At 38.5% G+C, this 72089-nt stretch overlaps 3 protein-coding genes across 5 annotated transcripts; 2 read left to right on the top strand and 1 right to left on the bottom strand.

Annotated features, from left to right (window-relative positions):
- The first annotated feature begins 7243 nt into the window (after positions 1–7243).
- On the top strand, positions 7244–11702 carry LOC148361761 (uncharacterized). The gene is made up of 7 exons (XM_088342520.1): positions 7244–7372; positions 7451–7618; positions 7773–7871; positions 7951–8745; positions 10569–10711; positions 10911–11020; positions 11315–11702. The coding sequence occupies exons 2-7, from the start codon at positions 7513–7515 to the stop codon at positions 11448–11450; spliced, it is 1389 nt and encodes a 462-aa protein (XP_088198646.1). The 5' UTR covers positions 7244–7372; positions 7451–7512; the 3' UTR covers positions 11451–11702.
- Positions 11703–13820: 2118 nt separating this feature from the next.
- LOC148361760 (uncharacterized) lies at positions 13821–28139 on the top strand. The gene is made up of 6 exons (XM_088343191.1): positions 13821–14188; positions 17745–17843; positions 19724–20518; positions 23895–24037; positions 25260–25369; positions 27598–28139. Exons 1-6 carry the CDS (start codon positions 14089–14091, stop codon positions 27731–27733), a joined length of 1383 nt encoding a protein of 460 aa, XP_088199317.1. The 5' UTR covers positions 13821–14088; the 3' UTR covers positions 27734–28139.
- Positions 28140–32190: 4051 nt separating this feature from the next.
- cabp2a (calcium binding protein 2a) lies at positions 32191–67927 on the bottom strand. 3 transcript variants are annotated; one of them, XM_088342519.1, is made up of 8 exons: positions 67780–67927; positions 65719–65901; positions 54698–54919; positions 43702–43732; positions 43496–43630; positions 36052–36161; positions 35826–35973; positions 32191–34153 (listed from the first exon to the last, which is right to left on the bottom strand). In XM_088342519.1, the coding sequence occupies exons 1-8, from the start codon at positions 67837–67839 to the stop codon at positions 34128–34130; spliced, it is 915 nt and encodes a 304-aa protein (XP_088198645.1). In that variant the 5' UTR covers positions 67840–67927; the 3' UTR covers positions 32191–34127. The 3 variants fall into 3 exon arrangements, with proteins under 3 accessions (XP_088198645.1, XP_088198644.1, XP_088198643.1); XM_088342518.1 differs by lacking the exon at positions 54698–54919; XM_088342517.1 differs by lacking the exons at positions 65719–65901; positions 67780–67927 and adding an exon at positions 55800–56273.
- Between the last annotated feature and the right edge of the window lie 4162 nt (positions 67928–72089).

The raw sequence follows: 72089 nt of genomic DNA, 5'->3' as shown, positions 1-72089 counted from the left end.
CTCTTCATTTTCAATTTTTTTAAATTTAATGTTTATTTAAGTCTTTATGGCCTTTTTTCCTTTATTTTTTTTCCTTTCTTAAGTTGTTTTGTGCATAATGTTACAAAATAATAGGTAATGTATGGATTATGCGCAACAAAAATAATCTAAAAAGACGTATGGGAGCTGAAAGAGCTGGCACTTTTTTAGCGAGCCGAGCCAAAATTGCCACTTTCCTAAAAATATCAGGAATTATCATCACTATAAATTTACAATTAAATGAAGCTAGGCTTTCTACTGTACAGTGAAAGTGCTGTCTAAATCAGAGACATTTTGAGAGAGTAGTGGGAAAATGTTGTAGGTCATATTTTACAAACACAATGCCCATTAAAAGACCATGCTTAGACTAGTCGTGCCGCATACTGTCAGGACCAGAACGGAAACAGGACCCACTTGCGTTACGTTTCTCACAAGTTTTATTGGAGGAAGGAGAAAGGGCTGCGCCCATGATCCGGTGTTTGCTGGAATCGGCAAGCAAGTCGCTCTCGTATTCAGTTTGTGCTCCAAACGCGGAAGTGGATCTTCCGCAGCGAGCGATGGCGGTGTCAGGGACGGAAAAAACGGGTCGGTAGCCGGGACAGGGGGAGCAAGGCGTGGTCAGGGTCGGAAGTGAGTCGTAAGCCAGAATGGGAGAGTAGACGTAGTCGGGGATAAAAAGAGGTCGTAAGCCAGGACGGGAGAACAGACGTGGTCAGGAGCAAAACAGCTTGTAGCTGGAGACAGACGGGAGGAAAAAACGGGACAGGTGGGAGTCAGGGACCAAAAAAGCTTGCCTAATATTCACTGAGGTTCGCAGACAGACTGACAAAAGGGGACCGACAGGACTGTGTTCAAATATTGACAGGGAGCCAATCAGAACCCGTGGCATCTGGCGCCAAATGAGCGGGCACAGCTGAGTCACATCAGTAATCATGACAGCATACAACATATTACTATTTGGAAATCCATTGGGTTAACTTGCAATTCCAATCAAAAAGTAACAAAATACGCAAAGTAACAAAAGCAGAAAAGAAATCTGCAAGCTTAAGTCCACTTACTCCACTTGGGCCACCCGATGTTCTGGAAGTCCCTGTCCTTCGAAATAAGATCCGCAACCTCAGTAAAAGTGTTAAACTTTGGACTGAAGTCAGACTTATATTCAATGCTGGAGTGGCTAATCTGGAAGAACGGGAGATTTCCCAAAAGACCGGCTCATGACAGGGTAAGGTTTGAGCTGGCTAGATGAGAAAAATAATTTCATCATGTATCTGTCACTTATCTAAACTCACTCGTGCATTCATTCCCTAATGAGATTTTCGCCCACATTCAACATATGCGGTGAGCTTCACCATCTTGGGGAATTCCTCCTCCCACATTTTGAGTTGGTCAGGCCCACCACCACTCTTCCTTTTTCTAGCAGTAAAGTTAACACAGAACAACAGCACACATGATATAAGGCAGGTACGTTGGAGGGCAGAAAGGTGCTAGGTAGACGAGAAAGCCAGGAAATTAAAAAGAAATGCATCCAAACAAGGATTGTTAGCATTTATTTTTCTCATTTTGCACTTTTTGCCTGTCATCTGTGTCGCCCCGAGTGTTTGCTATGCTTCCTATTTGCATAATTTAGCAATAAAATGCCTAAAGCTCGTGGTGATGGGAATTGCGTCTCTTTTTCGAGAAGTGCTTAAATAAAGCTCCCAAAATAGTTGTTAGCTATGGTCCAGCTCTCCTACAGGCATGTGTTTGCAAAAAAAATTAAGGCGAGAATAAAAACCATCTAATTTTGTCTTTGCATGCTAAAGCCCAGTACTATAAGGTGAAAATCAGTTTCTTATGCTGCCAAATATCATTCCTCTGAAGGGCGATTGCAGTTTGAAGAAATTATCCCAAAGACAACACTGAGCAAATTGTGGGGCTTCGTTGGAAGCAAAAAAGTTTATTAAGGGAATATGTGTCTTGTCTATTCTATATGTCAAAACGATGAAGCATTTGTTCATTCTGCTCAAGCATGACAACATAAACAACTTTTCCCTGATAATTGTGTCTGATGATTGAATAACTCAATTTTTACAAATGATTAATCTTCAGTTAGTTTACTTTTTACAGTTAAAATTCCTACTAGACTTTTGATAAACAAATACATGACTGTTCGGTCACTGAAATACGCCATGCCACATATCGTTGGAAAGCTTCAACTCCTGGGATTCAACCATCACAGAAACATCACAATCAGTCTGGAACCTGAAAACTATTAAGCCTAAAAGCATTTCTGCTTTGTTGGACAATCTTAATAGTAATCCATTCATTTCCCTCCAAAACTCCCCCTTAGAAATTAATAGACCCATACCCAATACAGTCATTAGCCTTTGACCTTTCGATTGACACCACTCTCGGCCAAAAGCTTTTTTTCACGGTCCACAGTCCGCATTAGCCTATATGGGCCTGATTGATAAAAGGGAGAGCCTAACCGTCCTGTAGCTTCGAATGTCTTCAGTCAATAGTAACTTATTTGAATGACGATCGACACAATGGTTAGCCAAAAAGTTCCCAACATGATATATGCCATTTTTCGAGGGAGTATTCAAATCAGAAACGAAATTAAACGTGCAGCAATTCGCGATTAATTTTTACGCACCATTGTTACGCGTATGTGTGCTCAATCATTGATTTGACTTCTAAAAAGAGAAATAAAACATTTACAACTCTTTCACAACGTCTTGAAAAAATGTCCAGGGATTTTAAGTGAATTTTACAGCGAGATTAAGGGGTTAAACATTGTGGCTGTCTATATGTTAGAGAAGCTTGCCTCTGTTAAGTAACCAGGTCAGTTTTAAGTCGAATCCTTATCTTTAAGAACTACAAATGTTAATGCCTTTCCCCCCACACAAGCGTTGGGAAAGCCAAAAGGTGGGAAGAGAGAGATTGGTCACATCTTAGCAACACCCAGATGTTCTCAGGGGCTTTTACGAAAGTGCGTTCCCCAAATTTCTTTGAGCTCCCAAAGACTATATATTGTTTATCTATTTATTTTTCTGACAATGCACGCTGTTATATGCTTCCTCGAGCCATACCTTTACATAGAAACACTTCCACTCAGCTGCAAGTTAATTGGAGGGCGTAATACAAGAAAAAACTGGCCATTGGTCTCCGCAGGTTGCTTTCTTGACAAACTTGGCGAATTAGTTTACAGCCCCCAGTGGACTCCATAATTGCGAAAAGTGTCTTTGTCTTGGAACTGTCTCTGATGCTGAACTATTATATTTTATTTTCATTTTTTTAAAGAATCAATATATGTGCCTCCCACTTTGGATGAAGTCGGGACCCAGCATTTCGAACCCAGCCAACTCAAGGAAAGCTGCAACTTGTGGTCCCAGGTCTTAGAGGTCGGAAAAATGGCATAATGTTTGGATTAAATAACACCAATTTACCTTACTGTAGTGAAAAATAAATCCATAATTTCAGGCAAACGTGTTGTATTTCCCTGTCCTGCTTAATTCCACATTTATCTACCGTTCTCGCTGTGACCTATTATTCCTATTTAGTGCATATTGTCGTGTTTTTCATAAATTCCCTTTTGTTAGATTAGCATTGATCCCAATGTCATTGAGTACTTTTTGGGGTCTTGACTAATATATCATTAATCCTCTATAAAGGTTCAAAGAATTCAATCTTCATTTGTTCTGATAAAACTGTCAAAGAACTGATGTAGTGCTCCAGAAGGCAGAACTTTCTTAATAGAAATATTATACCCGTCTCTTAAGATGAATTTGTCAAATCAAATTAATTCAAATAATTTGTTGACGCCTAAATTTCTTACAAGGCTAATTGGGTGAACAGGAGCGGGAACTGGAACGGTGCATCAAGGTTTGAACCAATCTGGCAAGTTTTGGACACAATCCAACACTATTTGTCTAAAATTGTCCAATGATATAATGCTCATCTTTTTTGCTGTCCTAGGCTATTTCATTTAAACAGTTCATAGCTCGTTTCATTTACAAACATTTAACATATTGGACTCATTCATCAAGGTTCTTTTCAGCCTGGAAACACATTTAGAGAAAAGAGATAGACTAACAACCTTCACTCCTCATTATGAATTTTTTTTTTTTTTTGTTCTACTTGTTGGACCTAGGTCTTCTTCAAGTTGATTGAGCTGAGTGATGAGCCACCTCTTAGCACCCTCTACTGACCAGCTACAATACAAACAAGGAGGGTTTTGAGGGAATTTCTTCACGCGGAAGATCAGATAAGACAAAGCAGCATAACAGAAGAACACATGATGTATTTGGATTGATTTGCATTGGAGAACATTTGGAAGGCTTAAGTGTGAGCACACAGACACACAAGATCACTCACTTGTAGCATTTCTTCGCAGCTGATACGCCATAAGCATACCCCACTGGGACAGCCGTTTTTTTGCATCACACAAGCACGTGGCGTGGTGGGGGGAAGGAGTGATCGGACCAGAACGGAGGCAGGAGGCAGGAAGGGAGAACTCAATTGCGTAACGATCCAAAAACTTTTATTCACAAAAAATAAAAGTTGTCCAAAACTCTGGGACGTGACAAAACAAACAGTTGATTCTTCCAACTCAAATAAACAGGACAAGGCATAACAGAACGGACAAAGTTTTAAACTAAAACAGGACAAGGCATAACAGACCGGTAATGTGGATATATATATAATGAGCCCGCACCCGCAAACCCACAATCCAGCCTTAAATAGCAGACACTCGATTAGTTGAACTGCTTCAGCTGGGTCCAGGGGGCGGGGCAGACCGGTCGCCAAGGCGACCATGACGTGCACAGATACACAGTATGTATCAATTCTTGGCATTGAAGGTGTTAACTGGTTTATATTAACAGGTGAGATGATGCAGTTTTAAACCTGAACCAACTTAAATCACGACACAAACTAAACTTAATAATACCCCTCAAGTGAGAGAGGTAATTAAAAAGGAATATGAAAATATAAATCGATATATTCGATCGAAAATCCAAAGTTTTCTTTTCACTTTGTCTATGTTCCAGTCCAAGCGATTCAAAATTTTCCTCTCCATTCCTCACATTTGTTCCCACATCACCTTACATGCATCACAACTAATACTCGTCATCATAGCTAAACATAGAATCCAACTAAGCCCGCCCTCATGTCACAGCCGTGTTCAGTCGTGCCCAATCTGGATTATGATTATTTCATCCTCATGGACTTTTATGGAGTTTGCGCTTCTGAGTCACCCGCTATAGTTTTGTCCTTCTGCCCAATCCCCCCACATTCTGCCGTCACTGCTCCAATCTATTTTCACACTGTAGACAATCGTAAGCACGCTTAAGGGCATTGGCTTTCTTCCATTGTGTCCTGATGGATAAACTGTGTCTTTCTGTCAATGATGTCTCAATGCTCCTAATCTTGTGGACAAACAGTTGATGAATATGCGGTTTCTTCATTCAAATCGAATGTCGAAATTCTGTGAGAAAAAAATGCTTCCAAAGAATATTCACACCTGCACTGTTTGGTCTATTTTAAACAGAGTTGTGAATTCTGGCATGGCTCCAACAATCAATCCCAGCCCAAGTAATACAAAGCCTTTAGAAAATATAATTGTAATATTACCCAAAGGTAAAGGTGTTCCCAAATTCTTAAACATTAAAAATATGAGGAAATAGTCAATAGTTTTCTGCATAAAATCCATTAGTGACATATTTCAACCTAGGCCTACAGCTCCGTTGAAAATGAGTGTTGTGTCGTGCCTGAATGAACCGGCTCGATGAAAACCTTTTTTTCTTTTATTTGTGAAGATTTAGTTGGAGGAGAAAAGAGGCCAAAACCTAGCCCCCGGTTCTATGGGCCTAAAAGGGGCGCGAGAGAGGGCGGGTGGGCGGGTGGGTTCCCTACTTACCTTGTGCATTATAGTATCATTGCTACATCATATTCAACTTCAGCGATGGGAAATAATTGATTTTAGATAAAACGATTTGAAAATGTCATTACGCGAGGAGAGGAGGAACACCCCTGACCCCACATCACAAATTATGATCCCCTGAGAAGGGGTGCAAGAAAAAAAAAATGTTGACGGTTGACCAAATGACTCAGTCATTTTTTAAGCTGCGGATTCAGCATCTTTGTGGTTTGTAAGATGGCTTCTTCCTGGTATTGTTTCATGTTGTGAAATAGTACCTGCATAGCCTCTGTCCATCCAACTTAACATACATTTATTTCTCATGTTCCCAAACACAAAAACAAATGGAACTAAATAACAAGTCAAGTTTAGTCATGTTTATTTGTAAACCCTTTATCACTAGAAGTCTTAAAGGAGAACATAACACGAACACAGGCCCCACATTCTACAAACAAGCCACCACAGTTAGGAACACCGTCACCAACACAAACTACCTAATTAAACAAACAATCACACCTACTACGGAAAACTGTATATATGTCATAGAGTGTAAACACTGTGACATTAAATATATAGGAGAAACAGGAAATTCTATCAGATGTAGATTAGCACAACACATTTACAACATTAGGAACATTAGACAAAGTAACACACACCTTGTAGCCCACTTCATGCAACATGGACTACAGGCATTAGAAATATGGGGCCTACAAACAAATAGCAATTGGACACAAGGAGAAAGACCTAAGGCAGAAAAACACTGTATAAGAAAACTTAACACTCTCTTTCCAGATGGACTAAACAAACGCAGGTAAGACAAGAAACGCTCCAGTTTCCTGAATGGCCAGTGCAGAAACTTAATTTCTCAAGGACCTCCAATTTTTGGGGGACCTTGAGAAAAAAAGATTGCTTCCTAACCTAACCCTAACCCTAACCCTATCCCTAACCCCAACCCTAATCCAGGACTCGATGACCGACCCATGCAGTTACGTGCCTGTAGACAATGTTATTACACTGAAAGTAGTTCCCTTTGAACATAAAAGGCACGACTATGCTGTTATCAATGACAATAAAGACAATTGACAATACACAATCCTCATATGCGATTGGTAAATAACAATAAAGTCAAATTAAATGTGCCATTGACCTGTTTACTTATTTTTTTGGAAAGTTTACCGCTTAGGAGCAAACGTTATCGAGTGTGGGAAAATTGAACAAATACAGTTGACTTCTTGTACAGATCATGGTAAAAACAGCACATTCAGCATTTATGTGGTTAGGAAAATTGTTTCTTCCGGGAATATTTTTCATATTGTGAAATTGTGACCAAGTTGCTGCGCAGTTGCATAAATTTTCTCCACACTACCCTCCTTTTTCACACAGGATAGCAACTACATTTTGATTACTTCAAACTTTCTTTTATTCAATTTCATACAAACTGCTGGGAGTGGAAAGGTAAGTAATCATGTTTGTACTGCTTTAACCTTACATAAAATTGGCCTGAATTAAATGCTTATTCTAATAATCATACAGAAAAAAATTCGGATGCTGGATACCTCAATAAATGTCCTCTCATTCGAAAACAAAGACAAAAAATGTCTATTCAATACCAAACATCTACAGAGACAACAATGGATATTGACGATGGAAATAACCCCTACAAGCGCCTAATGATAAATGGTGGCAGGCTTAAATATTCAGGTAACAACATTTTTGGTTTTGTCATATCAAAGAAAATGTAACTAAATGCTTTACACAGCAATATCAACGCATAGTCTTGTCAATGCCTTACAATTGAAAAGCAACCCTTTTTTTTTATTAAATTACAAATGTAATTTTTTTGTGTTATGTCTAGTTTATGCTTTGAGAAACAGCCCCTTCCGGACGGCCACAATTTTCCTTGGGCTGACGTGTGCTATCCTAGTGGTTGGTGTCATCGGTCAATCTATCTACTGTGAGTTGATCTCCAAAGAAGACCAAACTTTGTCGAACTGCCTCACCTTGAGAAAATTGCTTTTTTCTCTCTGTGGCAGACTCCAAAGTTGGAAAAGACAATGACAAGAAGTTAGAAGCTGTTGAGGGGGAAAAGGACAACCTTAAATCTCAACTCAAGACTGTACAGAATGAGAAGAAAAACCTTGAAGTCAACCATGACCACTTACAACAAAGTTACGATTACGTATCCAAATCAACAACTCAATTACAAACCAACAACAACTTGCTAAAAGCTGAAACAAATCAACTAAAACAGAGTCAGAAGATATTGCAAGACAGTAACGCTGCTCTAAACAAAGAACTGGAGCAGGTGAAGGCCACTAAGGAGCAGTTGCAGACTAGTAACAATGCCATGTCGACTGCAAAAGATTTAATACAAACAAAGTATGATTCTCTGAGCAGGAGCAAAAATGTCTTACAGGGCAACTATGACTCTTTAATTAAAGAGAGGGACACTTATCAGAACAAATTCAACAATGTAACAAGGTCCAGAGAGAATCTGCAAATGAGCTACAGCAACTTAATCAAGGATATCGAGCACCTAGAGGGGAAATACAACTCCTCGTCCAGTGAGAGAGACAACATTGCAAACAGTCACCAAAATCTTACGTTGGAAAAGAAAACTCTGCAAGTTGTTTACAACGCACTCGTGAAGGCCACTGACCAATTGATGGTTTCCTACAATTCCACAATCAAAGAGAAAAAAGATCTTGACATGCGTTTGAAAATTGTGACAGCGGAGAGAGACATGATGAGAACGAAAATTAGCAACATGACTGTGGAACTGGACGAGCTGCGGGCTACGGTCAAGAAACTCAACGAAACCCTAAAAGGTAAGGCGTAGATACTTTTCAATTACAGGGAGTACAGGCACATTTTGACATTCAATATCTCAGAAATATTATGGGTATACAAACACATCTGTAAATTCAGGAAGCTTATGATATCAATTTTGGAATGTAATGTACACAGATGTTCAATGTGCACCATTGATTACATGACACACATCAAACCAATAGTAAAATTCTTATCAAACGAGTCTAAACTACTTCTATTATGCCTTCAACTCATCCACATCTTTTGGAATAGGGGGCACATGAACCAGTCCTTTCACAAATCCCCACAAAAAAACAATATAACTTATATATTGTATATAACTTGTATATTGCTATAGCAATGTAGGTACTGTAATGCACTTTCTACTGTCAGACTTGATCAATTATACATACTGTAGGAATATAGAAATGTTTGGTACATACATCTGGGCAAATATTTCTGAGAAACCAAATAAGTGATCAAAGTAGTTTTGAGATGTTTCGGATGAAACCAAAATAACTTCATAACTTCTTGTACAAATCCATGGCAATTTAGGTACTAGGGGTGACCGATACTTGGAATTTTGGTATCGATCCGATCCAAGTAAATACAGGGAAGTATCGATTGGTACCGGTACTTTTTGCTTGGTAATGTTGTTTTCAGGGTAACATGCAGTGTTACTCTTACACCCAACGTGACACTTTGCGTTCAGACAAAAAGTTCAATTTTGTTCTCATCTGACAAGAGCACCTTCTTCCAAATGTTATTTGTGTATCTTCTTGCAAATGCCAAATGGGCCTTTTTAAGGTATTTTTTCAGAAAGGGCTTTTTTTCTTGCCACTCTTCCATAAATGGCAGATTTATGCAGAGTAGGACTAATAGTTGTCTTATACACAGATCGTCCCGCTACAGCTGTGTTAGCCTGCAGGTCATCCAACATGAAAATGGGCCTCTTTGTTGCTTCTCTGATTAGTTTTATCCTTGTTTGGGCCAAAAGTTTAGTCCAAGTCTTGGTAGGTTTGCAGTGTTTTTCTCTCTCTCTATGTTGATAGTATTGCTGACACAGTGCTCTGGCAGATGTGTAAATGTTGCAATATCTTCTTGTATACCATTCCTGCATTTAACTCTTCAAAAACTTAACCCTGGACTTGCTTGTGTTTTTTGGATGTGATAATACTGTTTGTTCTCCAATTACACTTTCACAGACCATTAAGCCCATCAAAGAGCAGGCGCATTTAAACCGAGACCTAACGACACAGTGCTGTTCATTTTTGGTCGTTTAGGTCGACAGTGGATCATTCAGAAGTCATCAGTAAACTTCTGGACTGACTTGGCGGAGCTAAGAGAACAGGGGCCAATATTTTTGCAACACCTACTTTTCAGTTGTTTTGTTGTAAATGAAATAGTTTGAAATAGTTTGGTTGGAGTTTATGATTGTGTCCCACATGTTGTTGATTCTTTAAAAATATTGAAGTTTTTTAGCTTTAAGTCTGAAGGCTGAAATGTGGCAATAAAAGAGTGAGGGGCGGTGCACTACTTTTGTTAGGCACTATAATACTGTAGAAAATTAATAACAACATGATCCCGATAACTCCCAGTTCATAATATTATGCAAATCTGAAATTGATAGGAGAGCTCCTAAACTATGGGAACATTATGACACACTAAAAAATCAAACTAACAATATTGTTATTGTGCACAGTATATCATTCTATCAAATACTTTATTTGCAACTACATGTTTCTGGATGAAAAATCAAAATAATAATAATTTTATGAGGGCATTTATTTATTTATTTTTGTCATATTTTGTTTTATCAATGCATACCATTCCATAATAGAAAAAGTCTGTCCAAGTGACTGGAAGAAGTTTGAAAAGAATTGCTACTACGCATCTTCATCCAAGAAGACTTGGTACCTGAGCAGGGACTACTGTAAAGGTCAAGGGGCAGACCTGATCATCATAAACAGCCGAGAGGAAATGGTGGGTTGAGTCGATATGAAATTTTCTATTATTTTGGAGGCCCAGCAAATTTCCTGCTTGTATTTGTAATAACTACGAGAGGGCCAAATCACAACTTCTCATAGTCAAAATACAACATTCAAAACCTTTTCAAGTAGTATTGATCTAAGGAGACGACATGTAAAAACAAGCAACTAATTTGTTCTCTTTCTTTTCCTAGAGATTTATTAATGACTTGTATTCAAATAACAAAGAAGTTTGGATGGGACTGACTGATGAAGGAGTTGAAGGCCACTGGAAGTGGGTAGATGGGACTTCACTCACCCTAAAGTAAGCAAAACACATTTTCACATTTTGCTTTACTAATGTTAAGTTTATGATTTAGTAAACACTCAAAATAAGGATAGAAGACTTGTAAGGAGAACAGGGGATAGCCCATACCTCAGATAAGAAATTCCAACCTGTTCTAAAAGCCCTTACCTGAGTTCATTTTTTATCAAATCATTTAAGGTTAAGGTTAATAATTGCAAACCAAATGCTCTCTTTGACTGCTAGTGGGCAATCTTGAGTTTGTACAGTGTGGTGAGAAATACCTTCAATTTGTCGATTCTCTCAAAATTGCAGGTTTTGGGCTGATAGTCAACCAAACAGTTACAATGGCAACCAGGACTGTGGTGAATTTTGGCATCGTTCTTCAGGAAACGCGGAATGGAATGATGAAAAATGTAGTTCATTGAGATATTGGGTGTGTGAGATGTAAATACCTTTGGGACAGGTGAATCCATGTGGAAATTCACTCTTGTTGCCCCCTTCCCTTTGAAGAAATCATGTTAGAGACAGTACAACTATCATGAAATGGTACAAAATCCCTGAAATAAGGGTGTTTCCTGTTCATACTTTGCCTGCAGTTGCATCAAGTTTGAAACACATGTTCTATTTCAAATTCAACAGGTTGTTCCGAGCCTAGTGCTAAATAAAAATAAAAAAAAATAAAAACATTTTCAAAATCCAATTATCCTGCGTGTGTTATTTTTGTCTCTAATAACATGATGCAACATGTCTCGGAAAAGAAGAATTGGAATATGTCTATCTATCTATCTATCTATCTATCTATCTATCTATCTATCTATCTATCTATCTATCTATCTATCTATCTATCTATCTATCTATCTATCTATCTATCTATCTATCTATCTATCTATCTATCTATCTATCTATCTATCTATCTATCTATCTATCTATCTATCAATTGAGCTAGCTAGCTATCTAGCTAGCTATCTCGCTAGCTAGCTATCTAGCTAGCTATCTCGCTAGCTATTTTTTTACATAATCTTTTTTGGTTTGAACAAATTTATTGACACTAAAAACAGAAAACAATCATGACAATCTCAACAGCAATTAAGCACATTCACAATATTATATTCCAATATTACGTTTTTAACAGCAAACACAAAGTGAGGTTTGAACAAACCTTCTCGAAAATCAAACATATTCACAATTTCATTATATAACATCTTTGTTAGTGTCAATAGATCCGTCCAGGCCAAAGTCGATTGTCCTCGGTCGGAACAAATCCACTGACACCAACAGCAGCAAAACACAGCCATCAAGCATATTCACATTTTTTTTATATTTGACAATATGACGTGACGATATGACGTTTTAACATTTTTTCCTGACATTTTCAACATCAATTAAACAATTTCAGAGTTATTTTCTTTTAACAGTAGTTAACCAGCGTGTAAAAGGCAATACTATTGTGCAAGGGCATAGCTCTGCCATCCCACCCTCCCAAGCAGCATTCTTCCAGTCCTCTGTGTGGGTCCTTTCCATTCTGCGTGGGTCCTCTCCCTTCTGGGTTCCACAACCCAGGCCGTTGCTGCCGGGACTCCCACAGTGTAGCTCCGGCTCCCCCCTCCGGGTGGGTACAGACGAGTCTTACTGGCAATGTCCTGTTGCCAACCAGATTATTGGCTGCATGTAAACATATCAAACTATTCCTTTTCTGTGTCACATATACTCAAAGTGTGGTGTAAATTATGTAATGTTTTGTACTGTGAAAATCAGCTCTGCTATACATTTACTTTACATGCACCACTATGTTTCCTCTCTATGCATTAAATTTATCATATTTATTTTGATTCATTGTAGCTGCAGTATGTGTGCAGCTAAAATGATCTCACTTGATAAGAATGGTTGCTATATTTATCTTAGCAAAGGCATTTAGTATAGGAGCAATTGCATAATGTTCAGAAGGGACGTATTTTCATATAATGAACAAGCCTATTAACACATTCTCCCTGATGGCCTTTAGCTGCTCCAGTTCTATATGTCAGTTTTATGGTGTTCATGACAGCTTATTGTTATTATTTTACTGATGAACAGAGTAATTATGTACAAAGTCAAGTCATAGTCTCTCTAATATGCATTTTTGAAGACATATTTACTGGAGATGAATATTGTTCTTGCAATAGTAGATGTAGATGTTGTAGCAGCAGTTGGTCAGAGGATACCAGCTTTGCTAAGCTGACCACAGTTGACCGCAGAAGTGGGAAGTGCAGCATGGGTATAAGACTGGAAGTGAAAAACATGACTCCAATGGTAACTGGATGACATAGGAAACAGGAAAATGTGCAAAACACTCATTATTTTTCCTGACGTCTTGGATTTTAAGTCATATGGGTCTTTTAATTGATGTGTGGTCTCAGATACATCGCGGAATGTGAAAATGTTCTAAAATAAAATTTGTGAATTCTACAGCGACATTACACAATGTTCTCAACCAACGATTACAATAATGAACGGTATGCTTTGACTGCTTGCCACGCACAAACTTTGCAAACATGCAAATGTATCATGATTCAGGATCAATCCTTTATTATTCAATCACTTACTGACTTACTTAGGGCAGCCCTGTGCTGTAATCAATGACAAAAGAGAGACATTTTAATTTAGTAAAGTTTGTTAAAGATTGCATTCCAAATTGTAGTGTGAGCAAGCGAGGCTTGATAAAGTTAACCAACTGATTGCTTTCTGTCAGGCTGGTGAAACAAACTGCACTTTCAGCATTTCTGTGATTCTAGAATCTTGCCTTCCGGATATTGTTTCATATTGTGAAATACTGCTTGAGTGTCAGTGTGGTTGCATTGATTACTTCTGCTTAAAACAGCCTCAGGGAATGAGGTGACTACAAACTCAGAAATATTTAACTATCTCATTTCGTTTCTAAGTGTTGGCATCTTTTTTGTATTTATATACTTTTGAGAAACATCTTCATTTTAGATTTCACTTTCAACTGAAAGTGCAAAAAAATCGAATTCTATTTGTTTATTTTATTTGTCCTGTAAAAAGGATGTGCGCACGTTTACTTTAGCAATAAAGAGGAGGCACATGCAAAAATGACCGTTCAATACCAAACTTCAACAGAGACGACAATGGACATTGATGATGGCGGCTATAAACGTCTTTTAGTGGATGGCAGCAAGCTTCACTTTTCAGGTAAAAGCATCATAGTTTATTGACAATTCATAGATAAAATGATCATAAAGTGTATCTTACTTACTGGAAATATATCTAAAAAAATGTTATATCAGCCTTTGCTAATTCAAAACTAACGCTAAATTCGAAGTTGTCTTTTACGTTTGTCTGGCTTCCTTCAATTATTGGTACCAACCTTAACCGTAACCATTGACCACTAACCATAACTCTATATTTTTTCTGACTTTCATTGTTTGTTATCTGTAAATATAAATATATTTTGTGAATGATGCACGACGCCAGACACTCTGGCTTTTTGAGATTTCTTGAGACCCACAAGTTTGCTAATCAGCTAAAAAATATACACAGTAGGATTCACATTGTATCCAAATGATTCATTTCTATAAACTTCAAGAACAAATATAAGGGGAACATTGTGGCACTATTTATTTAAAAATGTCAGTATGAAATCGTATCCAAATTATTTATTTAATCAGTAATTCTATATTTTTCAGCAGATCTTAAGAGTTAAAAATGAGGAAAAATAGCTCACTGAGATTAGGAAAAAAACAGTTAATATTGATACATCTAGGACAGTGGTGGGCAAACTATGATCCAGGGGCTATATTAGGCTGTTCAATCACGCCCGCCAAACCAAAATGATAAAAATCTAGTGACAATGGTATGAAAAAAAGTTCTACCAAATAAAAAAAACGTTGATTTGGTGCCACTCTTGTCCTCATATATATTTTATGTGTCCTCCCCAATCATATGTACTGCACTCAATGACAACTTTAAAATCTTCGGCTGTTGTTAATTTTTTCATTTATTAAGACTTTTATAAAATTTCATGCAAAAAAAAAATCACACTCCTAGAGCTAGCATTATTATATTTGGAAATTTTAAATGTATATCATAACATTCAGTGCTTAAAAAGTCGTATATATTATAGTGTATTACTTTGCTTTTAATCTGAGTGCTTCAAAACAAATTTGATTAAGTATTTAAGTCAAGTCAAGTCATGTGTTCATCACAAAGAGTCTCAAAGGGCTGTACAGACCACAGATTATTGCAAACCACGCACTATTACTATACCATCCCCTAATCTAAAACCTACATGAGGGCAAATAAAAACTCAAAAACCTCAACATGACGAAAATGAAGAAACCTTGAGAAGGGACCGCACATGAGGTAATCCCCCTTCCAGGATGACCAGGCTGCAATGGATGTTGCAATAACAAATAATACACAGATATTGTCAACATAAAACATAGGTTATTCATATGCTGTAGAATAGAAGTGTGTTTTAAGCCTAGATTCAAACAGTTCAACTGAGGTTGCAGATCGAATCTCAGGGTGAAGAGCATTCCACAGGACTTGGGCCCGAATGGAGACCGCTCTCAAAACTGCGGATCTCTTCTTGGCCCCTGGAATCACTAGTAGACCAGCATTTTCAGAGTGAAGGCTCCAGACCGGAACGTAGGGCGAAATTCAATCTGAAATATATGAGGGAGCAAGTCCATGCAAGATTTTGTATACTACCATCCATCCATCCATCCATCCATCCATCCATCCATCCATCCATCCATCCATCCATTATCTGCACCGTTTATCCTCAGTAGGGTCGCGGGGATGTTGGAGTCCATCCCAGCTATCTTCGGGCAGTGGGCAGAAGACACCCTGAACTGGTTGCCATGCAGTCGCAGGGCACACAGGGACAGACAATTCACTCGCTCATTCACACCTAGGGACAATTTTGACCGGCCAATTAACCTGACATGCATATTTTTGGAATGTGGGAGGAAACCGCAGTGCCCAGAGGAAACCCATGCAAGCACAGGGAGAACATGCAAACTCCACACAGGAGATTCGATCTCATGACCTCAGACCAGTGCCAGACACGCGCTTACCACTGCGTCGCTGTGCTGACCTTGTATACTACCAACAGAACCTTAAAATCATATCTTAAGCTAACAGGGAGCCAATGCAGGTTAGCTCAAATCTGGGTAATGTGAACAAACTTTCTTATCTTAGTTAAAAGCCTCGCTGCAGCATTTTCTAGGAAATTTTATTATTTATTGGCATGATGCTTTATCGGTTTACGATTCCTATTTTAACTCTACTTCTAAATATAACAATCTGGTTATAACATAGTAATATGGAAATATTGATGGAAATAATGTTTTATAGACTCCCTTCTGTGTTCGTAAACAAGTGTGATGCAGGCAAGTAGTGCACACATTGTTGAGGCAGAATGGCGGAATTCCTTTCAGTTTATACCAGCCGATTAACCAAAGTTTGTTGATCGCTGATAGTAACATCCCAATAAGCACTGCATATAAGAAAGCAGCATGAGAGCGACTTTAGTTTAGTGATCAAAGACAACAGAAAAAACAGTTCTCTTGATCGGTGCTACACATTGATTGCGCAAGAAACTTCGTGGAGCTTTTTGGTGTGACTTTTTCTGCTCATATACAATGCCGGTCCATATCGGGTAAGTAACAAGTAACACACCTTTTTATGCGAGCAAATTTATTGGGCGATAATAGTGGCTCAGATGACCAGTTCATATTTACAGTAGCTTAGTTTACACATAAGTTAAACTCTACTTGAGATTGTGCACCTGTAAACTCAAGAGCTGGTCTTTTTGTTTTATGTAAATTGTGACTCTAAAACGCAACTCAACATACAAATCTTTTTTCGCTCTATTTAACCGGTACACAGACTCCCGCTGTTTTGGGTCGTCAATCGTGTGGCAATCAGGTGTTCTGAAATTCCTTCCTACACTTTCAAGATGTTCAACTGTAGGCTGACTGGACAGCAGCAAATTTGTTTTATTTACAATGAAGTACAACCACTGAAACTAAGAATTATTGCTTACAGAAATTTTACTGATTATATAAAATGAGGGTTGGCATACATACATACACTGCGTGATTACCGTATTCAACAAACACAATTCTAGAAAGGTAACACAGTAAAACACGTCTGGCTAAAAACTACGTCAGAAAACAGTATTTCAAAACAGTAAAAAAACTAGAATTAGATTAAATATAAACGGAAATCGTGGGCAGCACGGCGGCGCAGTGGTTAGTGCACGTGCGGCACAGTTCATGTCATGTCTGCGTGGGTTCAAATCCAGTTCCAGACTTCCTGTGCAGAGTTTGTATGTTCTCCCCGTGAAAAAACATGCATTTCAGGTGAATTGGCCGGTCCAAATTGTCCCTAGGTGTGAATGGGCGAGTGAGTTGTCTGTCACTGTGTGCCCTGCGATTGGCTGGCAACCAGTTCAGAGTCTCCCCTGCCCACTCCCCGATGATTGCTGGGATGGGCTCCAGCACTCCCGCGACCCTACCGAGGATAAGCAGTGCAGCTAATGAGATGAGATGAGATGAGAAAAACGGAAATCGTAAGTACTCACCGCTTCCAAAGGTATAAATCGCTGTCATCATTGTACATGCGCATGTGCACTGGTTATTGGTAGGAAGGAATGTGAATTTCAGAACATCAATGATGATGTAGACTGGGAAGGCGTCTATTTGTGTGATTTCCAAAACAGTTTGTATTTTATGTTTAGTTCACGCACTGAGAAACAGTCCCTTTCGGGCAGCCACACTATTCCTTGGGCTGATGTGTGTTATCCTGGTGGTTGGTGTCATCGGTCAATCTATCTACTGTGAGTCGACCTTTTTGTTATTCATTTGTATATGTATTAATATATATGTATATATATATATATATATATATATATATATATATATATATATATATATACTGGACTGTCTCAGAAAATTAGAATATTGTGATAAAGTTCTTTATTTTCTGTAATGCAATTAAAAAAACAAAAAATGTCATACATTCTGGATTCATTACACATCAACTGAACTATTTCAAGCCTTTTATTATTTGAATATTGCTGATTTTGGCTTACAGCTGAAAAAAACTCAAAAATCCTATCTCAAAATATTAGAATACTTCCTCAGACCAAGTAAAAAAATAATTTTATAACAGCAAAACTAAATCAAACATTTGAAAATGTCCATTGATGCACTCAGTACTTGGTTGGGAATCCTTTTGCACGGATTACTGCATCAATCCGGCGTGGCATGGAGGCAATCAGCCTGTGGCATTGCTGAGGTGTTATTGATGCCCAGGATGCTTCGATAGCGGCCTTCAGCTCATTTGCATTTGTAGGTCTGGTGTCTTTCATCTTCTTCTTAACTATACCCCACAAATTCTCGATGGGGTTCAGGTCAGGGGAATTAGCAGGCCAATCAAGGACAGTGATGCCATGGTCAGTGCACCAGTTACTGGTGGTTTTGGCACTGTGGGCAGGTGCCAGATCATGCTGGAAAATGAAATCCTCATCTCCATAGAGCTTTTCAGCAGATGGAAGCATGTAGTGCTCTAAAATCTCTTGGTACACAGTTGCATTTACTCTGGACTTGATGAAACACAGTGGACCAACACCCGCAGCTGACATGGCTCCCCAAACCATTGCTGACTGTGGGAACTTCACACTGGATTTCAAGCAACTTGGATTTTGCTCCTCTCCAGCCTTTCTTCAGACTCTGGCGCCTTGACTCCCAAATGAAATTCAAAACTTGCTTTCGTCTGAAAAGAGGACTTCGGACCGCTCTGCAACTGTCCAGTGCTTCTTCTCCATAGCCCAAGTCAGACGCTTCTTCCGTTGTCTTGAGTTCAGAAGTGGCTTGACCATGGGAATACGGCTATTGTAGCCCATTTCCCGGACACGTCTGTGAACTGTGGCTTTTGATACCTGGACTCCAGCTTCAGCCCACTGTCTTTGAAGCTCCCCCAAATTCTGGAAGCGGCTCTTCTTCACAATTTTGTTAAGGCTGCGGTCATCTCTCTTGGTTGTGCAGCGTTTCCGGCCACATTTTTCCCTTCCAACAGACTTTTTGTGGATATGCTTTGAAACTGCACTCTGTGAACAGCCTGCTCTTTGAGAATTTTCCTTTTGTGTCTTACCCTCCTGATGGAGGGTATCAATGATGGTCCTATGGACAGCAGTCTTCCCCATACTTGTGATTTAGTTTACTGAACCAAGCTGAGTGTTTTTAAGGCTCAGGAAACCCTCGCAAGGTGTTTCGAGTTAATTAGATGATTCAGGTGATTAGTTGAATAGCCTACTTGTATACTTTTTCATGATTTTCTAATATTTTGAGATAGGATTTTGAGTTTTCTTAAGCTGTAAGCCAAATTCAGCAAAATTCAAATAATAAAAGGCTTGAAATAGTTCAGTTGATGTGTAATGAATCCAGAATGTATGACATTTTTGTTTTTTTAATTGCATTACAGAAAATAAAGAACTTTATCACAATATTCTAATTTTCTGAGACAGTCCAGTATATATATATATATATATATATATATATATATATATATATATATATATATATATATATATATATATATATATATATATATATATATATATATATATATATATATATATATATATATATATATATATATGTATGTATGTATGTATGTATGTATATATATTCATATATGTTTTTTTATCTGCTGCAGACTCAAATGTTGGAAAAGACAATGAGAGGAAGTTAGAAGCAGTTGAAGGGGAAAAAGACAACCTTAAATCTCAACTCAAGACTGTACAGAATGAGAAGAGAAATCTTGAAGTCAACCATGACCACTTACAACAAAGTTACAATTACGTGTCCAAGTCAACAACTCAATTACAAACCAACAACAACTTGCTGAAAACCGAGGCAAAGCAACTAAAGGAGAGTCAAATCAATTTACAAGCCAGTAACACGGCTCTCAATAAAGAACTGGAGCAGGTAAAAGCCAGTAAGGAGCAGTTGCAGACTAATAACGATGCCTTGTCGACTGCCCAAAAACTAATACAAATCAAGTATGATTCGCTGAGCAGGAGCAAAAATGTATTGCAGGGCAACTACGACTCCTTGATTAAAGAGAGGGACACTTTTCAGAACAAATTCAACAATGTAACAAGGTCCAGAGAGAATCTGCAAATGAGTTATAACAACTTAATCAAGGATATCGAGCACCTCGAGGGGAAATACAACTCCTCGTCCAGTGAGAGAGACAATATTGCAAACAGTCACCAAAATCTTACGTTGGAAAAGAAGACTCTGCAGGCGGTTTACAATGCACTCTCCAAGGCCTCTGACCAATTGATGGTTTCCTACAATTCCACACTCAAAGAGAAGAAAGATGTTGAAATGCGTTTGAAAATTGTGACGGCGGAAAGAGACACACAGAGGGCGACAATCAGCAACATGACTGCAGAATTAGATGAGCTGCGGACTACCCTCACCAGACTCAATACTACCCGAAAAGGTAAGGCCACAAAAAAAATGAACAGTATTCACAGTAGCCAATTCTGTGAAGTGAAAATGATTATTTGTACTTTTTTACTTGAATACGGAAAATCAACTGACATTAGGGGTGAGTGATGCTGAGAATTTTGTTAAAGATCTGATACAAGTAAATATCGATTGATATTGATTCTATTACAATAGTTTTTGCTTGGTCATGTCATATTTATTGAATAATTGAGCCACTTTGCGTCCGTTTTTACAGAGATCACAGCACAAAGATGGTAGGCACTAAAATGTTTTAACTTTAACTAAATAACTACCATACAAACTTCAACAGTATAAAAAATAATTATAAATATTATTATTACAACTGCATAACAACAAAAGTTGCGGGTCAAACCCAAAAAGAAAAAAAATTAACTAAAATACATAAATAACAATGTCAACCTGACAGCTTTAGTGCAAATAGTTCAAACAATACAATATAAATCAAACCTTCAACACAATAGAAATAAAATAAAATGATTCAGAACAAAGTTCAAGAGACTCAATAAAAAACAGTAATGTATAAATACAAATACTGTATAACGTTAGCCATGTAAATACATGAAAAAAATATTTTTAGCATGGATTGAATAAATCCCACTCCTATTCTATGATAATGTTGAGTAAAAGGCCGTATTTGAACTTTGACAAAGACAGTATTTTTGTTCCTGAAGTAATAGAACTCTAGTCTTTGAGACTTTTGTTTGTTACAGACTGAAATATAAGTAGCTGAGTTTTACTGGAAAATCCAAACCACCAAAATCACTCTAGTCTCATGTGATTTAAAATGAGATGGCGGTGATTGGATCACTAAAAACTACTGGAAAATAAAGTATACAAAAATTACATTTGAAAACAAAACATAGTGAGATTATACAAGCAGGTTGGGGTTGGGGTTTTTAAGGGTTATTGTTCTATCTTCGTTATTCATTATCCAAGCAGGTAAGGCAAAGCTATTGTATCAAGTTTTTTTTCAAATAGAACATGGATTTCAAATTCATAATTTGTTTTTAAACATATTTGCTAATTCGTCTTACTTGACGATTCTGTAAAAACTTAAAGAAAGAAAAATAGATTTTAACCTAACTACTTCAGAATATGTTGTAGATATGGAAATGGAAAAAATAAGTGAATTAACTCACATTACACGTTTGAGTTTCAATGTGGAAGCAGAAAAAATTCTGCTTTTATCTCTGCTAGCTCAGCAAATTTTAAGAAACTTTGCCATTTTTTCACTCACTTGGACTCTATCCTGCTTCGGAAACCTAATCTTGAAATCATACTCTGGCCGTATTGTTTTTTATCACTATATTTTCCATTATCTGATGAAAAAAACCCATTTGTATTCAGACTTTAACGTTACACACATATACTACATGTGTATGATGTCATACAGTGCAAAAAACATGGAACAGTTATCGTAGCAGCAGCCTACAAACTAAACCAATGGAAATACATGTTTAGTTCAAAATGCGTATGAATAAATCACAGTGTTGGGCGCGTTACTGAAACACAGTACCTAGTTACATTTACTAATTACTGTGATTAGAAGGAAAATCTGTTAGACACATATTCCAGACAACCAAAAGTAGCGCGTTATTCTGAAAGTAACTATATAGTTACAAATTACTGTATACAAGCCGACCCCCTTTGACTGCTGTAAAATAGCCACATTATAAAGGAAACTTGTACACCAACCTGTGGAAGCGGCAAACCTTTCATATTTTCACTTAGCTGAGACACTGCATATCAATTTCATTCTTGGGCCTCAAACCACTCAAAAGTTAACTTTCTCTATTTCTGGCTACTTTCCAAGATGGTTTTTTTTTCCCCGTTAGGCATTGCGTATTCCAAAAATAATTTTACAAACAAAAAGACCAACATTTAGCACACATTACCGACAACTATGTTTTTCATGTTTGCTTCATTGAGTTGAGTAACAACATTTGATTAGAAACCGTCACAGTGTTTGTTGCCTGTGCTAAGGCAAAGGAGTCCAAACTCCGGCCGGCTGGCCATTTTTGTGTGTGAAATTCTTTATTTTTAATTAGGGCAGCTAAATTTACTGAAAAATATACTGACTTCTACAAAAAGTGTTAGTCAATAACAACAACAACAACTAAAAATGCAAATAAAATATTTAAAATTTTGAAAATAACAATTTACTTGTTCATTTTTACAATCTTTAGAAGGCGATTTGGGTTTCTGTTAAAACAAAAGATGGAAAAACTGGATTTTCGTAAAATTTTTAAACGTTATTGGAAAAAAAGAATAAAAAATGAAAGTGACCCTTGTGTTTTTTTAAGAGGTTTAAAAGAACAGTCCCTGAGAGCAGTTAATAAGTGGCCTTCAATTCAAGACGGCAGAATTAACTGACTCACTCAAAATGTGAGCGTGTTCTGGCAAGAGTCCACACACAAACCATAAGTAAATGCTTTCTTAAATACACAACCACAAGAAAACTCTTAAAATAATTACATAGATAATCATAGGGGATATTAACTACAACCAAATGAGTAATGTGATGATTTAAAAATTCAAATTGATACAACTGTAATACTCATATAATTTGACCATATATACAGAGACATTTTACAGTACTGTCATAGTGTGTGATTTTTTTTTAAAAGAAACATTTCATTGCGGCGCAGTGGTTAGTGCGTGTGCGGCACAGTTCTTAGGTCTTGGGAACCTCCTGTGTGGGTACAAATCCAGCTACCGGCCTTACTGTGCGGAGTTTGTATGTTCTCCCCGTGCTTGCGTGGGTTTCCTCCGGGCACTCCGGTTTCCTCCCACATTCCAAAGACATGCATTTCAGGTGGATTGGCCGGTCCAAATTGTCCCTAGGTGTGAATGAGCGAGCGAGTTGTCTGTCCCTGTGTGCCCTGCGATTGGCTGGCAACCAGCTCAGGGTGTCCCCTGCCCACTGCCTGATGATTGCTGGGATGGGCTCCAGCACCCCCGCGACCCTACTGAGGATAAGCGGTGCAGCTAATGAGATGAGATGAGATTTAATTCTAGATCAAGCCAGATTAGTGCCAGAAAGGGAGTGAGTTAACCGAAAACAAAGTTTAACCATGTCCATCAATGGTTTATATACAAGTATTTTGATGATATATGTTTGTCAAATTAAAATGTAGTTTTTTAATTGAAAAAAAAACTAATTACAGAGATTGATATAGATTAAAAATTCGGATCTATGCCTAGCACTATATGCTCCAATTAAAACCTTTGACGGCTGACATGCAAATACCTGCTGTAACAACAGTGTATGGCAAACTATAGAATTATCAAGTGTTTTATTCATCATCCTGTTTTGTTCTTAATCCATGAATAACATTCCATTTCAGATAAGGTCTGTCCAAGTGGCTGGAAGAAGTTTGAAAGCAGTTGCTACTTTGCTTCTTCTTCTAAGAAGACGTGGTATCTAAGCAGAAACGAATGTCAACGCCAAGGAGGAGACCTTGCAATCATAAACACACGAGATGAAATGGTGTGTTCATTTGATAACGTATGCCCATTTTTTTCCTATCTCTGAGAAAAAAATGGTATTTCAGATTATTATCAATGTCTATTACGGCAAAAATGATGATTATTAGGTGATTAAAGTTACAACAACCTTTACGATTTGCTAAATAGTTTCTTATTTATTCATTTATTTGAGTTTATTATTTATTACTGACGTCAATAGTTTATACTAAATAGAAATAAACTGTTTTCAGCATAAAACCATTCAATTGAATTAAAAAAAAGATTAATTCTTTATATTGTACATTAATTTGGGTGTACAGTAGTGGTGTCAAACTCATTCTAGCTTGGCGGCCACATGGTAGAAAAAAACATTCTCACTGGGGACGGACTAGTAAATTAATGCCATTAAACGTATGCCTGAGCTAGAAGAATGGGGTTCTTTTCAGAGGCATACAATTATGAATCAGGCATGAAAGATTTGAATATAAAACGATAGTTAAAGTGTTTTTTCCTCTTTTTTCTCTCTTCACTAAGATTTAATCTTTTATAGTGTTCATCAACTACACATTTGTATGAAAAAAGGAAGCAAGAAGACAATTTAACTGATTTATACTGCAGTTTATTTAACTCAGGGAAATTCATGCAGGCTGTAAAGTGACAAAAATTGCATACAAACAGTAATTTAGATGATCGCTTTAATGATTAAAAAGTCTTTTTATGCTTCTTATTTTTTAATTAAAATGTTTACCTGAATGTAGGAACTGTTTTGTGTCTAAAAAGCAGCTAAAGCTTCTTTAAAATTCTGCAGAGATACTCAGGTACTCTTTTTTTTGATCTTGGTATTTTTTTTTTGTATTGCCTTAACCAGCGCGCCCGTGGTTTCAATTCAAGTAAAATTACATCGAGCTGGGTTTTCAAACTAGTTGATAAAAGGCAGTCATCAAATGCAGCTACATTGGGAGCTTTGCGAGTGGCGACGGGCTTTGGTGACATCCAGTGGACACTTATAAAACTGCAAGTCATTGCATGCAGCTAATTTGTCTCTTGTGCGTCTCACAGCATTGTCTCGCGTGCCACATAAAATGATTTGGCAAGCCACACTTGGCACTCTGACAATATATTTGACAAATGTGAGGGAGAGGCAAAGTCAATCACAAGCTTTTTATAAGGAATACTGAAGTGATCTGTTTGAAGTACCGTTGACGGATTAACAACCACCATGACAGTCATCTTTCTTTTTCTAGAAATTTGTTAATGGCCTATTTTCAAATAACAAAGAGGTCTGGCTTGGACTGACGGATGAGGGAGTAGAGGGTCACTGGGTGTGGATAGATGGGACCGCAATGACCTTACAGTAAGTAAAATTAATTTTTTTCATCTTTCTTTATTAAGCACGTTGATCAAGGGTTACAGCATACCTGCCAACACTCAAGTCAAAGTCAATTTTATTGTCAATTTCCTTAGATGTACTTGACATAAAAGGAATCCAAATATCGTTTCTCACTCTTTGATGGGTAAATATTGACAACAATAAAGTGCAGATGCACAGAACAATACTAACCTAAAATAAAACTGAATAAAAGTGCGAATGACCTTCTGGCTAATACTGAAGTAGTGCAACTGACATATAGATATAGCGTACAGTAAAGTGCTTTGAACCCATTGAAAATGTTTACCGCTAAAACTTACTTCAAGATGTCGTCATTACCGACTTGTGTACTATTTTAACAAAAGAAACAACTATAGATCTTCAAATAATAACATAAAACACATAATTGCAGTTGAATAGATGGTTTTATTGTCATTATACAAGAGTGAAACAAAATTGGAGGGCTTCACCTTTCAGAGAAAGACAGCAATTTAGAGAGTGGCTGGCTAGCATGGGGTGTCCTCAATTTGAGCGGAGTCTCTGCAATGATTAAAATAAGAGTCCTAAATAAAGTGGTTTCCCACAAATTGTTGCACTAGGTCATCCATTTCATGGCAGTAGTACCTGGCGTTGGCAAGATAAAGGCTTGGCTGCGGTGGCTTTGCAGAATTGTAAGCCTTACTGTAGCAGTAGGCCGGATCTGCAGCCTCGCTGTTGATTTTTCTAACAACGCCGATTTCCGGACCCAATAACGATCTATGGAGCAGCCAGTGGTGATCAGAATTTCTTTGCATTAAACTGAATTTCCTTAGAGTGCGATTCACTTGACGAACTTATTTTCAATGTAACGGGCCGCCAAAAGCTATATGCAGCTGTAGCCGTGCGCCAAGCTTGTTTTCATTCTGAGACGAAGACTGGAATCTCACCCCAGCTGTTTGACTGATAGCATACACAATCCTATCACAAACGTGTACGCAAACAGTCTCGCCCACCCAATACACGCACACACAATCTGCCCCGTGCAGGAACTTTCTGTGTGCTCTCTGACCACAATAAACGATACAATGATATTAAATGACAATAAAGTGAATTCAATACAAAATCCGCAAAGGACTGAACCACCTATATCCGAGGCGCGAAGTAGCGGGGGTCTCTGTATTTTAGTCTACGGCTGCTTTATTTTGAAGCAAGACTGAGTCTTTGATCACAATGATCGCATTAGATTTATGTTCTGCTAAAACACTTCCAGTTTTTAAACAAGCTCATGTTGTCTGATTTTTTGGCATGTATGCTACCGTGAGGTTGATGTTCAGCAACTCAAGGTTGACAATGAGCCAAATTATGTTGGTATGTAGGTTTTGAAGCACAAAATGTTGAGTGACATAGAATGCAGTTTTTGGAGCGTGTATTGAAGTATGAATCACCTAAGTCTATCATTCATTCTGTATACAGGAAAGGGTGTCAATAAAGACATTGTGTGTATTAATTTGCGCCCCTCGTGGTAAAATAAATTCTATATTCACTAATACTACTATATTAATATAAATTGTAGGCAAATATACATGGACAATCATTTAAACTTGTATTTTTTAAGTACTGATAGGTCCAAAAATGTGGCTTGTGTTTCACACAACATGAACCTCACCTAGCGGGTGCTGACAAAATTTCCATCATCTTGCTGTTATGGGCACCCAACCCCCCCTAAAAAGTTAGAATAAAAAAGGTGAAATGTAATCACTTTAAGTCACCGTAGTTCTTTTAAAGTTCATTTTTGGTTGCACTGCACCAGATACACCATAAGTGGGAACTACGAGTTGTTTGGGGTTTTTATTTGCATTCCTTTACATACTGGTTTGAAATTCAAAAAAGAAAGAAATACAAATACAAGTTTTAGCAGTGCATCGGCAATAAGATTAGACATTGTCAGATCAAGTTACTAGGCTGGGCCTTCTAAAGATGAGAGTATATCCTTTATTGATAGAAATGACCCAGAGACTCACTTCTCAGACATTTATGGAGGGCCGGATTAAATCATCCAACAAGCCAGGTACATTTCTGCACTACACACGTTGCTGTACAACATCCAGTGGTCAAATAATACACACTGCTCCTTTCATCTTTAGTATGCTACGGAAATGGACAACAAAAGAGGGTGAGTTTTTAATATGCATCGCAGCCCAATTAATTTGAGATTATTTCTTTGAACATTACAGGTTTTGGTCCGATGGGCAGCCAAACAGTTACAACGGCGAGCAGGACTGTGTCGAATTTTGGTACCGATCTTCAGGAACGGCTCAATGGAATGATGAAAAATGTAGTGCAAAGAAATACTGGGTGTGTGAGATTTAGCTACCTTCAGGGCATGTCATTCCATGCGTTTTGGAATTGTATTCTTTGGGACCAAGCACATTGTCTCAGGTTTACTTGTGTCATTTAATAGTGTCAAAGTGCTCATTTAATTATAATGTAGACAAGAATTACATTTAATTCCATACTTTGTTTTAAAAACTTTCAAAGTATTGTGCTTGGGTTTTACTCAATAAAAAAGAAATATTACTAAAAAGTTCACACACACAATTAAAAAAATGTTATGCACGTAAAATTAAGTGTTCTACTGTATTTTCCCCTTCCTTCCCATTTATTAGTTCCCTGTATCGATTGTGGCTAATTATTAATGTTTTGATTTTGGATTCTGCTCCATACAATCTATAAAATTGCAAAATGATGATGAATAAATATTTGAGTTTGAAATGTCCTCCCCAAGGAAGTTTCTTGATCTCATAATTTCTGAAACGGATGTTAAGATTGCACAACACACCAGTTACAACACTATTTTCACTTGCACAATCTAACAAGCTGCACAAGGACTGTCAGTAAGACTAGAGATTCCAAATAGATCATTGATGAAATCCGTGCAGTTGTTCAGCTTCTTCTGATTTTCACTGATGAGTAGTCATATTTAACAACAATAGATAAACGACCGCATAAACCCACACATTTTGCGACATGGACAGAAATTTACGTGGCAAGGCCACTTGTTCCTTTTGCTTGAAAACAGTGCTCCCTAGTGGCACATGTAACTCGAATACTGCTGTATTAGGCAGAGGAAAGAAAAGCTATTGGCGTAGTGTTAGGTTCATGAGTAAGAAAATTAAAAGAGGAAACACTAAAGTCAAAATGCATTTGAAAAAAAGCTTGCAATTTAATGAACAATGGTTAAGACAGGTAGGTTCCCTGCATGGCTGTCGCTGCTATCGGTGTGTGTGAGTGTGAATGGCTAAGTGTGAAGCACATTGTAAAGTGATTTGGGAGATCTTCAATGATTTGAAATGTGCTGGATAAATGCAGATAATAAACCATTTACCATAGCAAACATTCAAAATAAATTTGAGTAAAATAACACTTATTTGGTTAAAATTGTTGGATGAGAACAGATAAATGTGGTTAATATTGGTTTACCAACTGTATTTCCTTTTCAGGTTAATGACTGGGGTTCTATTATATTTCTAGTTGATAAACCCATTATTAGTCAAAAAATGTATGTATGTGTGATTCGATAGATGTTCGAGTCCACCTAAATGTGTTTTCGTGTCAGAATTTAAAGTCACACAATAATAGACTTCAAATTTCAGTGACAATTCAAATAAATGACAAAAAGCTTCATCAAATAAGCAAAAAAAAACCACGATTCCGATGTTTTTCAATTCAGGGAATCCTAAATCCATGGATATCGATGGTTTATCAAAGTTCATAAATATAAAATATGTCACATTTTTGAGCACATTATGCAGAGAATTTCATAATAATGTTTAATGGAACATCACTGATGAAACATCACTCTGACACAAAGAGAGAAAGGTGTCAACAAAGGCCATGGCTTACTGGAAAGATATCCTCTGGTTTGATGAGACAAAGAGGAATTTTTGGGCTCAGATGGTGTGAAGCATGTGTAGCGGCAACAAGGAGACGAGTAGAAACAATTTTGTGTTGTGCCTAAAGTGAAGCATGGTCTTTGGAGTGTCATGGTTTTGGGCTGCGTGAGTGCAACTGGAATTTGGGAGTTGCATTTCAGTAAAGGAAACACAAATTCAAGCATGTACTGTGGAATACTGGAGTATAAATTCAGATTCAGATTCAGATTTACTTTATTGTCATTCGTGTACACGTATATACAGAACGAAATGTCGATACATCTGACCCGCACAGTTTCTTTGAACGTCAGCTGGGATAGATAAGATTAACCGTGTCTTCGTCAGAATTTTAGCGCAGCAGTTCGTCATCTCGCGGTTCGATGCCACTTCCAGTTGTTAAATGGTCCAGTTTATTGTCCAAAGAGCGAACGTTGGAGAGGAAAATGGATGGGAGAGGCGTTTTGCAGGGTTTAGCTTTTAGCCTAGCTGTTAGCCCGGCCCGACAACCTCGCTTCCTCGTCCGCCGGTCACGCCGCTGTCTTGCCACTCTGCTTCGCTGCTTTGTAGGCCGCTGGGTCTTGTTGACATAGCAGTCCGTGGCTAATAAACACTCCCGAGTGGTCGTAGCACCGAGCGCTTGATGTCTGGATGATCCCATATCCAGCAAAAAAAAACTGCGATCGTATCTTAATCTGCAGTTCGAGCCGACTTTGTGCGCCGTCAAAACTGAGTCGAAGACTCGGTCTTATGGCCGACGTGTAAAAAACTGTTGCGAGCCGATGCAGCCGCAGCCGAACAGGGGCGCCGCCATATTATAGAATGAACCCCCTTCCAGAAACGGGCAATGTTCCAGCCTGACAATGACTTCAAATACACTTCTAAGATGACCGAGGCTTTTCTAAAAGGGATGAACTGGCCAATCATGTCCCCATGTCTAAATCCATCCATCCATCCATTTTCTGCACCGCTTATCCTAAGTAAGGTCGCGGGGGTGCTAGACCCCATCCCAGCTATCTTCGGGCAGGGGGCAGGGGACACCCTGAACTGGTTGCCAACCAGTCGCAGGGCACACTGAGACAGACAAATCACTCGCTCATTCACACCTAGGGAGAATTCAGACCGGTCAATTAACCTGACATGCATGTTTTTGGCATGTGGGAGGAAACCGGAGTGCCCGGAGGAAACCCACACATGCACGGGGAGAACATGCAAACTCCACGCAGGAAGGTTCGATCTCATGACTTCAGAACTGTGCCGCACCTGCGCTTACCACTGCGACGCCACCATATCTAAATCCAATAGAAAATCTTTCAGACATCCTCAAGCGGAAGGTGGAGAAGCACAAGATCTTGAAAATCTCCCAGCTCAGTCTTGGTGTCATGGAGGAGTGGAAAAGCATTCCATTGGCAATTTGTGAGGCTCAGATGAAATCCATGGCCAGGAGAATTAAAGTGGTTCTGCAAATCATGGTGGCAACACAAAATATTGAACTTCAGGAAATTTTAGTTAAGGGTGTACTTACTTTTGTTACCAGGGGTTTAGCTACTGATGGCTATGTTTTGATTTTTTGAAGGGAAAAATAAATTTACAGGACTTTATAAGGTTTGAACTGATTTCATTGTGTCAAAAAGATGTTTTTTTTAATGTTGTTCAATCAAACATTATGATGAAATCTCTGCAGAGATGTGAGGGGTGTACTCACTTTTGTCACATACTGTAAAACATGAATTAGTAGGAGAAGAAGAAAGGAATAATCCAATTCCTACTGCAACATTGATGTGAAGCTCTATGATGAATCAGATACTTGTTGGATTCTTGATTTCCAATTATCCAAGGAATGATGGCATTTTTGGGGAGAGGAAAGAACCTGGCCAAACTTTATCTAAATTGGGTTTTTTGTCCATTGGGTATCACACAATCACCGGGTGAAGTTAAAAGGAAGAAGTGGGCAGATTCGGTTTTCCAAGAAATGTCTTGCTAACAGTTGCTATTGAAAATCCCAGGTCATGTCTGTTTTCTACCCTGGCGTGCGTGTTTTGGCCACAGTTGACAAATACAAAAGACATGCTATTTGAACTTCTTGCTACGACGTATATGGTGTCATTATTTTGTTTTATTTAACAAAAGTTTGTTGAAACAGGGAATAGCAAATCATTGTTCGCTAAATAAAATAATGTATTTCATTTGATAATTCAGTTATATGATCAGATATTTACTACCATGTGTTTCCTGTCAAATTTTATTGTTTTATTTAAGTGCATTATTCATTATAGATTTTTCCTTAACCTGCTTTTTAACAGGGCACACACACATATGTTACGTGAAGTAATAACTGTCAACCTATTCTGGGTACCCTTATTACACCATCCTCTTTTATTGAGCATGTTTCAAACATTGGGCTTTTTGAGTGATCTGAAAGTATATTAATTCCAGGTAAGGTCAAGGAACTCAGTAACATCACAAAGGGTTTTCAGGCAACAGTATAAATGCTAAAAAAAAACGAGTTTACAAATTGACATGGAGCCAATCTGTCAACAAGCTGCCACTGGCGCCACACAGGTGGGGCCAATTGGGCGCCATGGCAACCTTGACAGAAGCTGGCGCCACAGGGGCGGGGCCAATTGGGCGCCCTGGCAACCGTGACATCAAATGAAAAATTATATCTTTTTTTTTTTTAATCATTCACCAAACTACCATAAAATGAAGTGTACAGCTTAGATTAAGTATACACAATAGTAGTGTACAGTGAAAAACAAACAAACAAGGATTTCATGTTTATGATAAAATGAATAAAGATAATCTCAGGGGCCGAAGAAAACCTTTTCGGGGGCAGTATGTGGCGCGCGGACCCTGACTTTGACATAAGTAAAGAAAAGAGACAAAGAAGCAGAAAAATAATCTCTCCCCCAAAAAGTTCTTTATTTCTATTCATTTTAAATACACATATTGCCAATATATTATAGCATTGTAAAAATAGAGGATTTGATCTTTTTTAACAGAGAAAAAAACTCTTTGTTACAGACAGTATCTTCTGACATTACTGCTTAAACCATCTTTGCAAGTGTTTACAATTTATGTTGTTTTCCAAATAAGGCAGGAGTGGGCAAACTTTTGAGTCGCGGGCAATTTGCAGAGGGGCCGGGCCAGGAGGAAAAAAACGACTGATTTTGTTGGTACTGTATATTCCGATATAGTCTCAAAACTAAAAAAATATAACACAGGCGTATCCAATTTTTTGGGGTATCATTTACATGCACATTTTATATTTTCAGATTATACTTGTTCATAAAAGAACCATTTATTTCCATTTGGAAACACTTGTAATCAAAAAATATAGTAATTACAATCTTTATGGTTTGTATTGAAGTAGAAGTCAACCTAACAATATCCTTACAATAACATGCTGCATGGGCCCAATTTGAAATGGATCCATGCTCATATAGTTCATTCACAAAATGTTGAGAAATGGTAGGGGCCCAAACAATATAATATATTAGGAAATTGTTTGGCTTGATATTTATTGTTAATACTTTTAATAGAAATCTCAGAACCTCTGTGCATCCGTTGGTTAAATCCCACTGTATATAGCTGGTTTTTACATTGTCGAATTATACTCCATTTTCCTCTTCAAAACAAAGTAATAATCAACAATTTATAATGAAAGTTGCATAGCAATGTCAATTTGTTTGTGATGAGGTTCTCTGCAATGAAAAACACGTTTTCCCTGTATCAAAAATTATGTTTTTCTTCTTTTGTTAAATGGGAAATTATTTGAATCATCTTTTTTCTTTATAATCATGTGTTGTAAGTTTCCCTGCGAGAATGGATTGAGCATTGTGAATAAAGCAGCATTGCTTATATGCCTGGTAGGTGGCGGCCTTTTTGTTACTGGCTACCAGTAGGGGGCGTCACTGTGGCTCGGGCTCCGGGAACAACCAATCGAGTTTAGCTTCTTACAACAAGCACATTGGGAATGGTTGTTACCTAAGCCACAAGCAAATGAAAAACTATTTATTAGTCAACAGCTAATGTCAACACAGTGTTGCAATAAAATGGGTGGAAATACATTAAATATTTAAATAGAAAATTTAATACATGTCTTTTGGCAGATAAATATCCCCATTTTATGGATTATTGCTCCTATTTTTTTCATTTTTTTTTCATTCATAACTTTGCAATGGCTTTTGCTTCTTAGTTGGTATTTTAAATTGAATGCCATGTTACAAGTAATAAATACAACATGGTTTTGTTAAAGATTTGGTTTTGTTCCCCTCAACTAAATTATTGTTTTATTATATTTGGTATTTTTGACCTGAGTGTTTGGTCTTATTAATATTTCTCCTCATGCGTGTGCTTTGGGGCGGCAGTAGCTCAGGAGGTAGAGCGATCGTTTTAGGATTAAGGGATCCCAGTTCGAATCCCGGCTTGTCCGTGTTACATGCCGAAGTGTCCTTGGGTAAGACACTGAAACCCCATTACCCCCAATAAGCAGGTTAGCAGCCTTACATGGCTGCACAGATCACGGCCGCTATTGGGAAATGTGAAGCACAATGTAAAGCGCTTTGGGAAGTCATTGACTTGAAAAGCGCTATATAAATGCAGATCATTTCATTTCATTTCATTTTCATTGCTAGTCAACTTCAAATAATCTCATAAGGTATACGTACGTTTCAGCAGTCATATTACAGACACAGAACAGAAACACATGAAGAGGGTTCTCTCACACCATTTGGTGGATGTAAGGAGAGACACAAAAATGAACAGATATCCAGAAGAATTACAATCACAAGAATAGTGTGTAGCGCATATCCAGTGCGGCAAAGACGGTCTGGTCAGCGGGACATCATTCGCACAAACTCTGATGAAAGACAATTTGATATTGTTCAAGATCCATACAGTTTTCAAATGGGACTTGTACTGATTAAACACTGGCCATAATATTTGGCATACTTGTATATTCTTAAACCCAACAGATTTTCATAAATCATTTGACTAATTCTAAGGGTGTGGTGTGTATTTTGAGGTGTCTTTAAAAGTTTAAAGTTATATATTTTCTCTATTGAGTATGTGTTGACAATGGCCAAATGAGTTCGAAGAGACTTTGTATATTTGTTTCCACAGCGCCTATCTGCTTTTATTTTACTTTTACACTCTGTGTTTCGGCCACGGAGCGCATTATACTGGAGGAAAGGAGGCGTGGGAATGGGGAGAGGAGGGTGTTTTCACACGCGCGCTCGCGTTTTTCTTTTACTTTAGGATGAAAATGGTGAACTTAAGGATGGGTCTGTTTTAAATACAGTCCAAATGCCAACCCAAACCCCAAAAAGACGAAAAAGGAAGAGTTTATACAAGTGTGTCCCAAGATTTACATAATTGCATGTGCAGCAAAGGGATCTTGATAGAGGCTGCAATAATAATTACAGCCAGAAGATGACGTCAGCAAATAAAATATTTTGAAGTTACGGAAAGCACCTTCAAGTATTAATTTTCTTATTTGATATATATTCTTGAAATAAACTCTGAAATAAGAAAAATGCTGTTTAAAACGAGTAAAACTATCTTTGTGTTGAGGAAGAAAACTCATTGGAGTGATGATTTTCTTTTTTACATATTTTATATTTTTTACATAAATCTTAGGACTAGGGTTAATACATTGGACCAGGGGTCACCAACCATTTTAAACCTGAGACCTATTTTTTGTTAATGATTAGCGCAAAGAGCTACCACTTTGAAATGCATTTCTAATATAGCAACTTATGTTTTATACCTTGTTGTTACAATGTTATTATTATGTTGATACAAATTAGTAAATAGTTTTAAAATATGCAAAGTCAACCATTTAAACATTGTTTTTAAAGACGATGACAATCTCATAGATTCCTCATGCTAGTTAGAAATTAGATTTCCTAGAAATTCAATTCAATCCAATTCAATTCGATTCAATTCAATTCAATTCAATTCAATTCATTGGACACCCCTGCATTGGACTATATAATGTTTTATAGGATTATAAGTGCTGCCAAATATTGAAATTATTTTTAAGGATGGATAAAAAAATATTTCAAGATTTTTTTAAATGTTTTTGTGGAAGCATTTGAGCACCATTATTAACTTGAAAGTGAATTTTAGACATTGTTAAAGGTGTTCTCTTTTGGAGTTTACATTGGCGTTTGAACTGTATTAGAAAAAGGCCTTATCTTACTTTTACCATTTTCTTGCTACACTAACAAAAAACTGTGGTAACAAACACAAAGTCACTCTCCAACCTTGTCTTTATACTAATGTCCAAAAAAATGAGGCTGACAAATCAAAAAATTTCTGTAGTTTCAATAATGAAGAATACTCATTTTCTGAAACCTTCTCAAATCAACAACTTTGTGATCTGTGTAGTGATTCAAAATGTAACCAATTAAAGAAGACCCCTAGCTCTTTCTTTTTTAAGCTAGAAGTTTACTTTACCAGAACATGACAGCGCGTTAGATTAAAACAAGGTGATAAAAACAGCATCTTGCATAAATGCATAAACTGACCCTCAAAATCGACCTCGCCATCCCCGTTGAGGTCGACGTCACGAAGAATCTCATCGATCTCGCGATGGTTGAGTTGCTCGCCCATCAATTTCTTCATAGCTTCCCTCAATTCGCCGAGGCTGATCTGGCCGTCGCCATCGGAGTCAAACTACCAAAAGGCCATCATTATTATTACAGTGGGTAATGGAGGATTTTATTTAAAACAGCATTTGTGTGCTTCTGTTACCTCTTTGAAAGCGTCCCTCAGCTCTTTAACTCCTATCATGTCTGCGGTCTCAGCCAGCATTTTTGGACCCATCAATTCCACAAAGTCTTCAAAGTCGACTCTGCCGCCACCTCGTGGAGAACAAGGAAGAAGGTGAATGTTGTACTTACTCCTCCAACATATACATGATTAAAGCATTTCCCCCTTTTCTTTTTCTTGGACCCTTGAGATGATCTTCTCTTTTTATTCATTCAAGACAAATTACTGCGCTCTGTTTTTTTTGTGGTACCTAAGTAAAGTTCTTCAATTACACTGTAGAGTCTACAGAGTCTAAACAGATTGTACTAAGATACGATAAACATTTGAGTAATATTTAATAATTTCAATACAAAACAAAAACAAATAACCTAGACAGAACAACAAAATCAGAAAATCAAAAACACAACAAACACAATGATAAAAAAAAACCTGAATATATCTTAAAAATATATATTTTTTACCTTTCTTGAAAATGTGCTTTCTTTTTTTCATAGAAAACAATGAACTTATGCATTCACGGTTCACAGATCCCTTAACTGCATGGGTCGTCTGGGCACTATTTAGGAAGCAACGGACTTCTGCATTTCTCCTGTTTTTGGGGTCGTGGCAAAGTTGGCACCAGTCCATTCCTTAATGTTGTTGAACCAATTATATTTTTGTTTTCCTCTTCTCCTGCTTCCTTGGACTGTGCCCTGGAGAATTATCTTGGCCAGTCTTGATGACCTTGTGATGTGACCATACCACTGTAGTTTCCATCTTCGCACAGTTGATAACAGTTCTTCGTAGGGTCCAATGTCACCTATGACGGTGTTGCACACTGTTTCATGTAGCATCGCAACTCCATGGCCTGGATTTCCTTTTCCAGTTTTACTGTGAGAGTCCATATCTTGCAAGCGTAAAGGAAGATGTTTGCAGGCAAAATTAAATATTATTGTATTTATTATTATTATATTTGGACTTTGGCGCCACTCAACATATTTTTTTTACTTTGCATACAATTGACTCCTCAGCACTAAAGGGGAAAAGACCAAAATCCTGGCAAATGCATTGAAGGTTTATGATAAATGAATGTCTATATGTCCAAATAATGTACATAGCACATTTTATGTATAGTATATGGTTGGCTCCCAAATGCAATAGCATGTAAATCGCAGCACAGTGCCATTTTGAACATCCACATATTCTCACAATCCGTTGAACATTTGAGCTCCCCAGTTTACTTATCAATGCTCTTTCTTTGATTGAAAATACAAAATGGATAAAAATGTACATAATATGCCATAAGGGTTAATGTAACAATGATGTCAAAGGAAATAAAAGCAGACCTAAGAGTAACACGTAACAAAAAAAAAAACACGTTCCTGGAATGCTATAACTTTTCTTGGTAACAAGTAATCTAATTAATACAATTTTGTAATTTAACTGTCATCACAACATGGCGCGTTACTTCGATATTTTTCAAAAGCTGATCATCAACTATGATGGCTTTTGTTCTTTGATGGTTCAACAGAATCCTCGAGGCAAACATAAATACATAAATTGCCGTTAAAGAGTGCTGAATTTTGGACTATTTACTGTATTTGTTAAAGTATTTTTGCCATACACCATCCCTGAAAAAAAACAAAATGTCTCGGACATTACCCAGAAAGGGAGAAGGAATGGTCTGAAAAAACAAACAAAAAATGTCTGTGCGAGTTTGCAAGCTCTCAAGATTGTGCAAGCCACAGGTTGGTGTACACGTTTTCTTCTATTTTCTTTATTGTGTGGCTAGTTTTAGGGGGTCGGCTTCAATGTGAGTACAGTACATACAGTAGTTTGAAACTGGATAGCTACCTTTAGTGTAATGTGCTACTTTTGTGTTTCAGTAATCTGGGGGTAACACATTACTTTTTAAATGAAGGAAGTAGTAACTATAACTGATTTTTTTTATTCAGTAAGGCGCCTAACACTGCCCACAAGACAGGATTGTCTCGAAGAACAATTGTGGGTAAGGTTACAGGATTATTTTTGCTGCTTTCCCAATGAGCGCGAGTGACCCCCATCATCCATGAATGGAAGAAGCTTGGAACCACCAGAACTCTTTCTACAGCTCGCCTGCTATTTGAGTGATTGGCCTAGAAGGGTCTAACATGGTCAATCCTCCAAAGCTCCAGTGTTCCTCCGTGAAGAGAGGCCAACCTTCCAGAAGGGGTAACAATGCAATCCAACACGCATGCCCACTTGGTAGAGTGGTCAGACGCTAGCAATTCCTTAGAAAAAGGCACACCATAGCCTGCCTGGGTTTTGCCGTAAGGCATTTGAAGGACTCACAGACCATGAGGACCAAGATTCTCTGGTCTAATGAGAAAGGGTTGAAAACTCTTAGCGTTGATGCCAGACGGAAAAAAGTCACCATTCATCACCAGGCACTGAAGCATAGTGGTGGCAATGCCTGGGTGGATTTTCAGCAGCAGTAACTGAGATACTAGTCAGGCTAGAAGTAAATATAACTGCAACATTTGGATAAAAACCTGCTCCAGATTTCATCTGCCAGCAGGACAGCTCTTTATAGCTAGCCACTCCTTGCACATCTGTTTCTCTGCACTATTGTACTTACAGCGTTATTGTTACAGTGTTATTGTTACTGTTTACCTGACTTGTTTACCTGACTGCCCATTTTGCACATCTGGTTAGCTGCTCCTCTTGCACTATTTGCGCTACTGTAAAATACTATACATAGCCATAATTATTTAGTATATTATTAGTACTCAATACTCCAACTCAATACAACATTTTATTTATATCTGTACATTCAAGGAAACTGTGCGGGTCAGATGTATCGACATTTCGTTCTGTATACACGTGTACTAGAATGACAATAAAGTAGATCTGAATCTGAATCTGAATCTGAATTACCCAAAGCACATCGCCAAAATATTAAAGGAGTGGCTACGTGAATGTCCATGAGTTGCAAAGCCAGAGCTCAGACTTGAATATGATTGAACAAGAGAGATCTGAAATTGCCTGTGCAGTGACGTTTCCCATCCAATATATACATATATATATATATATATATATATATATATATATATATATATATATATATATATATATATATACTCCTCCTTGATCTGCTACCTTATCGTGGTGGAGGAGTTTGTGTGTCCCAATGATCCTAGGAGCTATGTTGTCGGGGGCTTTAAGCCCCTGGTAGGGTCTCCCATGGCAAACAGGTCCTAGGTGAGTGGCCAGATAAAACGCAGATCAGAAGACCCCTAATGATGAGACAAAATTTTGGTCCTCGATTTCCCTCCTGCGGGTTACCGGGGCCCCCTTCTGGAGCCAGGCCTGGAGGTGGGGTCCGCTGGCGAGCGCCTGGTGGCCGGACCCTTACCCACGGGGGCCGGCCGGGCACAGCCCGAAGGGACGACGTGGGACCCTCTTCCCATGGGCTCACCACCTGTAGGAGGGGCCAAAGGGGTCGGGTGCGTAGAGAGCTGGGTAGCAGCCAAGGGAGGGGTCCTTGGCGCGACGATCCCCGGCTACAGAAACTGGCTTTTGGGACATGGAACGTTACCTCTCTGGCAGGGAAGGAGCCCGAGTTGGTGCGTGAGGTTGAGAAATTCCGACTAGATATAGTCGGACTCACCTACGCACGGCTTGGCCTCTGGTACCAGTCCTCTCGAGAGGGGTTGGACTCTCTTCCACTCTGGAGTTGCCCGTGGTGAGAGGCGCAGAGCTGGTGTGGGCATATTAATTGCTCCACGGCTCGGCGCCTGTACGTTGGGGTTCACCCCGGTAGACGAGAGGGTAGCCTCCCTCCGCCTTCGGGTGGGGGGACGGGTCCTGACTGTTGTTTGTGCTTATGCACCAAATAGCAGTTCGGAGTACCCACCCTTCTTGGGGTCCTTAGAGGGTGTGCTTGAGAGCGCGCCCCCTGGGGACTCCCTCGTACTGCTGGGAGACTTCAATGCTCACGTGGGCAATGACAGTGAGACCTGGTGGGGCGTGATTGGGAAGAACGGCCCCCCTGACCTGAACCCGAGTGGTGTTTTGTTATTGGACTTCTGTGCTCGTCATGGTCTGTCCATAATGAACACCATGTTCAGACATAAGGGTGTCCATATGTGCACTTGGCACCAGGACACCCTAGGCCGTAGTTCGATGATCGACTTTGTCATCGTTTCGTCGGACCTGCGGCCGCATGTTCTGGACACTCGGGTGAAGAGAGGGGCGGAGCTGTCAACTGATCACCACCTGGTGGTGAGTTGGCTTCGATGGTGGGGGAAGATGCCGGCCCGACCCGGCAGACCCAAGCGTGTTGTGAGGGTCTGTTGGGAACGGCTGGCAGAATCTCCTGTCAGAAGAAGTTTCAATTCGCACCTCCGACAGAACTTCGCCCATGTCCCGAGGGAGGCGGGGGACATTGAGTCCGAGTGGACCATGTTCCGCGCCTCCATTGTCGAGGCGGCTGATCGGAGCTGTGGCCGTAAGGTAGTCGGTGCCTGCCGCGGCGGCAACCCTCAGACCCGTTGGTGGTCACCGGCGGTGAGGGATGCCGTCAAGCTGAAGAAGGAGTCTTATCGGGCCTTCCTGGCCTGTGGGACTCTGGAAGCAGCTGGCAGGTATCGGCTGGCCAAGCGGAATGCGGCTTTGGCGGTTGCCGAGGCAAAAACTCGGGCATGGGAGGAGTTTGGCGAGGCCATGAAGGCCGACTTCCGAACGGCTTTGAGGAAATTCTGGTCAGCCATCCGACGTCTTAGGGGGAGAAGCGGTGTGCCATCGACACTGTGTATAGTGCCGATGGGGCGCTGCTGACCTCGACCCGGGACGTTGTGAATCGGTGGGCGGAGTACTTCGAAGACCTCCTCAATCCCACCGGCACGTCTTCCTCTGGGGAAGCAGAGCCTAAGGACTCTGGGTTGGGCTCTCGTATCACTGGGGTTGAAGTCACCGAGGTTGTCAAAAAACTCCTCGGTGGCAGGGCCCCGGGGGTCGATGAGATCCGCCCGGACTTCATTAAGGCTCTGGATGTTGTGGGCGTGTCATGGTTGACGCGCCTCTGCAACATCGCGTGGACATCGGGGACAGTGCCTCTGGACTGGCAGACTGGGGTGGTGGTTCCCGTCTTTAAGAAGGGGGACCGGAGAGTGTGTTCCAACTACAGGGGAATCACACTTCTCAGCCTCCCTGGTAAGGTCTATTCAGGGGTACTGGAGAGGAGGGTCCGCCAGGAAGTCGAATCTCGGATTCAGGAGGAACAGTGTGGTTTTCGTCCTGGCCGTGGAACACTGGACCAGCTCTATACGCTCTTCAGGGTCTTTGAGGGTGCATGGGAGTTTGCCTGTCCGGTCTACATGTGTTTTGTGGACTTGGAGAAGGCATTCGACCGTGTTCCTCGGGAGGCCCTGTGGGGGGTGCTTCGGGAGTATGGGGTACCGCACAGTCTTATCCGGGCTGTGCGGTCCCTGTATGCCCGGTGCCAGAGTCTGGTCCGCATTGCCGGCAGTAAGTCGGATTCGTTCCCGGTGAGGGTTGGGCTCCGCCAGGGCTGCCCTTTGTCACCGATTCTGTTCATAACTTTTATGGACAGAATTTCTAGGCGCAGGCTTGGCGGGGATGGAGTCCGGTTTGGGGGCCTCAGCATTGCCTCACTGCTTTTTGCAGATGACGTGGTGCTGTTGGCTTCCTCAGGCCGTGATCTTCAGCTCTCGCTGGAGCGATTCGCAGCCGAGTGTGAAGCGGCCGGGATGGGGATCAGCACCTCCAAGTCCGAGGCCATGGTTCTCAGTCGGAAAAGGGTGGTATGCTCCCTCCGGGTCGGGGAGGAGGTCTTGCCCCAAGTGGAGGAGTTCAAGTATCTTGGGGTCTTGTTCACGAGTGAGGGTAGGATGGAACGGGAGATCGACAGACGGGTCGGTGCAGCGTCTGCCGTCATTCGGACCCTGTACCGGTCTGTCGTGGTGAAGAGGGAGCTGAGCCGAAAGGCAAAGCTCTCGATTTACCGGTCGATCTACGTTCCTACCCTCAACTATGGTCATGAACTTTGGTTCATGACAGAAAGAACTCGATCCCGGATACAAGTGGCCGAAATGAGTTTCCTCCGCAGGGTGGCTGGGTTCTCCCTTAGAGATAAGGTGAGAAGCTCAGTCATCCGGGAGGGACTCGGTGTAGAGCCACTGCTCCTCCGCATTGAGAGGAGCCAGTTGAGGTGGCTTGGGCATCTAATAAGGATGCCTCCTGGACGCCTCCCTCGGGAGGTGTTCCGGGCATGTCCCACCGGCAGGAGGCCCCGGGGGCGGCCCAGGACACGTTGGAGAGACTATGTCTTTCGGCTGGCTTGGGAACGCCTCGGGGTCCCGTCGGATGAGCTGGAGGAGGTGGATGGGGATAGGGACGTCTGAGCTTCCCTTTTAACGCTGCTGCCCCCGCGACCCGACCTCGGATAAGCGGAAGATAATAGATGGATGGATGTATATATATATATATATATATATATATATATATATATATATATATATATATATATATATATATATATATATATATATATATATATGTAACGGATGTAATAATAACTTTTGTTTTATGGAAATTCCTGCTGGAATATGTGTATAGTTTTTGGTTAGTGTCCTGCAATGATGAGTCCAACAGTGCCACCTGCTGGTATGGGGTAGGGTTTGTTTTGGCTTTTGACATGTGACCGGAAGGCGGGGTTTTGTTGGCAGTCTACAGAGCGAGCTGCCAACGGTAAGACACATCCACAAAAAAAGTTAATTTTAAACATTATAACCACAGCTGACAAATCTCTCAACATGCACAGTAATGTGATTGATGTTGTCAAGCTGTTTGGATTTATTTTTGTTTCTGTTGTGCTAAAACGTTCATTCCCCTTATAGAGATCAAAGAGATCAAAGCCAGCAGAGAAGCTAATGTTGTGACTCATTTCATCTGCAGGTAAATTGTATCAGTTTTTATAATCATTATTGTTCTTATTCCTATTTTCTCATATATATAAAAAGGATGATGTTGGTTAAAATTCAGACTAAAGAAAATTATGTTGAATTCATTGTAAAAAAAACACTATACGATCTCTTGTTAAAATAAATGTAAAAATGTATTGTGATATTCTAAAATGTATTTTATGTAAATTGAAAAAAAAGCTATTTGATATGCTTTGGGCAGTCTACAGAGCGAGCTGCCAACGAGATCAAAGAGATCAAAGCCAGCAGAGAAGCTAATGTTGTGACTCATTTCATCTGTGGAAACTGTAATAAAAAAACTTCATCATCCGGTCCAGTGTGAATGTAGATCTTTGGTGCGACAGGTACACCGCGGTTACTATATATATATATATATATATATATATATATATATATATATATATATATATATATATATATATATATATGGCTTATCACTACATCAGCGTTAATGGGGGACTTACAGATTTGCTGGCTCAGCTCTATCAGTTCCATTTCTGTTGGCATGTATCCCATAGTCCTCATGCACTCGCCAAGGTCTTTACAGCTGATAAAGCCATCTTTGTCCTTGTCAAACTCCCTGAATGCCTCCCGCAGCTCTGTAAAACAATGTATGTTAGACATTAATTGGGCTTTTCTGTACCGGTTTGATTAATAAGAGTAATCATACCCTCCATTTCTTCAGGCCGTAGGTCTCTGTCCTGCCAAGTGTAGATTGAGGCCGAATAGTGCACGAAAAGAGGTAAAGAGAGTAGTAAAGCATTTGGAAAATATACACATAACATGTTGTCACTGCTACAAAAATTACGCGTATACATGTCCTAAAAATGCATTGTCACAAATATAAAATACGCACACAAATCGAACTGTATGTGATTATAAATGTTTCCCTCCTCCATCTCATTGCCAAGTGAGACAGAAACCCAAGAATGATCATGACGATTAGAATCGGGTATGTTAGAGGGGGGATTTTCTTTAATGCCTGGAGCTAAATAGTTTTGCTCCCACTCACACACGCACATGCTCATTATATTTATAGGTCCTGAGTTGAATTCCAGCTAATAGCCTCCCTGAGTGGAGTTGACATATTGTCTTGTGTGCCAGAGTCAGTTTTCTCCGGGCGCTGCTTCCTCCCATGTCAAAAAAAAAACATCCATGCTTGATCGATTTGCTTTTCAGATTTGGGTGGGCGTGTTAATATTTACCTACAGTGTACAAATCAATACAGTTAAGGTGGTGCACTTTCAAACACAGAGTACATAAGCACTGAATTTCTCCTAATGCAGATATGCCTAGTATTGTGTACCTGTATACTTAATCTAAGCTGAATTTACAACTATAGAATAAAATACTGGAATCATGAGGTCAGTTTACATGTGCATATTTGGTTGTGTGTCACTAGCAGCAAATGGTAGACAGCGCGTGGGGAGGTGGCGTAGTCTTATACAGGAACAATGAAATCAATGGGGCTAAAGTGAGCACAGAATTAACGGTTGAAGTGTGCTAAATCCTGGTCTTTTTTTTTTTTTTTTAAGTGTTTTACATGTTTGGGAAGGGAGTAGCTCAGGAGGTAAAGCGCTCATCTTGGGATCGAGGGATCCCAGTTCGAATCCCGGCTCGTCCGTGTTACATGTCGAAGTGCAGATCATATCATTTCATTTTTACATACACTATAGGTGGAGAAAAAAGGAAAAGCTTTAGCAGCCTTCTAAATCAGTGGTCGACAACCGTTTCTTTACCACATACCAATTTAGTGTCTGACAATATTCTCACAGTAATAATAATAATAATAATAATAATAATAATAATATTAATAATAATGATAATGATAATTACACTATACGATCTCTTGTTAAAATGGATGTAAAAATGTATTGTGATATTCTAAAATGTATTTTATGTAAATTGAAAAGAAAGCTCTTTGATATGCTTTGGGCAGTCTACAGAGCGAGCTGCCAACGAGATTAAAGTGATCAAAGCCAGCAGAGAAGCTAATGTTATGACTCATTTCATCTGCAGAAACTGTAATAAAAAAACCTCATCATCAAGAAGTAACAAAGCTAACGACCGTGCTTCGGGCCTTGTTACTCTTCATCAGGCTGTGAGTAACTCTGAACTCTCTTCCTGCTGTCCTCCGGCCCTCTGTTTTCTGCTTAATCAATGGAAAACTGCTCTATTTAAATTTAGGGTAGATTTTACACATGTTTTATTCTAAGAATTAAGTATTTTGATATTTTCTTATGCATACTTTTATTTTTCAATCTTGCTGTTAAATGTATTTTGTCTTATTTATTGCATGTTTGCAGGTGAGGAACAGGAAGTAATTTTTTCTGTGCTGTATGTTGTGTCTACAATAAAATAACTACAAAACTAAATATCAAAAAAGGTGCTTGAAAACAGGGACCTATTATATTATTCTTCTTTCTTTCTTATATCATTCTTCTAAAAAAAAAAAAATAGAAATACTACAAAAATACTACTGCAGTAATATTAGACCAGAAACACTATTACATACAACTACAGAAATATTACAAAAATACCCCAAAAACACAAAAATACTATTATTGAAATATGTAAAAATACTACAGAAATACCACGATAGTAATACTAGAATGCAAAAATACTACAACGGAAATATTACGACAGAAATAATACAAAAATATAACTACGCTAATACTACGAAAATACTACAGATATACTACAAAAAGACTATGTAATTACTATAGAAATACAAGAACAGTAATAATATTGTACAAAAAATGTTACTACTGTTGCAACAGAAATACTACAAAAATACTACTCCAAAATATTATCACAGAAAAACTGAATAAAATGTAACTACAGTAAGACTTCAGTACTAAAATACTACTGATACACTACAAATATTTTATTTTGGAAATAATAGAAATTATTATACAAATATTACAAAAATAGAACCACAAGGTTACTGCAAACATATATATATATATATATATATATATATATATATATATATATATATATATATATATATATATATATATATATATATATATATATATATATATATATATATATATATATATATATATATATATATATATATATATATATATATATATATATATTATATATTATATACCACAGCCATATCCCCCTAGTGGGAGGTGGCTAGAGTCATTTCTGACTCTTTTTGGGAGATTGATTCAGAGGAGTGGATTCCCAGCCCCTCGCTCAACCCAACCTAGGTGTTGGGAGTCATTAGGTGACCAAACCCCCCAATTCCAACCCCTGGAGGGTATAATTGCTGAACGCCAAGCAGGGAGGCAACGGGTACCAATGTTTAAGTCTTAGGTATGACTCGACCGTGGCTTGAACCGGCGACCTCCCAGTCTCGGAGCGGGCGCCCTACCATCTAAAAAATACTACCACTGAAATGTTTAGACAGAAAAGCGACAAAAATACTACTATAAAAATAGTATAACAGAAATACTGCAAAAAATGTACTACAGTAATACTAGTAAAATACAAGAGATACACCACAAAGATTCCGTCCTAGAAACAATACAAAAATACTACAGAAATACTACAAAAAATATCACAATCAAAATACTGCTATGGAAATTCTAGAGAAATACTTCAAAAAGAAAACTACAGTAATACACAAATTTAATTCCAAAATACTACAAACATCTGGCTGCAGAAATTCTACAAAATAAAACCCTCGTAACAATACAAATATAAACTGAAATAATAGAAAGATGCTTAAGAAATACAACTACAGCAATCCTACAACTTTAAATAGAGAAATAAGGGACACTGTATATTATTTGTCCTTATTTGTGAACATTTCAAAATCAATTTCATGAAAGGATCTATTTCAAATGAAAAAAAGAAAGGTAACATGTAGATGGATGTCTGCATGTATTTTTTTTCATGATTGAAAAAATGTGTATATGTCTCCCGGATTGGCCCATAGGCCAATTTTTTTCTAACCCAAAGCGGTCCCCGACTCTATAGACCTGATCTGGAGCATCCGATTTAATGTGGATTTCATTGTCATAATGCAACAAATTGTTCTCATGTAATTCTCAGACCACTGCAAATGTCCGCAGTTGCGAGGGCCGTAGCTAAATTTGAGTGATTGAGATGACACAAGGATACAGCTGTTCACGATATGGTTTGCAAGGTTGGAGCCTTACCAGCACGAATAATACCGCCGTTGGATTAAAGGTTGTGGAGGGACCACACAAGGAGATTACAGGCCCAAAATTGTATTACATATCACGAAAGCTTATTGCATTTTCATTTTTCAATCATAAACCAATTTCGTCCGGTTTCATTGAACACACAATATTTCACCTGCACACAATTCGTAGGTGTGCTTTTTGAGTGTTATTTTGATTTTTTTAATTTGTTTTTAGCAGACCAGAGCAAACTGAACAATGCAGAAAAAATGGTCACCTAGTAAAACACATGGATGTAGATAATCATTAAGTGTATGTACAGTATACATGTATATGCATCAGTGTTTCTCAACCAGTGGCTCTGAACGCGAAATGGGATCGCCAACCCGTTTTTGTCCCACCCAAATAATGCTAAGAAAAAAAATGGAAGGTTAATTACACAGTAGATGGCGATCATGCCATGCGCAATCTCTTCTTCCAATTAAGTTAATAGGCGTCGTTTTAATTGTATTAGAGAGGGAGCATATCTCATTTTATTGTGTTTTTGTTTTTTTAATTTCCTTTTACTGCCCATAATAATGCGTACCGAGCTAGTTGAAGATAAGCGGATGGAAAAGTGGAAGAAGTAACAATAACAGTAAAGTCCAAGATGGAAATGATTGTGGAATACAAAAACAATGTACAAGTCTCTGCCATTGACAAACTCCTGTCATGGTTTGCACTTGCAGTCCTTCTCCTTCTCCAAGAGATGTCAGAATTATTCTATTTTACAGTCTAATTCACAATTTCTCTCCCCAGGTGTTTCTAATCAGACAATCAGCCACATCTTCCATAAATACTCCGAGCTCCCACCTCACGTAGCTGATTGGTTTTAATTCCTAAAAACATTCACTTGCCTAGACAACCAACTTCTCCTCCCAAGACTTTCTTTGTCAGTTCCCTCTTTGTTCCAAGATCATCCGCTCCAAGACCTGCCACTCCAACATTCTTCTTAAAGGTATTCTCCAGTCTCCTTTTCAAGACTGTTGCCACCCCATGATTCCGCCTTTAGTCTCCTTCTCAAGCCTTCCTTCTTCGTCGCAAGACCTTCTAATCCGACCTTCTTTTTAAAGTATTCCTAAATCTCCCTTTCAAGATTTTTACCATCCAAAGACCCCCTCAGGTTTCCGTCCTCAGCAGTTCCGGTCCTACACTACCTTCTCTCTAATAAAGTATTTTTTTGTTGTTGTGAAATAAACACCCCCCTTTTGGCATTTGATCACATCCCTTGTTCAATGTCGCCTTGTGTCCTACATTTGGGTCTGTCTGACACCCCCTGACAGCACTAATGTTACGATGCACTATTTTTCATTGTACTTTTCTTATGTTGATTTTTTTTAATTGCATTATTACTACTAAAGGAATTGCTCAACTTGGTCCAGTCTCCTAGCACTACATGTACAGTATGTAGTGAGGTAAATATATTTGCATATTAATCGCATTTTTCTTTTTTCTGTCTTTTTTGCATGTTTATCCTGGACTGTGGGCAGCACGGCGGCGCAGTGGTTAGCGCTTGTGCGGCACAGTTCATGTCATGGGAACCTGTCATGGGTTCAAATCCAGCTCCAGACTTCCTGTGCGGAGTTTGTATGTTCTCCCCGTGCTTGCGTGGGTTTCCTCCGGGCACTCCGGTTTCCTCCCACATTCCAAAAACATGCATTTCAGGTGGATTGGCCGGTCCAAATTGTCCCTAGGTGTGAATGAGCGAGTGAGTTGTCTGTCCCCGTGTGCCCTGCGATTGGCTGGCAACCAGTTCAGGGTGTCCCCTGCCCACTGCCCGGAGATGGCTGGGATGGGCTCCAGCCCCCCCGCGACCCTAATGAGGATAAGCGGTACGGCTGATGAGATGAGATGAGATCCTGGACTGTCATGTCTAACCTTGTTGCAAACAATGTTCATCATATTTGTTATCAATAACATTAAAGACCTATTCTGTTTTTGTGACTGCCTATAGTTTAGTGTAAAAGGGCTTAAAATCAAACAATATTCATTCTTTTTATGCTGATTTTGAATGTACACATCCATGAACTAGACACTGATGGCAATTTGCCGCTAAATGCGATTGTTAGTAGAGGTTTTGCACAATCCCAACATGTTTGTTAGTGTGTTTCAACGCACCCCCTTTTTCACTCGTATTAGAATAAATGCTCATGCGATTAATTAACACTCATACAGAGAGTAATCAAAACAGCCCAGAAGCTCATATACGATACCGGCTTGAGATACCATAGCAGATCCATAAACATTATAAAGGACACTTCTCTCCATGACTTAAAACTATGCAAACATATCTTCTTGCTTGGGTTTTTTTCTTTCTTTGTTGCTGCTGAATTCTGTTGCACTTCTTTTATTGCACTATTCCAGAGTTGGCCAACCCGGTCCTTTAAGGCTGAATGTCGTGCATGTTTTGGAGGTTTCTCTTCGCCAACAAAATTACAACTTGTGGGCAAGCTGTGTGGGAGCTTGATAATGATCCAGGTGGGCCATCCCTGCAATACTCTTTTTTTTATTTGCAAACATTGCATTATCAATAATACCTGGACCAGTTTCTAAGCAATACATTTTAAATATTTTTTTCCGCCTTTTTTTCTGTGGTCATGAAGTGCTTCGAGAGGTTAGTGTCCCGGCACATCAAAAAATCCCTGCCACTCACACTGGACCCCCACCAGTTTGCCTACAGGGCAAACCGCTCCACTGACGACGCCATAAACACAGCACTTCACACCGTGCTGAAACACCTGGACCACCGGGGGAGCTATGTCAGAATGCTCTTTCTGGACTTCAGCTCAGCCTTCAACACCATTATCCCGGAGATCCTGGTGGAGAAACTTGCACACCTAAGACTCTCTCCCTCCATCTGCCACTGGATAATGGACTTCCTCTCCAACCGCCCACAGTCGGTGAAACTCGGTACCCACGTCTCTCCCACCCTAACACTGAACACTGGCTCCCCCCAAGGTTGTGCACTGAGCCCCCTGCTTTTCACCCTATACAGCTCCGACTGCTCACCGACCCACCCCACAAACACTATAATTAAGTTCGCTGACGATACCACCTTGATCAGCCTCATCTCTGAAGGGGACGAGGCGGCATACAGGGATGAGGTGGAGTCACTTTCAACGTGGTGTTCGGAAAACCACCTCATATTGAACACCAAAAAAACAAAAGAACTGATTCTGGATTTCAGAAGGAATGGCAGGAATCCAGCACCACTCACCATAAAAGGAAACTGTGTAGAGAGAGTCCACTCTTTCAAATTTCTGGGTGTGCACATCTCCGACGACCTCTCCTGGTCTGCAAACACCAGAGCGGTGGTAGGGAAGGCCCAGCAGCGACTGCACTTCAGGAAAAATAATCTAAAATCCTTTTACAAAGCCACAGTGGAGAGCATTCTAACATACTGCATCACGGTGTGGTATGCTGGGTGCACAGCAGCAGACAGCAGGACAAGGAACGCAACCTCCACGTGGTGTCCTGTGGACGGCCACATGGCCGACGAATGCGTCTCCCACCCGCTACACGAACGCTTCGGTACAACTACCCAAAGCTGAACGCACAGACCTCATCCGCTTTCGGAGCGGCCACCATCAGCTGCTTCGACGCTGGCAATTCCTCCTCCGCAAGTCGGCCACCGACATCTGTCGACTTTGTGGGGAGAGCGAGGAATCGGCCGAACACCTATGGGTCGATTGCCCCGCCTTCATCGCGGACCGTCAACGATGGGCAGTTGGATCCGAATTCGCGGAACTCGTAACACAACCGAAGCGTTCCATGTCGTTCCTAAAGATCATCTTTAGACGACTTGAAGCGATCTAACAACAACAACAACAGCAGCAGACAGGAAAAAGCTCCAGAGGTTCATCAAAACAGCCCAGAGAATCGTCGGCTGCTCTCTGCCCAGTCTGGAGGACATTGCCTGCTCTCGCTACCTCAGCAGAGCAGAAAACATCATCAAGGACTTTTCTCACCCCGGCCACCACCTCTTCGACCTGCTGCCTTCCGGCAAGCGCTACAGGTCACACAAAGCAAAAACAAACAGACTCAGAGACAGTTTCTTCCCCACAGCCATTACCACCCTAAACAAACACCGCACAAAAAACTGAAAACTGTTGCAAAAAACTACCTCACACGAATGTAAAATGGTACTCACGTACATGCTGTCTGCACTATGTTTGTTCACTGCACTATGTTTGTTCACTGCTCAAAACAGACACCGCACAAAAAAACTGAAAACTCGTGCCAACACTACCTCATACGAATATAATGGTACTCATGTCTATGTTCTTGCACATGTCGACTGCACTACGTTTACTGCTCACCTTGCACAATGTCTGACCATTTCCTTTTTCTGCAGTATGATGTCTATGTTTGCACCAATGCATATGCTGACTATTTTTTTGCACTATGATGACTTTGCACCAAATGCAATATTGCACAACCCTTACGATACCAACGGTATCACGATAACACTGTATGTAACATCCCACATGCCGACATTTCTTGTGTAAATACCATGTAAATTATAACTATAGCCTTATCCCCCTTGTTTTATAACCTTATCTTCTCTCTTCCTTTATCTTCTTGGCTCATACCTCACTGTGAATGTGTAAAACTGGAGTGTCATGCCCAATTTCGTTGTCACAATATGTTAACCCATTTTGTAACAATGACAATAAAGGTATATTCTATTCTATTCTATTCTAGTTGCGTACAAAGTTTTAACAATGTTGATATTAATGACAATAAATACAATCCAATTGATGAACCAGAATTTAAATTCCTTAATAGTAGTAATTTATGTCATTTAAAATGACTTTTTTCTGTACATAAATCACCTGGTTGAGACTATACGAGGAAAAGTGGTTTAAAATGAAAGAATGTCAATTTACATTTAAATATTAATAAAACTTTTGTATCTAATACAATCTATTTATAGAAGTAATAGGTCTTGCGAGCTGTAATTTCCTTTTCAGCAGGTGAAAATGGCATTACTGACCATAAACTGGTTTTCGAAAAAAGGCTTAAAACTGTTTGATTTGGAAAAGTTGCACTTAATCTGTCCTATTTTTTAAATCACCAAATAATTAGTATTGATACCATATAATACGTTTGTCCAAACAATTGTTAACTAGCGACTTGTTAATTAAAACGTTTATTCCTTGCAATAGTGGCTTGGTTCTTTTTACAAATTTCTCATGTCATAATGGCCTCACAAACATCTGAAGAATTTGTAGGAACCATTAACAAAAAATACTGAATTTAAAAGGACATTTTACACAATAATGGCCTGATATTACATTAGTAGAGCCATTACCACATAATAAGTTTGAAAGTAGATATCACATGCCAAAAGTCAAATTATAGATTTCTTAAAAGTAAAGGAAAATGTCTTCCTAACCCCAATGCATAAAACAAAAACAAAAAACAAATAAAGATTCAGTAATGCCAACGATATTTTCCAAGTTGCCCTTTCTTTGAAACAGCCACACAAATATGGACAAAAAAATGATATATACATATCTATATATCTATCTTTCTATCTATCTATCTATCTATCTATCTATCTATCTATCTATCTATCTATCTATCTATCTATCTATCTATCTATCTATCTATCTATCTATCTATCTATCTATCTATCTATCTATCTATCTATCTATCTATCTATCTATCTATCTATCTATCTATCTATCTATCTATCTATCTATCTATCTATCTATCTCTATATATATATACATATATATATATACTGTATATATATACTGTATATATATATGCATATTTTGTTGTCTATTTCTCTATTTTGTCGTGTATTTTGCTATTTGTCATGGATTTTGTCATTTATTTTGCCACATATTTTCGAAGTTATTTTGCCAAGTATTCCGTCCCGACAGAATGTTACTCAAGTAAGGAGTAGGACCAGTTTTTAGTTTTTTACCTGTTGGTTGATCAGTGATAAACCAATCAGGTACAAGTGAAAAGCTCAGCATGTGTGACTCTCCCCCTCAATTATAACATTTTGCTGTGACAAAAGACACAAAAATTACATGACAAAATAAACGACAAAATACACAACAAAAATATTCAACAAAATCCACATAAAATACCAAAATAAAAAAATGACGAAATGGATGAACAAATTAACACATTCCCTTTTTCCATTTATCTATATGGCATTCATTGTTTTCTTATTAGTACAGTTAGTTACACATATGGTAGGATTGGTCTTCCATACATGAATAACATAATACACGTTGTAAAATATTACCAACATATTCTTTATGAGACCTTTTATAAAACGCCTCCGACATTCAAGGCTTTTTTCATGTCCCAATGGACCATAACTCAGTAAATTGCACGTAATCTGTGACTACACTACCTCTCTAATGCTTTCTTTCAATTAGTGCTGCAAGCCTGTTATTGATCTCTATGATGTAAATCTTGCGTAGAGGTTCATTTTTATGCCTCCAGAGAAGATGTGTGCAGAAGTCATACATCCATGGTTCATGGACACCTTAACTGCTAGAGTTGTAGGGGCAGCACGTTCTGTGGTGTCTTTTGAGCAAGTACAGACTGGCCTCTCCATGATGTTCTTTTGGGTAGGGGTTTGCTCCCTGACATGTAACGGATGAGTACTGGTTTTCCAGATGCCAGTAGCGGGGGAGGATTCCTCATCTGACTCAGATACAGCACCCTTATCATCTAGTCACCGGTGTTTTTTGGTGTACAGCATCATCCGGCTCTTCAATGAGGAGCTGGACCACACCATTAACTGGCAGCGGCGTGTGACAAAACTCATACTGGGGAAAACTAATAAGTTCCGAAATAATGAGTGACTATTACATCGTACAATACATGTTGCATCTCTTGTGGCCTTCATATTTTTGTTTAAAAACTAACGTGGTGGCAATGACGTTACGTCCTTTGCTTTTGTGACATATTCTTTACTTTTTTGACATATTAATGGCTCTTTGTCCCATACAGGAATTTGCATTTTGGACATTTTCCTATCCATATTCGAATTATTTATGTATTCAAACAAATACATTCACGGCTCATGGATCACTCTTTAAAAATCACACTTAACAGTATAACTGTGACGCCCCACACACATTATAAAGAGGTAGAGAAGAAAAATGACTTTGTGCTTCTGATTGGTTGGTTGGATCCCTTAACCACTAGGGTTGTAGGGGCACCATTTCCTGTGGTGTGTCTTGGGCAAGTACAGCCTGTTCGTGCCCATCCCTATCCAAGCCAACATTTTCTATAAAAAGATCAAAATGAATTCTACTGAAGAACATAAATGCTTAAAATCTTTTTACCGGGTACTGTTGGCTCATTTAATATTATAGAAAGTGACAATTGAGTATTAGTTTCAATGGGGCCAATAACTGCTATTGTATGTCAACTAAAATGAAACACCTAAGTCATACATACGAGTTGTAAAATAAAAATACATACAAGTTGGCTGTGAGCGAAGCCCCGTTTGAGGAAGACACAAGCGGGCCCCACAATGTTGTGCAACATATTGCAGTTCTTAACCAGGGCGCAGAGCGGCTCGTCAAACTCCGAATCGCTTCTTCTTTCCTCTTCTTCTTCCGTATCCATTTCGGCCCCTTCCTTGGGCCCCCTGAGCACGGCCGGGGCCAGCGGGGACACACTTTGTCTGACGGGAGATAGCCCCTTAAGAGAGGGGACTCCATTAATATAATGAACTAATGCAACTGGGAAAGATGCATGGCTACCTTTCTGCAAGTTATTTTAGTTTAGTTTTAGCCAATTTATTAAAGGGACACAGTGTAAGATTTGACCACTAGAACTATATGTCGCTGTATGGTGTGGTGCAACTGAAAACAAGTGCGACAAAGCACAAGAGAGAATACAAACTACGAAGACTCAAAGTGACCAAACAATCATGTCAGCTCCTTCAAGGTGAGCCAGACGTTATGTCAAATAAATGCAAATTTCTGTGCCTGCGAGTATTTGAAAAAAAAATCACGTTTATATAATATTTCCTGTTTTTTCACTTCTTTTTTTCCAAACAAATGTGTGTTGTTTATTGATAAATTAATTTTTTTTAACCACTAGAATGTGCTAAATAGTACACAATGTCCCTCTCATTTTAATACTGAATATGATTTTTTATTTGAACATGTTATCAATATGACAAAACATTATCATAACATAATAATAATAAGTTTTTGAATTCCTGTATATGGATTCTAAATATCAATCTAATTAAACTTCAAGTCAAATAAAAATTTTGGGGGGGGAATTTCTCATTTTCTATTGAACGAGTTCGAAATATGTTATTGCTAACTAATTAAGAAATATGAAGACTCCTGTATATCTATTTAAAATTCTAAATTGATTAAACTTTGATAAAGTTTAGAATATTTCATCTAGAATTTCACATTTTACTAGGGTTATAAATCACTTATGATTATGTACCTAATTATAAAATATGAGCATAGATAATTTGACATTCATTATTGAATAAGTTAGAAATGTGTTACAACTTAATTACAATATAAGAACATTCCTGTATATGCAAGATCCTTACCTTACTTTTTGCACTATTTTTTCTAGAAGTCTTGTTGATATTTCCCATAACCACCGTCCCCCTTGTCCTCAGTCCTTCCTCAAAAGTCACTTTGAAGTTCAAATTCCAACAAGGTTTTACATCCTGCGCATACAATTGTTCCTTAAAACCGACGAAGCACACTTCTCTTGTGCGAAATGCTACAATCCAGATTTCTGATGGTGCCAATAAGGCCAATGTATCCCCATGGTGCTGTATCTGATATCAAACTCAGATAATGGTCCCTATTAGATGGAATATTTGAAACGAAAAGGGTAAAAATTGTTAGTGGTCTGTGAAGAGTGATAGGTCACTATTGAAGGGTTTGGCCATATCTGGGCTAAGAGAACCTGCAATCTCTGATTGCATGACATGAACATCTCTCTCTCATCTCCTATCTCTCACTTTCTCTCTTTCACTCTCTCTCTTTCACTCTTTCTCTCTCTCACACACAAACACATTTGCTCAATCTATCCGTCACCCCTCTCTATCGCGAGTGATCTCTTGAATTTGGACCAACTTAATCTAATCCATCCCACCTACTTTCCCAGCTCTACACGACTCTCGGACTTCATGTTTATAGTCTCCAAATGAGGATGCTGGCACAAGTCGGCTTGACCACGAGAGCCGTCGAGAGGGGGGTTGGGAGGGTTGTGGGCAGAATCACGGATGGGGAGTTGTCTGCCAGTTTAATCCCCGGCGTTTCAGATTAGAGTTATGTTGGACATGAGAGCAAATGCCTGATTTTATTTCCTCTTTCAAACAAGCAACATGCAATTGTAAGACTCGGACATTATGACAAATCAAATGTAGAAGGACAAATAGAATTCGTTTTTTTTTCGTTTTCTCTTTTACAAACGAGGCATGTGTTCACCAAAATATGTCCTAAATGTAGGGCACGTGCTAGGACTGGTACCAAAAACTAGACTAATCCCTTTATCCGTAATGAAGCATGATTGACTGTAAAATGCCCAATTATCTGTTATGTACTTCACACCAACAATCTGTGACGGACAAAAGCAGAGCCTAACACATCCCACTGACCACCAGTCACAGGGTGGATACATGTGTAGGAATTAAACCATCAGTTAGCCTTTCATAATATTTTATAGAATGTGGTGTTGACATTATACCAACAATGAAAATAGAGAGAGTGGATTTCTGCGTTAAGGCTTCAGCCACTTTCTTGAATGACAAAGTAGATTTGGATAGTCTGCTGTGTGGTAAGGTTAAAAAATACTCAGATCCAAAGCAATTAAACCTGCAAAATTTCTGTGATGTATCATCCTGACCAATGTCAAGGGGTACATTAACATGCAGGTAAAAATCCAATTGCCAATATTTCGATTATGCAAAGCCATGTAAATGTGCACAGATATCCAGTTAAGGCAGAGGTGGGCTACCCGTCCCTAAGGGCTGCATGTCCTGCGTGGTTTTAGCCAGTTTTTCTTCTTCAATTCAGATTATTCCAATACCCAGCATTGTTAACAAGTTCCTGTATCACCGGAGATACAGAATTCGATTGCGATAGTTGGGTAAGTCCTTTCATTTTCCGTTTACTTGTGTGTATATATATATATATATATATATATATATATATATATATATATATATATATATATATATATATATATATATATATATATATATATATATATATGTGCATTTGAGCAATCCAATTCCCTGTGCGGACGAAGGATATATTCATGCCACAAACCACTGTGGGACTAATAGTTGGTTGCTTGCTAGATTGGTTGGATCCCTTAACCACGTTGTTGGGGTACTATTTCCTGTGGCGTGTCTTAGGCAAGTACAGCCTGGTAGGGCCCATTTCTCCCCTGGCCAACATGTGTTACAGAGAGAATTTTATTTACACAACCTCTGGTTTACTTGCAAAAAAACCTCATGTGTATTGGTTAATTTCTCCAAAACATTTTCATTTTATTTTCTACTCTGGCAGCATAAATGTCTATAGATAGTGGACACAGTCATATCCATCTATATATATATTGTATTTGAACATACTAGCCTATCTAGTTAACCCACGAGGTGCAGCAAATGGAGCTCACTTTTGGAGCACGGAGGAAACAAACTTGGTACTTTAGTAAATTTGGTGATTGACATGACTGAAATCTTCCTTTATTCGATCTTTACAAGCACACATGTAATCGTAATTTTCACAAATGCTATCTATACAATGCGTTGGTCTGTCTCTAGGCATGTAAACTATCATTCACATTGGTTCAAAATTGATTTCTGATCCTAGCCAGACTATTGAAAACTGAAATCATTTACATGTCAAGAGACAAACAAACAACCCCATATAAATTGCGTTTGCGAGTATTCCAAATAATTACAATGGGCATAATCCCGTTACTTCCTTTTTCACAAACCCACTTCCCCTTGTTTATCTTTTTCCTTCCCCTTTCACTCCTATTGTGGGGGCATGGGAACAATTCTTCTTGGAGTTATTTTTTCTACCTACCACCTAGTCACTTCGAAATTGCTTTGTTGTGACGTAACATGTAACATATTTTTATTTCTTTTTAACATTGTTTTCCCTTTTTCTTTTAGCTTCACTCATTTCAAAACAAGATTGGAACTGGTTTCATTCAACAGTAAATGCTAGTGTTCAACAATACTTAAAATGAATAAGTTTACCGCCAGCTGTTACATCTATTATTCACCTCTATGGGTTTCCTGTCTGCTTGATCCAGCTAGGGGTCAAAGATGCGCAGAATGGCGGGAGTATTATTAAGAAATATACGGAACATCACAAAAACTCTAACAAAACATAAAAACAAAAAAGGGGCAATGATGGTATCATGTATAATCTCAGAGCTCAGAAAAAAAAAGTTTATTGCAAGACACCAGTACTGCGCTTCAGTCTTTTTTAATCTTTGCCATGTTTGCCATAATCACCCTTTTCTGCGCATTTGTGCCTTTCACGTTTTTTTTTTCATTCTGTAAAATTTTACATTCCATAACAAAACACAAAATTAAAACAACTAATTGGGTAATTCCCCTGCAATTGCTTTCAACTCTGGTAATGCCGAGCAGGCATGGCTACGTAGCACCTGAGGCTCTCCTGACCTCACGTCATGAAAACGGGCGAGTCACTCACTTCAGACTTACTCTAAACTATGCGGAGGATATGGACTTTCTTACCCTCATCTTGAACACACTTTGCTCGAGTAAAGGTTAACATTTAGCGGTCCGAGGAGTAATCTGTGCATGAGTTTTCTTTAGCAATAAAACCTAGGGGGACTTGAGTCCCATAATTGGTTGAAATCTAGAACATGTTGAAGGTCCAAAATTGTCAAAGTGAAAATTAAAGTTATCACAAATGGGAGGGCTAGATTTATACAATCTGAGCGTAAAAACATTCCACGCATATTGTAAATCTTTTCTATTTAGTATACTGGTGATCTTAAATTTACGAGCTAGTTTGGTGCCCTAAGATGGTGATGTCACCCAAATTTCAGCATAAATCACGTATACTGTTAACATTTGAACGTAAAAGCATTTGGGTAATAAACAACAGAAAATGAGACCATAAATAGACTGATCATTTATTTGGGTCGAATTAATTCAACGTAATAAAAAAAGCATTTACCGTACTTTCTTTTTTGGATGAAACGACTCTTTGAAATAACGCTTTTCTAAAGAACATAACTGAGTTTCGGAAATGTTAAGGATCTTTGAACATGTTTCAAATACGTTTTAAATTGTTTTGACACCGTCCAAAAAACATTAACTTCAAAGAATGTGTGGCATTTATTGATTTATTTTGATCACATGATAAGTGATTTTCATTGGGTAATGTGTGGCATCGAGATCAGTACAACATCAAACAGAATCTGGTGACAAATAAGGAGTCAAAAACATACTACGAGACCAGCTTTCGACTTGTTGCATTACCAAAACTTCGCCGAAAGAGTGCAGCAGAGCTAATCTTTTAGAATGCTGCGAAGCAAGGGCTCAACTCAAGCTGCAGTACAAACTGGCCAACAGTCATTCATGAGGTCATACATTGAGAGATGCAGGAGAAGACAGCAACATGTTGAAAGATGAAATCCCTTTGATTTTCTCCGACATCCAATTCGTTATTTGACTCTCACACCTTTCGAAGTACACATATTTTATATTTCTTTCTTTTCTTTGGTTAAACCTGGAACCTGGATGTGCACATTACAGTAGATGATATGGGACAAGGATGACTTAAATGCACATTGTCTCAGTTATATAATAGTATACATGCCTTAGCTGGCTGATCCAGCTGGTCAATCATCAGATTAACATGGCTAGGACATAGAATGGGCTTCCCTACATTGTACATTTTCACACACAATCATTTGATGTTCATATTGGAGCATTTTAAACACTATGATGACAATGATGTTGATAAAAGTAATAACAGTATTAATAGCAGTAGTAATAATAATAACAATAATAATAATAACAACAATAATAACAACAATAACAACAATAACAATAATAACAATAATAACAACAACAACAACAACAACAACAACAGGGTTGGTAAGTAACGAAAAACATGTAACAGTGTTACGTAATTAGGATACAAAAACGTCATTGCATTCTGTTATCGTTCCAGAGAAAAAGACGGAATCAAATTACAGGTACATTGAGTTAAAATAAGAATTACTTTGCAGGTTAAAATATTACTCAAAACTACATTTATATAATGTGTGATAGACTAATTGTGATAGTTTCAATCACTGACACTCGTGGGACAGAGGGGATCTAAGGCAGGCACATAGGAGTAATGCCTTTATATCATCCGCATGTGGCTCTCGGCCAATAAGAATGCAGCTCTTTGCTTCATCAGATTTTCTATTTACTGTCGCTCTCTGCCTTGTTTCATGTTTAGTTTTTTGGTGTGTATTGAGGGTGGACACTTTCCTTGAAATCAACACAAGGACAATACTTGTATTGTAAGGAGAGGAGTGTGTTATGGGAAATAATGTTTTTAATTGTGTGTGTTTGTGTGTGTCTGTCATGGCAGGTGTAACAGAGTTGAAATTTGATTGTTTTGAGTGTTTTTTTGAATTCTCACAAAATCTGTGTTTTTGTTGTATTACTGTTAATATTCCGGTACCTCAATCAGTTGTTAAGTCATGGGCGTCTGCGACTGTTTTTTTCGTTTGGCACTTTATGGGCTTCAGCGCTTGCCGTAGCTTAAGTGAGTTTGTAAGCGTTGAAGGTAAGATGTGCCCAATATCAGTTGGATAAAAAAAAATGCATATTTTGCTAGACATTTGAGCTGCTTTCGAAATTATTTTTGTATATAAAGATATATAAGTTGATCTAAATGATCTATATTTAAAAAGCACTAAATAAGAAGTTAAGCAATACAGCTTGAAATGAAGATGCAACGTGTTTTGATGCAAACACGCCACGAGGTGCGGCCTGTTGAGTGATGACCCGTTCTTTTGTATCTTTAATATTTTAGATAATTGCAGTGGTGAACAGAGGCCCCTGACTTTTGTATTGTTTTGTTTATTGAATGCAGGTACGTGTGAAAGTTATGTTCATTGTTATTATCGAAGTTTCATTATTAATGTGCTCGCATGTTGTCTGCTTGCCGTAGCTTAAGTGAGTTTGTAAGCGTTGAAGGCAATAAACCCAGAGATTGTGAAACCTTGTGTCGTGCATGAAAGAGGGTCGCTACACAGGTCAGTGCGTGGTGTAGCTATTTGACACTCACAGTTAAAAATGTCGGCTCCTTGTGTCAAACTTGTTCGCCACCCCTGCTTTATATGTTGCGCAAATTATACAGACGACTACCTTAAACACTGTTTTGCAGGTAAAATAACAGCTCTTGGTCTGTATATTTTATCTTCAATGTAGCACTTATTTTGTTGAATTGAGCCTGCTGTTTTGTGAGGGCAGCAGCGTATTGATGCATTCAGGGACATTTACTGAATAAGATTAATTGTTTTCTTTTGTTGTTTTGCAGGCAATTGGTGTTCAAAATCACTATACTATCACTGTACTGTTAAATTGTGAAACTGTTTTACTTAGCGTAGTTAATCTGAATATCTTTGATAGGTTTGGTATCCCCACTTCAAACCAGTAAAATTTGTCTATTTTTGCGCAATAAACTATACAATGTGGTTAAAATGTAAGCACTTTTTTTTGTAGGACTGCAAACCACTACCTGACCTTGGTTTATTCCAATTTTTTACATTGTTCTTCTATTTTAAACAAAATTTAATAATTTACTTATATTATATTTATTCTGCCTTTTTTCCGACATATTTGGTAGTGGAGTATTCCAAAAGTAATTGAAAGTAATCAACTTACACAACTGCAATGTTAAGATATTCTGATTACATTACTGTTTACATTTTTTTCAATAGGTAACTAGTAACTGCATCAGATTAAATTTTTAACGCAACCTTTCCTAACACAAATAATAAATATAATAATAATAATAATAATAATAATAATAATAATAATGATATAATTCTACATAACACAAGAAACAACTGTGTTATAGAAAACATTACTATAATTTCCGACCATCTTTGTCGCATTCATAGTTGTCTACTTCAGTGCATTTTATAAAACTAGACTTGAAGGAATCTAATTACATAGCCACTTAAAGGTAGCAACAATTGTAAAAAGAATTTTAAAGCTGGAATGTAAATGATTTGGATTTATTCTAATTTATATGTTGATTCTGTCTATACCTGATTGCAAAACATTGCACTGAACCAAAACCATGAAGCAAAAAAAAAAAGGAAAAAACAAGAACTTGAATATCCCCTCCACTAAATACTTACTGACATTAGTAATAAGTAATCTTAATTGTAGCATCGGACAAAAGCATGCTAATGGCTAATGGCCAAAGACCGATATGATCTGCAATCTCAGTGTGTTTAAATTGAGGCTTTAAGGCACCCGTAAATTCTTGTGGGAGGAGGATGAGCATGGTTTTAGCACACTGCATGCATTACGAACCATCATACATTTGGGCCTGATGTACGACATCATCTTGAACCTGCTGCATGGGTCAAGATTTTAAGGCAGGAAGCTGTCAACAGGACCTTCTGTTATCACCTGTATTTCAAGTTGATGATGCCTCTGTATTGTCCGTTGATGCCATTGACTGCCTATCCACTCTTACCCAGAGTAGAATTGGACTAGTTTATCTCGATCAATTATTGGAATATATGACATTTACAAGCCGCCAAACTGAAGCAGTAAATGGTGTTTGCCCAGAATCATGTGTCCAAAGACAGCTCAAATCTTTACGTCTCCAACTGTCAGAAAAAAAAGTGGTGGGAATGATGCAAGATCGGCTGTCGTTTTTTTCTCACTCACAGCTCCACTCTAATCCCCGTCAGATCTCAATCAATTGCTTCTGCCTTTCTTACCAAATGACATCCGTTATACTATCATCCTATAGCCCCCACCACAGCCTCCGTCATCTTTGTCATTTGTTGTCGAGATTAAGGGCGTAGTTTTAGAATGGACAGAAGGGATGTGTCCCCATCAATATTGATCAATAATTACTCTTCTTCACTTAAAAAATGTACTTCGTCCCCTCCAGTGCCCATACCAAATGTCTGCCCTTGGTCAAGATAAACCATAATTTGTTTTGATAAACAACACATTAAAAAAATAATAAATAAATCCCAAATCACCATGCAATGTTGCCTCGTCACTAAATTCAAATTACTTTTCAGAAATAAAGTTGCCGTGAGTACTAGCTTCAAAAACTAAAAATGATCGGTTCAAATGTAACTATTGAAAATCTCAAAAATTGCAATAATGAATAAATTAATTCATACATTTTAAATTCATTCGTCTTCTTTCACTTGTTTTTCTCATTTTGACTTGAAATATTATAGCTAAAAAGTTTGAACACATGGAGTTGATGGACATGGAGCGAATGTTGAAGAGGATCTACAGGGCAGAAGTAAATTGAAGGAGACCAAGAGGAAGGCCGTGATTGACGTGGATAGATGGTGTTATGAGTGCACTGCAGGAAAGAGGTCTAAATATAGTGGAAGCTAGAGCTCTTGTTAGTAATAGGAATGAGTGGAGAGGTGTTGTAAAAGGAAAGTCGGATGTTTGGACGCATTGTAAGGGATGGGCAGGCAGGGGTAAACCAGGGAAAGCAATCATCGGGCAGTGGGCAGGGGACACCCTGAACGGGTTGCCAGCCAATCGCAGGGCACACAGGGACAGGCAACTCTCTCGCTCATTCACACCTAGGGACAATTTGAACCGGCCAATACACCTGAAATGCATGTCTTTGGAATGTGGGAGGAAACCGGAGTGCCCGAAGGAAACCCACGCAAGCATGGGGACAACATATATATATATATATATATATATATATATATATATATATATATATATATATATATACACGTACACATCCATTATCTGCACCACCAATCCTTGGTAGGGTCGTGGGGTTGCTGCAGCCCATCCCAGCTAGCTTCGGGCAGTGGGCAGGGGGCACTCAGAAGAAGTCGAAGGAAACCGGAGTGCTTGGAGGAAACCCGCGCAAGCACGGAGAAAACATGCTAACTCCACAGAGGAAGGCTGGTAGCTGGATTTGAACCCATGATCTGAGAACTGTGAAACGGACGCGTTAACCACTCAGCTGCGTGCCGCCGATTTTTTGTCTTATTTGATCAAATAAAATACTATATAATTATCTTTAGAATAAGATTAACTGTCTAAAGTGGTAGATGCATTTGCTTATTTTATTTAGCTAGTTTTAAAATAAATAGATGGATGAATCAAATGAGTAACACGTTTTATCGTCCGCTCGATAAAATAATTTTGCATATATTACTTGATACATATATACTATATATGTATATAAGAGGTAAGACAATGAGCCCTGTCCCGAACTCCTCTCAAAGTGAAAATGTCAATCATTAAGTCTGGACGGGATTGGCTTCTCTCTTGTGGTTTTTTTCTTTTTTTTCCGTTCGTGGAGGATCTGCACAGCATGTACTTACTTTTAGTCAAGTAATCATTTAGATGACTGCCCTTTACTTCTACTTTAGTAATATTTTTCTGAAATAACAGTACTTGAGTAACACACATTTTGGCGCTGCAGGAATGTGCACTTCAGTGTCGAAGGTATATTATTCTGATAGCTCTATCATAAAGAACATTACCAAACTATCAGTTTAACACCAAATCACAAAATCCAAGGGAATTTCCATCCACAGTGTCATGGTAAAAATTGCAGAACATCCGTTCCACCTCTACGTCCCTCACGTCAGACATCATTCTCGCCAATAGGTAATAAGCTTTACAAAGTTTCTTTCTGCTTTTCGGAAAAATATTTTACTATTCTGCGAATAGTAATCTGCAGAACATCATTTTATTTTCAGTACCATATATTTCAGTCTCATTTCGCTGCATTTTGCCGAAATGTTCACTTGAGCTGCATTTCGAGATAGACCCGAAGCTGCGTACTTCAGCCGAAACGCTGAGTTTGGCGCCGAAGTACCCACGGCGCTGAAATAAAGCTTTGGGACTACCTCAGGGCCGGAGTAAATGTTCGGGTTTACTTCTGGCCGGGTCCTTCAAATCAAGTTAAACGGTCAGGTTCAGGCATGTTCGGGTTTACATAACCCCGGGTCGGGTCGGGCAGGATTTTTTCAACCCAATCTTTCCTCTAATGTAGATGCGTGTACTAAAAAAAGGTTCATATGTGACTAGAAATAGAAGCTATGAGATCATAATTTTATTTAAAGTCCACCCACCCACCTAGTACTTATACAGCATTATCTTAATTGTTGGTGACCCCTGCCTTAATTGTAGTTTTTCCCATCTTACGCTCCTTTATATGTCTTCTGAAACAATTGATGGAAAAACATTCCTCAAGTAAGAGTCCTACCTGTCCAAAAACAGAGTCAACAATGGGCCGCAGCTTCCTCTTGTCTCCCTCTTGAAGCCAAAGGTCATCATGGTCTCCCACAGGGGAGGACAGGCTTAAGGTTTTGGCCTTTGTCTTGGGGGGCCTCTTTATACTCGCCGAACTCCAACGCCTCAGAGACTCTATCTTCTTTTTAATAGAACCCTTCAAATCATACAAAACAATATGACTCACAGAAATGTTCATATCATTGACATTTTTATTGTATAGTAAACACTCTAAATAAGGAGATAAGACAAAATTCGATTTTCAACTTGCAAGGAGAACAGGAGAGAACCCAAACCTTCTGTAAGAAATTCCACCCTGCTCTCAAAGTACCCCCGAGCACAAAACATTCTGTCAAGATCCAAAGAAAAATTGCGTAATTTCAAATTACTCGAATTTGGATGTTTTGGGAGAGTTGGTATTTTTGTGGGACAAAAATATTGTTGTGTTCATGATTACAAATATAGAATTTGGTCAAAAGTCTGGAAACATAGCTCATTATTTTACTTCCTTTTTTTGTGTCAATAGGGTCAAATGTTGTGTCATTTTAAACGCTGCCGCCTGCCATAATATCTTGAGCTTACTTTATTAGGTGGAAAATGATTAGAGAGAAAGCTGCGTAGAAAGCATTAAAGGTTATATACTGAGTTACCAATATTGTTTGTATTTCAAGACCCTAAAGGATTTTTAACTTGCAAGGAGAACAGGGGGAGAGCCCAAACATCAGATAAGAAATTTCAACCTGTTCTGAAGGCCGTTACCTGAGTCCTTTCTTTGTATTAAATCTCCTAGGTTACAAAACCAGACCCTCCCTAAAAGTGTGGAACAGCAACCTGATTGGCCTAATGTGACAGTGATGTAAAAGGTGCATAATAGTCAAAACATCGACCAACAGTGGGGTGTAACTGTCAAAATAATGACCTCGCATCCGGTGCAATATCCTTTTGCAGGTGTCCAAAATTGAAAAGGGATTAAACTTATCATATACTAAACCAGGGATGGGCAAAACCTTTGAGTCATGGGCCACATCGAGTCAAAAAATGTGACCAAGAGGCCGGTTATGGAGACCTTTCCAATTTATCTAATGTATGAATAAATATACATGCAGGCATGTACATTTCTTTTTATGTTTGTTGGTAATTAGTATTTTCAAATTAGTTTTAATACACTCAAAATTAAGCACTAAATTTGATATTTAGTTTTGTAGTATTACTACAGTATAGTTTTATTTTGCAGTACTTTTATAGCATTTTTGTTGCAGTATTTTTGCAGTATTTCCATTGTATTTTTGTAGTACTGTATAACTTTGGATATAATTTTGTAATATTTCTGTAGTAATTCATTATTATAGTGTTAATGTTGCAGTATTTTGTAATACTGTATTTCTATAGTATTTTATATAGTTATTGTAGATGTAATTTCATAGTATTTCTGTACTATTGTTTTTGTAATATGTCCGATGTATATTTGTAGTATAAGTGTAGATGTTATTTTGTAGTATTTATGTAGTATGTTTTGGTATTACTATAGATGTCATTTTGTAGCATTTCTCTAGTATTTTTGAGTATTAATGGAGAAGTATGTTTCAGGTATTTCTGCAGGTGTATTTTTGTAGAATTTTGTTTGTTGTTTTTGTAGTTTTTATGTAGTAATATTTCTGCATTATAGTATTACTGAAGTAGTATTTTTGTAGTGTTTCTGTAGAAAAGTTTCCTTTTCAGAATGAAAGCAAAATAATCCAACACATTCGGTCCTTGTTTTGAAGCACTCTGTAGCGGTATTTTTGTAGAACACAACCAAAGAGCAATGGTGACGAACCTGGTACTAAAAAACCCACAATTTTTAAAATCAATTTTGTATCTATTCATTGTATTGTACTTTGACCATTTTCATTCGGAGGGCCACATAAAAAGCCTGCCCGTATGCATGCGGCCTGCAGGCCATAATTTGCCCACCCCATCACTAAACTGAAAAAAAAGTGAATGCTAACAGGTTGCAGGTCTTTAGCAAGAGGATGATAGCTGCACGTGAGCCTACCTTCTTCTGCAACTTTTCCTCTGGTACCTCCATGGTCGCCATGTTCTTCACGTCAGTCATCTCTGGCCAACTTGCATGCGCGGATTTGCCCGCTTGTTCCTTTTGTCCTCTTTATCCGGTTGTAGAGCATCTGACACTGCTTGATAATCTCAGGCACATCTCTTGCTCCGGTCGCTCCTCCTTTCCTCATCCCTGTCTCTCTTTCATCCCTTCTGCTCTATGCTTCATATTTCAATGTTAGCATGTCGTGCATACCGTGTTTAATTCACTGTAGTGTGTTCGTAATAACACCAAACACGGAATTATCGCTTTTTGTGGAGATATGTAGTGTACGCGCTTATTGGAAAATGACATATTTGAACAACGGATTTCAAATGTGCACTCCTTATAGAAGTGTGTCAGGGGAATTGCAGACACATTATCCAGTAATCCCATTTTTCGCTGTCTCTCCTTTATTCCATGATGGAATGAATTGTTGTCATGTGTCCTGGGATTAATTGGTGGCCAACTTCTCTGTCTCACATAATGATCAAATGCTGATTATCTATCTCTCTATCTATCTACCATGGACATATCCCTCAAGAGGGGTGACCGACAGCAAGACAAACACATACAATAACAATGAAAATAAAAGGGAAAAAAATAGCAAAAAAACACACACAAATTTTTTTGGACCATGGCCAACCCAATTGCCCAAACACCCAAACAAGTTACGCACCTCGGCACCTAAGGTCATGCTTTGGTCCCTCCAGATGAAACGGGACACCAGAAAGCGGCCATGTCACTCGGGTCAGGGTGACACAACACACTCTATTGTTCAACAGCAGGGCCCGACAGCTTTCAATGGTTTACCCCTGCCGCATCATACGGGTGCCCAGCCCATCCTTAAGAACGCGTCCACAATCCCACTATCCTTTCACAACACCTCTCCACTCCTTTCTATCACCAACAAGAGCTCTGATCTGATAATGCTGATTATACCGTTGATAAATTTATTCTGCTTTTAATATTTGACACTCTTAAAGAATGTTTCATGGGATGCCAGATTTTGTTAATTCGACTATTGTTGCACACTGTTTTTCATTGTTTTGACTATTATATCATTGTCACAATTGGCCAAAGGTTTTGGTTTTTTGATTACCACACCCTTTAGGGCAGATCTGCTTTTGTAACCCAGGAGACAGGGCTCAGAAGGAGGGCCTTTAGAACAGGTTGAACATTGTTATCTGAAGGCTATTATCCCTCTCCTCCTTACAAGTTCAAAATTAATTGATGTCTTCTCTCCTCATTTTGAGCATTTGCGACAGTTTAAACTTATCAGCCATAAAAAAAGTCAAAATATAAAATCGTATTCGATTGGCTCAACATTTTGGATGTAATTTCAAGATATTTTTACTGTGTTTTTACGACATTGGGTGGGCCAACTTTTTGGGTCATGGGATAATATTTGTATCTGCTGCTACTGATTCTTGAATCTGATACTTCTATATAGATAAAAAAGATAATGTAGGGCCTATGCAATCGTTCTCACATGTATTTAGGAATGATGTACATGCAGACATCTACATGTACGTGTTATATTTAAATTACATTTGTTTATAAATTGATTAATTTAGGAAAAGAAAAGTCAGATATTATGCCCCTCTTTTAAGCGCAAAATTTGATTATATATATTAAAAAACCCAAAATGCAAAAGTGTTTTGTTTTTGAACGACATTTGAAAAATATCTCGATAAATCAAATACATATGTGCTGAACAAAAAACAAAATAAACAAAAAACTGAGGACATGAGTGGGACCAATCCCATCCATCAATCCATCCATTGTCTGCACCGCTTATCCTCAGTAGTGTCGCGGGGGTGCTGGAGCCCATCCCAGCTATCTTCGGGTAGTGGGCAGGGGACACCCTGAACCGGTTGCCAGCCAGTCGCAGGACACACAGAGACAGACGACTCACTCGCTCATTCACACGTTGGGAAAATTTGGACTGGCCAATTCACCTGACATGCATGTTTTTAGTATGTGGGGGAAACCGGAGTGCCTGGAGAAAACCCTCGCAAGCACGGGGAGAACATGCAAGCTCCACACAGGAAGGTTCGATCTCATGACCTCAGAACTGTGCCGCACACGTGCAAACCACTGTGGCGCAGTGCTGTGGGACCAATCCGATTGTTTTTTTTTTTTTTTTTTATTCTTAGTGCTTTTTACCATCATATGCGTTGTCATTCTATTTTTGCCATTTTTGTTCATCAGACCTGTTTAAAAAGCTTGTAGTGGCTTTCAGGCTGTGGCTGCCCAACCCCTGTTTATACTGTAGTTAGAAAAGGAGAGAAAATAAATGTAAAATAATCAAATTTGTAATAAAGTTGAGATTGTGGAATTGTGGATATTAAGATGTTTTGTAATGCAGAACGTGTTTTTGAGATTAAAATAATGTACCATTTTATAGGTTATTTTGCTTATTAAAATATGAAAGAGTCAGAAATGACTCTAGCCACCTCCCACTAGGGGGATATGGCTGTGGTGTTAATATATGAAAAATCTAAATTGAAAAATTATTTCCCATGTATAACTTTAAATGAACTAAATTTAATAATGACACTGCAAACATCAATACATTACCCCATTGGTGAAGCATCCGTCTATATTTTTAGGATATTTAATTTTGTTTCTCAAACAAAATAAATGGATATTACTACATTTTTTAATAAGGACAAATAATAATTAACGAAGACAGTTTGAATTCTAAATACGAATTTGAGATGGTGGATAATTTAGCTAACCTTAAGGGACGTTGTGTAGTATTTAACCTCGACCCTGGTTAAAATAATTTCTTCATTTAAAAAAAAAAACTAGTTTGATTTCAATACTAGACAAAAATACAGGAACTATTATATATACATGTATTTAAAAAAAAAACTTTTAGGTCAAGAAATCTGTATTTATTTTACAAAAGAGAATGCACTCCTAGAGGGAGCTGACATGTTTGTGCCACAGGTACCCAAAATCCTCAAAAAGGCTGGGCAAAAATTGGGCAGTGGAATCACTTTGAGTTTCCATTGTTTATTCACTTATTTTTGCTTTGTTGCACTCATTTTCAATTGCACTACACAATGCGGTGACATCATTGTCCCCTTAGGAAAACATTTCTCCATAGATTAGAAGAAATATTTATGCTCGATTCTGTTTCCTGTATCGATGAAAACAATGCTTATATTAAGGATACTTTTATAATTTCCCTTGAAAAACAAGTTAAATTATCTTAAAACTAGAAATAACATTTGTAAAATGAGCAGAATGTTTTGCAGATGGGATAATATACATATATTTTTGCTGTGTAGAAATTAAATAAAGGATGCATTGGGTCTTACAAAACGGTTATTTTTATAAAATATTTTTTGTTACATATGCTGAAAATCAATGAACCCCCAAATTTAGAGTGTGGTGTAATGCAGTTATAACAACCAATAGAACCCCATGCATACTGGCATGCATTCCCAGGCATGTCTCTTTAAGATGCTGATAACTCGATACAAAAAAAAAATCAACATTTCTAATCATACTTCCATTGAGTAAAAGCAACAAGCAACAACATGTTGAATTTAAGTCAACGGGACCGTATAGATTAAAGCATTAATCACAAACTTGCTACACAGATTTAATGCTCCGGCCAGCATCTGTCAACTATAAGCACTGTATTAGCGCGCTAAAGCCTTTCAAGCAATTGTATGACCATCCTTCCCATTCTTTTCCGACTCACGTCTTTGAAGGGACAGTGTCTACTATTTGACCTCCGGATGTTGCCATGCTGTGTCATGCATTCAAAAACGAGCTCTAAAAAGGAAGAACACGAAATACGGAGACTTAAAGTGTCCAAACCTCACCACGTTTCACCTTTGCGAGGTTCTTGGTTTCCGTAGCAGCAAAACGGCAGACAATGACGTCAGGCTCATCTTTTTATGTTTGTTTATGACTTTTTATTCAAGCACAGAACAAAAAAATCATCATCAAGCACTAAATAACAAAAGGAAACGATTAAATATTTGCAGAAAACAGTACAATACGATGACATAATACAGACGCATGGGAGTGGGCCAGGGATGTCAAACTCAGTTTGGCTCTGAGGCCAGACTTTGTGTTCTCAGGCAGGCCAGATCAGTAAATGAATATGAACTTAAAATATTTATCTTGCTGTAATTTTTCAGTATTAGCTCAGGAGGTAGAGTGCTCGTGGGGGCAAGACACTGAATTCCTAATGTCCCCAATAAGCAGGTAGGCGCCTTGCATGGCTGACTCCCTATTGGAGTGTG

This window comes from Urocampus carinirostris, chromosome 8, assembly GCF_059441175.1.
Source record: "Urocampus carinirostris isolate Australia breed hairy pipefish chromosome 8, RoL_Ucar_1.0, whole genome shotgun sequence".
Lineage (NCBI taxonomy): Eukaryota > Metazoa > Chordata > Actinopteri > Syngnathiformes > Syngnathidae > Urocampus > Urocampus carinirostris.
The sequence above is the reverse complement of the archived record's forward strand: the minus strand, read 5'-3'. Positions and strand labels throughout refer to the sequence as shown.

Coding starts and splice junctions, on each gene's coding strand:
- LOC148361761 (XM_088342520.1), top strand. CDS start 7,513: ATGTCTATTCAATACCAAACATCTACAGAGACAACAATGGATATTGAC. Junction 10,712..10,910: donor TAAACAGCCGAGAGGAAATG/GTGGGTTGAGTC, acceptor TTCTTTTCCTAG/AGATTTATTAATGACTTGTA. Junction 11,021..11,314: donor GGGACTTCACTCACCCTAAA/GTAAGCAAAACA, acceptor TCAAAATTGCAG/GTTTTGGGCTGATAGTCAAC.
- LOC148361760 (XM_088343191.1), top strand. CDS start 14,089: ATGACCGTTCAATACCAAACTTCAACAGAGACGACAATGGACATTGAT. Junction 14,189..17,744: donor CAGCAAGCTTCACTTTTCAG/GTAAAAGCATCA, acceptor TTTTATGTTTAG/TTCACGCACTGAGAAACAGT. Junction 25,370..27,597: donor GGGACCGCAATGACCTTACA/GTAAGTAAAATT, acceptor TGAACATTACAG/GTTTTGGTCCGATGGGCAGC.
- cabp2a (XM_088342519.1), bottom strand. CDS start 67,839: ATGACTGACGTGAAGAACATGGCGACCATGGAGGTACCAGAGGAAAAG. Junction 65,902..67,779: donor AGGAAAAGTTGCAGAAGAAG/GTAGGCTCACGT, acceptor TATGATTTGAAG/GGTTCTATTAAAAAGAAGAT. Junction 43,733..54,697: donor GCTTCGCTCACAGCCAACTT/GTATGTATTTTT, acceptor TACACTTGGCAG/GACAGAGACCTACGGCCTGA.